A 72089-nucleotide genomic window follows, 5' to 3' on the forward strand; every position below is an offset into this window, starting at 1 on the left:
TACTAATTTATTTAATCAGTTCCCAGTGGATGGGAGTTTGAATTGTTCCCTGTCTTTCACTATTGCAGAGTGTTACATCGAGTAATCTTGTATGTTTATCCTTTCATACATATGTGAGAGTGTGCCTATGTGTTGGTCAGTTAAACTGCTGAAAGTACAATTGTTGAGAGAAAATTGTCAACGTGCTGGTAGGTGTGTGTGTGTGTGTATGTGTGTGTGATGTGATGTGATGTGATGTGATGTGATGTGATGTGATGTGATGTGATGTGATGTGATGTGATGTGATGTGATGTGATAGCCACTGGAAATTCTGATGGAACCAAAGAAGACACAAATTATCCCTTCTACCATGGTTTCATAGTTGGCATGTCAAGCTTGTACTCAGCTCCCCAGAATTCCAGCTGAGTACTTTCTAAGGATAAATCACTGGGTGGGCCCAGGGGATAGTGGATAGATGACTCCTGTCTCTAACAAATTCTTAGCTCTCTTTCCTTCCTTCCTTCCTTCCTTCCTTCCTTCCTTCCTTCCTTCCTTCCTTCCTTCCTTCCTTCCTTCCTTCCTTCCTTCCTTCCTTCCTTCCTTCCTCCCTCCCTCCCTTCCTCCCTCCCTTCCTTCCTGCCTCCCTCTTTCCCTCCCTCCCTCTTTCCCTCCCTCCCTTCCTTCCTTCCTTCCTTCCTTCCTTCCTTCCTTCCTTCCTTCCTTCCTTCCTTCCTTCCTTCCTTCCTTCCTTCCTTCCTTCCTTCCTTCCTCCCTCCCTCCCTTCCTCCCTCCCTTCCTTCCTGCCTCCCTCTTTCCCTCCCTCCCTCTTTCCCTCCCTTCCTTCCTTCCTTCCTTCCTTCCTTCCTTCCTTCCTTCCTTCCTTCCTTCCTTCCTTCCTTCCTTCCTTCCTTCCTTCCTTCCTCCCTTCCTCCCTTCCTTTCTCCCTCCCTCCCTCCCTCTTCCCTCCCCTCCCTCCCTTCTTCCTTCCTTTCTTCCTTCCTTTCTCCCTCCCTCCATTCTTCCTTCCTTTCTCCCTCCCTCCCTTCTTCCTTCCTTCCTTCCTTCCTTCCTTCCTTCCTTCCTTCCTTCCTTCCTTCCTTCCTTCCTTCCTTCCTTCCTCCCTCCCTTCCTTCCTTCCTTCCTTCCTTCCTTCCTTCCTTCCTTCCTTCCTTCCTTCCTTCCTTCCTTTCTTCCTCCCTCCCTCCGTCCTCCCTCCCTCCCTTCTTCCTTCCTTCCTTCCTTCCTTCCTTCCTTCCTTCCTTCCTTCCTTCCTTCCTTCCTTCCTTCCTTCCTCCCTTCCTTTCTCCCTCCCTCCCTTCTTCCTTCCTTCCTTCCTTCCTTCCTTCCTTCCTTCCTTCCTTCCTTCCTTCCTTCCTTCCTTCCTTCCTTTCTTTCTTTCTTCTTCTTTCTTTCTTTCTTTCTTTCTTTCTTTCTTTCTTTCTTTCTTTCTTTCTTTCTTTCTTTCTTTCTTTCTTTCTTTCTTTCTTTCTTTCTTTCTTTCTTTCTTTCTTTCTTTCTTTCCTTTCTTCTTTCCTTTTCCCCTTTTCATGCTTATTTTTTAAATTTTGTTTAGTTACTGTGAGATTATAAAGTCTGCCATTCTCTAAGGCACTTCTTAAAAGTAAGCTTTTTGCACTGTAGTTTACAGCACAGTTGTTGGTAGGATTTCATGCTAACACTAGTTTTACTTTCTTTTGGCACAAACTATAACTCATACATGCTGTCCATAGCCTTGATGTTCTCTCTCTTTTTTTGGACAGTTCATGGCAGGAAACATGGATGACACAGCAGAGCTCTGAGATCTGACTTGTCTTTGAGAAACAGAAAAGACACAGGTTCTGAAATCAGAATGACCCAAATTTGAGTCTTGGCCATCACTGCTTATCTGAATCACATCAGGTGAGATTTTTCTCCTTTCCAGCCTTTGTTTCTTCATCTAGGTAAGATGGGGGGAAATCACCAAGCCTCTGCAGTATGATTGTGGGGAGGATAGTGATAACGTATGGAAGGCTCACTGGACACCTGATAGATGGTTGATATCTCTTTGTAGAATCAACCTAAAATCCATGCTTCTGAACAAACTCCATTTCTGTGTCATTGAGGGCCTGGATGAATCTCTACCTGGCATCTACATCAATGACTCATCACCTCGGCTGCAAAACCATTCCATGATTGATGGTTTGACTCTTTGTAAGCAGTTTATGAGTGGTTTGCCACATCCCACTGACAATACAATAATCCTCATGATACAGCCACATTAAGCTCCAACCATACCCTTGGTACATCAAAGGGCACCGTCTCATTAATTAACCAAGAAGTCAGTTTTTTTGCTGTTCAGCCCTTTAAAAGCAGAGGTTTATCTAGGGTCAGATAAACTGGAAATCTTACAAATAGGGCCACCCACTGCCACAGAGCCCAATGACAGGTGTCTGGACTCAGAAGAAACGACTCCTGGAAGACACAATACACATTTTCTGCATGGAGCTGAGTGACTCCTTCCAATTCTCTTCTTTCATCTTTTTTTAAATTTATTTTATTTCTTGACACCCAAATCAGCACACAGAGATCTGGTCCCTCTGGTGAAGGAAACGAATGCACTCTGCAATACAGACTACTCAGAAGCTGGCAGTAATGTGATGATGGATTACCCTTATTTTTCCTCATGCTTTGAATCCATTAAAAGGGGGGATTGAATTCTATCTAGTCAGGATCCTCATTCATCTCCCTAATTGCTTTTTAAACTACTGAAATGAAAAGTCGCAAACTGGGCCCAGATTAGGTGTTCCTCCCATCTCCCACCCAGGCTTACTCCAGTCCCATTTTCTGCTCTAAAAAGTAGTCAGCAGCAGAGTGTCCAAAACCGTGAGTCACTCAGAGATAGTGCAAGTGACCAAAGGGAAGTCGGCTCAGGGCATTTGCTGTTCTGCCAAAAGGAAGGACCAAGCCAGGCAAAAGTCAACGTGTAAAGAATTCTTTGGCATCATTCAAGATAATGAGATTTTGTGGCAGTATTTCTCGAATGGAAATAAGTGACGTTACAATTTGTGCAGCTGCTTTTGGATACCTTGATCTGAAAGCCAGTCTGTGGAAGAAGCCTGACATCTGAAAATGGTAGGTATTTGCAGAAAAGATTTTCTCCTAAGCCTACTTCTCTCATCAACATAAATATTTTTTTCCCTGTTCTGTTCATTTGCCATGTCTGGAAGTGCTCAGGGGCTACTCTGAACTTTGTGCTCCCGGATCACTTTCAGCAGTACTCAGGGTTCCTTGTTACTCTAGACACAGATCCTGGACCTCTCACATGCATTCATCCCATCGAGCTATCTCTCCAGCCCTCCAGCGGCATTTTAATGTCCTTGAAGAATAAATGGAAAGCTAATGGAGATACTGGGAGATTTAATGATTGCTTTATTAAAAAATGGAAACAGGATTTGGAGACCTCAAGGGCCATCCATGGTTCAGCCGTCTCAGCCTGATTCTTCAATGCTTGGTAGGTAACATGGCGCTGTGGAGGCCCAGCAATGTAGGGGGCCACTGACACTCTACTGATTTGCAGTGCCAGGGATCAAACTCAGGGCCTCATGTACAGTTCTATCCCTTTGTGCCCTCACTTCAGTCCATGTACTCATTGCTTGAAAGAGGAAATCTGATAAAAATTTGTGCTGGAAATATTGACCTATGATATTTATCATTTTTTGTATTTTATTATTCTTTATTATCACAATAGATTTATTGTATTTTATATTATCAAGGGGGCTGGAGCGATAACACAGCGAGTAGGGCGTTTGCGTTGCACGCGGCCAACCTGGGTTCGATTCCTCCACCCCTCTCGAAAAGCCAGGCAAGCTACCAAAAGTATCTCTCACCCGAACGGCAGAACCTGGCAAGCTACCTGTGTGTATTTGATATGCCAAAAACAGTAACAACAAGTCTCACAATGGAGATGTTACTGGTGCCCGCTCGAGCAAATAGATGAACAATGGGATGACAGTGATACAGTGTTATTATCAAGGATTAGTTGCAGATTTTATAGGATTGCAGAGATTGAAAAGGAAGTGTCCTTTTTGTAGGGGAGATGGGGTTTGGGCCACACTTGGCAGTGCTTGGGCTTATTCCTGGCTGTGTGCTCAAGGATCATCCCTTGGTGGTGCTCAGGGGACCATAAGTGATGCTTGCTGGAGATCGAATCTGAATTAGCCACATGCAAAGCAAGTACCTTTTCCACTGTGCTTGTTATCTTTCCAGCCAGAAATGGTCTTATACAACAATCACTAAGTACATATATTCTATTTAGTTTAATTAAAATTAAATCAAAGAAAATGTTTGGGTTTTTAGTAGCACTTCCTACACCTCTGTGGTCTATATCATCTACGCCTTTTGAAAAGGACAGCTCTAGGGGTAGAAAGTGACAAGCATGAGTGGACATTAATCTCCCAAACTGTGAGCAAATGTTCTCTATAATGGCTTATCAACTAATTAGCAACCTCTTATACAAACCATCCTTTTCATTAGTGCGAGGCTTAATACTAGCCTCCTTAGCATTCTTAGTGTGATTAGCCATGGAGACAAGTCCTGCATTAAAGTTCATAAATTCATGGTTTAAGACCTAGTTCAGTATTACTAGGTTATTGTAGTCAACACTCTGAATTTACAAGATGATCCAAATTCTCAGAGTTGAGTCAGATCCATTAATAGGCCTGCTTTTAAAAATAATATTCCCCTCCTTAGGGGAAAAAAACCCCAGCATATCAGTTTTGTAAACAATGTGATTCCACCATTCCATGAAAATTTCACACATTTGGAAGAAGAATGTAAGAATTGGGTCCAATATAATATAGGAAAAAACAACCAACCAGCACCCTTGCACCTGCAGTTAGAGTTTGAATCTTCAGATCACAAGTTTACTCTCAAGCCTACCTCACCTCGATGCTAAAAGAATATGTGGCAAAATTTATGACGGGTGCTTTATGAGTGTAATCTAACCATTTTTCAGATAATAATATTTTTGAAAGGATGTTATCTTTCCTTTGCTCTCTGACTTCCTTCCATATGCCAACTATACCAACAAGCATTGCTATTCTAGTATCACCCGTTGTCCAGTTGCTCATCGATTTGCTCTAACAGGCACCAGTAACATCTCCATTGGTCCCTGTTGCATGCTAGTGTATCCCAATGGTGTCTACTCACTCTAGGAACACGAAGCGCCTCAAACCATTTGTTCAGGATCTTGACGAAGAAGTCCAACCATCTCATAGGTGGGCGGCCAGACATTCTTTTGATATCCCATGGAATCCAGTTGGTAAGGGCTCTAGTCCAGCAGTCGTCTCCAAATGGCATTGCATGTCTGGCCCATCTGATTTTCGACACCTTGGCAAACGAGGCAGCGTCCCTGATCCTTGATCATCGACGGAGGTCGGAACTTCGGATTCCTTCTCTCACTTGAGTGAAATGTGATACTCCAAACATAGCTCTTTCAATTTCTCTGGGAGACCCAAATAGTATTCTCATCCTGTTTTTGTAGGCCCAGCTCTCTGAGGCATATGTTAGTGCAGGAAGAACAGTGGAGTTGAAAATATGTGCCCAGCGCCGGAAGTTCTTCATCCTCTTAACAACTTCTTCCACTCTCTTGAAGGGGTTCCATGATGCTCTCTTCCTCCTGCACAGTTCTGTTGCCAAGTCATTCATCATGTTGAGTTCTCAACCCAGGTACACATAATTGCTGCATTCAGTGTTGTTCGCTCCATTGAGAGCAAATGGAACATCAGGGACTAGTCCATTTCTCATGAACATTGTCTTGGTGAGATTCAGCTGCAGTCTAACTTTTCCACACTCACAGTCGAAGTCAGCCAGCATTCATGCAACTTGGCTAATGTTTGATGTTATTAGAACGATGTCATCAGCGTAACGGAGGTGGTATAGCTGCTGACCGTCTATCTTCATTCCCATTCCTTCCCATTCTAGTCATTGTATGAGGTTCTCGAGGAAGGGTGGCACTGAAGATTTCTGTGAAATGGTATCACCCTGCTGAACCCCTCTCTTTATTGCAATGATCACTTCCTTGTAGAAGGTGAGATCCTAGTAGGAATCCGTACTAAAAAAACTGGTTTTGGTGGAGTCCAAACTGGAACCACAGCTCCCTGGGATAAAGCAAGAGTGAACAGGCTCCCAGATCTAAACCACTTCTGCCTTCAACTCCCATATCTCATCATTTGAACCCAAAGAAGGGTTAGTTTTGTAAAAGGTGGGGTGAAAGGCTTTCTTTTGTAGATGTTAAAACTTCACCTGCTGCCAGTAGCTTCCTGAGTGTATAAATGGATGCCCTATCTCTGCAGTGAGCAGATTCCCGACTGTGTCTATATAGCTGTGATTCCTGGTGAATATCATGTGGATGGCATGACACAGGTGCCCTTAGCAGGCCTGTGTTCAGTTTGACTGGACTGGGGGTTTACTCCTCTGTCCCATCCCTTATCTGCATCCAGCCTGACTGACAGAAGGTCAGGTTACAGAGGCGAACTCAAGGAGTGAGGGCACTCCCTTTCTGCCTGGGTGGTCTCTTTGTTCATATCTCACCAGAAAAGATGATTAGATACAGCTCTGGGCTAGGAGAGAATGTTAGGGATCAGATAGACTTGCTAGTGTGGTTGCTTTGCAGATAAGAAAACTGAGCCTTGCTTGGCGCCACGTAGAGAAGGAGAGTTTCCAAGGTCAATTAAATGCCTGTGATCAGCATCATGGATGTCATTCAAAGAAAATTCTAATTCTGTCCCGTCATTAAGTGGAACCAATTTGTAATACAGCATTGTCTAAGGCCTATAATGCATTTTGGGGGAGTAAGAGCCTCAGTAGATAGGGTTCATGCATTGAAGTCCTCTGGATGGAGGGAACTAATTAAGTCAGGGGAAAGTGTTCTTTAATTATTATTTATAATAATTAATAATTTATAATGGGTAATCTTCTAATTGTTTAAAGGGGTTTGTGGTAACTTATAATGAAAGAGAGGCATATAATAAAGTTAATAAAATATAAGATACATAGAAGGACAAGGAATAACCATTTCAAATTCCTCAGTTACAATCAAGTAGAAGAGTACAATTCAATTCTCATTATTTGTTGCAACATCGATTCCTGGATGGAATTCTTGACAGAATGGACTACAGCATTCTTGGGGAAAAGTAAGTTGTTTAGCTTACTCTTATTCTCCACCCCCACCCCAATTTTTTTTTCTGACTTGTTTTGTTTGACTTTGCTCAGTCTTTTGGGTTGGAGGAAAGGCTCTAGAGTCAGTTGTGATGATCAGATTTTAACAATGTGGAAGGATAGTGACAAGGACACAGTGTCATGGGCCTTAACTCTGTGGCTTTGCCATGTCTCCAAGCATTGTTTTCTATTGCAAATACTGCTTTGATCCAAAATTGATGAGCACAACTTTAACCTGGTTCAGACATCATAAGCTACTTGTTATCTTCACTTTTCTTTTTTTTTAAGGAAACTATCAGCAGCCTTATTTCTAAATACAAAGGTGTATGTGGCTACATGCAAGGCAGATGCTTCGAGTCAGGAAAAGAGGGAAAGTGTACCAGAATGCACATATCTGAGTTAAACAGCATGCAGTAAGAACCTGCTGTGTGCCCCATCCTGGAGAGGAGAAAACAATGAGAGAGTTGAGCTTTATTTATGGACTTATGTCCAGTGATTCATAACATCATATTATAATATACCTTATAATACAATAGAATATAATCACTTAATATTAATTTAGCATTCTGCCTGAGGAACTCATTAGGAGAGCAGATTCTGCCCAGATATAGAAGGGGCTTTCCAGGGAAGGAAATGTTTTATTCATTCTTTCAACAAATAGTTAATGAATGTCTATCTTCTTTCAGAGGATGTGTTGGGTGCTGAGATGATCAAAGCTGTCTTGGTTCCTGTTCTCTGAAAGCTTGAAGTAATAGGCTAACTGTAGAGGGAAAATGGGGATTCCTATAGAGTATTCAAGGGGAAAAAATCTATGAGCAAAGATGAAAGGGGCACAGAAGCTAGAAGGTGACCAGATAATGTGAGAGGCATGATGGAACTTGAACTTAATCCTATAGGCAAAAGGGAGGCAGAGAATAGTTTCAGGATGGGAGTGGCATGGATCAAATTTGTGCTTTCAGAGTTAATTAGCCACAAAGATTTAATTATATAAAAATAAAATCGTAAAAGTACTAGAAAGAAGCATATGTAGATATTTACCTAATTTTGTCTTGGTGAAAAGCTTTCAATGTGTGGCATAAAAATGTTAAGATTATAGAGAAAACTACTGATAGATTTAAATATGCAAAAATTGAAAGTTGTGTCAACACTGAATTATGATTAGAAGTTAGAATGAGAAAAGTTAAAAACTTAAAAAGTAAAAAAAGATTGAACAAATAATATGAAATAAATTTATTTTATGCCTGCCAAGGGAAGCAGTTTGAGGAAGTGGGAGGGAGTCTAGGGACATTGATGGTGGTGGCATTGGTGTTAGAATATTATATGCCTGAAAAACCTCTATTATGAACAACTTTGTTAACCACAGTATCTTAATTTTTTAATGTCATATATAAATAAATAGAATTAAAAGGTACAGTAAAGCAAACAGAGGAGAATTCCATGATATTGATTTCAATAATGTCTTAAAGATTAAAATCCAATAGCAAAGGAAACAAAAGCAATAAGTATATCAAGAAAAAGGCATCTGCACAATCAAAGAAGATATCATTAAAATTAAGGCATCCTACTGAGTCGAAAAAGATATTTGCACACAATATATATGACACAGGGCTAAGATTCAAGATGCATAAATAACTCACAAATTCAACAATAAAACAGCTCATCAAAAAAATGGGGAGAGGGGCTGGAGCAATAGTTCAGCGCATAGGGCATTTGCCTTGCATGTGGCCAACACAGGTTGGATTCCCGGCATCTCATATGGTCCCCTGAGCACTGCCAGGAATAATTCCTGAGTGCAGAAGTGTAGAACCTCAAATAACCCCTGAGCATTGCCAAAAAGACAAAAAAAAGCATGTTCTTTAGAACTCACAAATATAAAAAATGGGGAGAAAAGTGGAACAGACACTTCACCAAATAAGATTATAGATGGCCCAATGGCATAGAGAAAATGCTCATTATCACTTATTATAAGAGAAATAAATCAAAGCAATTTTTTATTACCTCAACAACTTATCACCTCACACTTGTAAGAAGGCCTATATAAGAAAGATAACAAAATGTATGTGTGGAAAAGGAATTCCTGTACACCGTATTTGGGAAAGTGAATTGGTTCAGCTTCTACAAAAAAAAGTATGGAGATTTATTTTTAAAAGTTAAAAATAGAGCTTCTGTATTATTTAGTGATTCTACTCCTAGGTATCTATCCAATGAATAAGAATTATATACACATATACTGGGAAGAACGAGTAAAGAGAGGATGCTAAAATCTCAGGGCTAGGACAAATGGAGACATTACTGGCACCCGCTAGAGCAAATCGATGATCAGTGGGATGGCAGTGATGACAGTGACATATATCCACACTTACCTTTATTATTGCACTATTTACTCTAATCAAGGTTTGGCAATAATCCAAGTGTCCAAGACAGATGAATATATTAAAAAATGGTATATATATATATATATATATATATATACACACACAACAGAGTAAGAGTAATCCTAGGTCATAAGGAAAAAGCAAACCTTGTCTTTTGATACAATATGGTTGGAACTTGAGAGGGTCATGCCAAGTGGAATAAGTCAGAAGAAAGGCAATATTGGGTATTGCACTCAGATGTGGGTTGATGAAAACAAATCTTTATTTTCTGACTTTATCACTAAGATTGCCAGAGAAAAAAGAAGGGATGGCCTCCAAAAGGAGTATATTGTACTTTGGTGGTAATTGTGGTTTGGTAACATACATTTAGAAGATATCTGAAATTGTACCTTTAATCCATATACTCTTGTAAATCAATATTCCCTAAATAAAAAAATTAGAAGATGAATTAGGAAGAAATTATTAGTTTGAGATACATACACACATATATGGCTAGTAAGCATAAATATAAATAAGAAGACCTCATATAAAATAGGCCAAAGAAGAAACTCAAATGTTTCATAAAACATCAGATATGTTCAAATACACAAATAATCAAAACAAAGCAGGTAGTTTCCCTTTGCACTTACTAGATAAAACAAAGTCTTCTTAAATCATAATGCCTAGGGGCTGGAGTAATAGTACAGCAGGTAGGGCGTTCGCCTTACACGCAGCCAACCCGGGTTCAATTCCCAGCATCCCATATGGTCCACGAGCACCGCCAGGAGTGATTCCTGAGTGCAGAGCCAGGAGTCAGCCCTGAGCATCGCCTGGTGTGACCCAAAAATCCCCAAAAAGAGTCATAATGCCTAATGTTAGAGAAGGATTAGAGAAATACTATGAAGCAATAGTGACATTAAGTGTGGTTAAGAAGGATAATTTGTAATATAAAAATGAATAGATACACTGACTCAGCAATTTTACTTTTAGAAATACAGACTAGGGAAATAAGTCAATTCCCCCAAAATTTTTGTTCCAATTGGATCATTAGAAGCTATTTTCTATTGGTAAAACACAACTAAATGAAGACAAAAAATAAAATTTAAAAACCAACATAACAACAACCTGCTCCCTAACCTAGTCTATAATATCTACTCTAAATTACAGCATTGGTTAAAAACACAAAGGTCCAGTCACATTCTCAGATGCAACATGGTGGAGTGAAAAAACATTGCTTTTAATTTCCTGACCTGGGCTTTTAGCTACAATATCTTGTAAAAGGACAGTTGCATATTATGGAAAACTATAGCAACAGAATCTCATTTATGTTATATTTTATGTGTGCATGCAGGAGAAAATACTTGAGAAAAGACAGCGGACTATTAGATGTTATTTTTAATTAAAATCAGTTTTTTTTTCCTATTTTGTCGATCTTTTTTCATTGTGCTTCATCAGATATGGGTCATAGAAGAAACAAATCAGCCCTTCATTTATTAAAAATTAGCCTCTGATAGCAAAAACTAATGGAGTTTAGGAGGTCTCTGTTAGAATCCAAGTAAGGAAGAGAGATATCTTGGGCTATAATTCCCAATCCTGGTTGTCCTTTAGAATCCTCCAGTGACATATTAGAATGCAGGTTCCAAGGCACAAGAAGAATCACTAGTTTCGAGTATCTGGTATTTTATTCCCTCTGCTGGCCACACCTCTCCCATTCCTTATGGGCAACTAAGATGCATAGTCAGAGGCAAAACGGCTCTTGAACACAGTGGCAGTTGGAAAGAAGAGACCTTGATATTTTGTGGTGGGATCTCTGAAAGGGATATTCATCTTATGATGCCCCTGATTCTACTATCTTTAGTGGTTTCCCTTCTGTCCTCTCTGTTTTTCAAGGCCAATGCATTGCTGGGGAAGACAAGGACACAGGACAAGGACCCCTGTTGATCACCCAGGGCTATGCCATGCCTGTTATGTTAGCCTTGGAAGCTGCCTTTCTTGTTCCAGGAATGAATCACCCAACTTCCTAATGTCCTGCATGTGACCAGTCACTGCTCCTCATATCGGTAAAGCAGAAGAAGCAGAAGGCTGGAAGCATGCCACAAGCATGGGGGGAGAGGGCAGTTAAGATAGAGAAGGGACACTTATGACAATGAGAGTTGGAAAGATCTCTGGACAAGAATTGAGTGCTGAAAGTAGGTAAAGGGATATATCTGATTACCGGATAACCTTTCAGTACCTGTATTGCAACCCATAATGCCCAAAAGGAGAGAGAACAAGAGAGAGAGAGAGAGAGAGAGAGAGAGAGAGAGAGAGAGAGAGAGAGAGAGAAGAGAAGAAAAGTGCCTGCCTAGAGAGGCAGACTGGGGGTGGGGTGGAAAGAGGAAAACAGGGGACATTGTGATGGGACATTGCACTGGTGTGATGGGTGTTGGAACATTGACTGAATGGCAGTCATGATCAACTTTGCAACCGTGTATCTCACAGTGATTTAATTTTTTTTTTTTAAACAGAGGGCTGTATCAGTGCAGGGGAAAGGGATATGGATGAACTATTTACTTTCTAGGATGAGTTTTTAACCACAGGTTTTGCTTTTAAGCTTGCTGGAGTTTGCCATTTCATTATTAATTGCAGTGTATGTAGGCATTAGCTAACATTCCAGTAACCAAATGTTTGCAGCAACACTGCAAGAGCTTCCCTTAAGGTTTAAAAATTATGATTTGCTTTTAATTACAACTCTTCTTAATGGGTGTTTCTCAAACAGGAAGGAAAACGCTGCATATCTTCTCACCAGGCTTTGATGCTAGAGGTTACAGAGGCAATTTAGAGACGTATCTTAAAAGGTGTCATGTAAATACAGGTGAATTTTAATACATGCTGTGTATTGATATATTTAGTCTAGATAGCAACAGAGAGACTTCTGCAGAGCTGGTGTGTGTGTGGGGGGAAGCGTTATTTATCAGATTGCCTACAGAGATAGGATTTCCTCTTTCTGATGAGCAGAAAACAATAAATAAATAAAGTCATTATAAACAACCTGGAAATATTAGTCACACCTTCCACAATTAAACAGCGTTTTCGATCTACAAGTTACATAGTCTGTCTTTCACTTCATCACTGACTTTCCTCCTTCTGCTAGTCTACTTGGAGGAAATTAACTGATAAGAACCAAACATAAAAAGGACTGATTTTGCAGAAAGCAACAGTGTTGAGAGGAAAAGACTGCATCTTTTCTCCCACTTGGGGAGAGAAATTTCTGAAAATGTGGGAGAGGTAGGGAAGCATGACAGGAGGTGGCCAAGCTGTTGAAGGTCAGAAGATCTTTAGATAATGGGCTGCATCACAGGCCCGGGATTGACAGGCCTATTAAGAAGGGTTCAGTTCAATGGTGGAAATACAAACTCAGAACTGCTCCCCAGAGACATGAGATCAGGAGTGTTCCGGAGACAGATCGTGCAGGGTGGGAATCAGGGAGAAGCAAGGCTAATCCACCCTTCTAGTATCTGACATCAAAGCACTTTTTTCCGCTTAATTGGTAGGTAAAAGTGTTGTGCAGGTGGCAACAGGCCTTTGGGAAGATAAGATCAGAGAGTATTGTGCTTCCAAAAGGGGATCTTCACGCGTTACTGAAATGGGGCCTCTCTTCTTGGTGTGTGAGTCCCACCAGTGATGGTTCTGTGTCACAGGGGCTGTGGGTACTCTGTTAGTGCCTAGATCTTCAATGCCCATGTAGCAACGTATTGTCATCACCTCCGTTTTAGTTTTTAAGGCTGTACCTGCACTTGGTAAGTAAAATTCAAATAATGCCAAAAGGCACCCAGTGAAAAATAAAAGTTCCTTTTTTTCTTCCTTGCCCCCAGAACCCCCATCTTCAACCACTGAGGGTCCTTGTTTAGACATCCAACTAGAGATAAATCTCCTCTTTTCCTTTCCCTGGAGCATGCATCACATATGTGTATATGTGATACATATGTGCAAATATATGCACATATATACATAAGGATGTACATATCACACCTCTCCCACTTTTTCTTATATAGATAGAATCAAACTTTATTCACTGTTCTCTTTCTTGTTCTGCACGCTTAGATTCATTTGTCAAGAGATTCTGGAGATCCTTCCACACAATTCCATAGAGAACCAGGTCATTCTGTGAATAACACCCACTCCACTGTCGGTTTGGACCATCATGTGTTCAATCAAATCCCCTAACTACAGACTTAAGATTTTTTCCAATCTTTTTCAAGGCTGCAGTAAATGTCTCCCTGCAATGATCTTTATCTCTATGTGAGTGTATATGGGATTCTAAGAGATTAATTCTTAGACATAATATTATGAAATCAGAGTATATGCACTTTGATGGATATTTACACATTTCCCTCCAAATAGTGAGTCAATTTAGACCCTATCAAGAATGTATGAGACCTTGAAAATATTATGTCAAGGGAAAGAAATAGGTAACCCAAAGATCACATACTATATCATTGTGTTTATAATGAAATGCACCAAATAGGCAAACCCACAGAGACAGAAAGTGAATTGCTAAGCCCTGGAGAAGGGTCTCGGGGAGAGGGGGTGCAGAGGGCACCAGGGTTCATTTCTGGGTTTCATTTCTGTCTTGATGGTGATAGTTGTGCAACTGTCAATATAGCAAAATCCACTAGCTTGCCCATTTTTAAAGGATGAATTTTATGACGTGAATTACATTTTTATTAAGTTGCTATTAATTGACTGTACTCATTAATGTCTGAGGTACCTGTTTTCAGTTCACCTTTGGCAATGTGTGAAATACTTTTATATTATTCATTCTCATATTAACAGTCACTCTCTTACTAAACGAGGAGGAACAAGCAGGAAATAACTAGAAAAAATTCTAAAAGCATCACTCATGGGATCTAAGGTTTTGCACTGTCAATTTATAGTTTCACTGTCACTGTATCACTGTCATCCTGTTGCTCATCAATTTGCTCGAGCGGGCACCAGTAACATCTCCATGGTGAGAATTGTTGTTACTGTTTTTGGCACTTCAAATATGCCACAGGTATTTGATACCTGGTATTTGATACCACAGAGCTTGCCAGGCTCTGCTGTGCGGACGGAATACTTTCGGTAGCTTGCCGGGATCTCCAAGAGGGATGGAAGAATCGAACCCAGGTCAGCCGTGTGCAAGGCAAATACCCTACCTGCTATGCTATCACTCCAGCCCTTGGAAATCACTAAAGATGGCAGTAAGCATCTTGTCAATAATTGCTAGTCAGTTCAGCAGCCACCTGAGGAAAGAGACTCACAAACGCCAACAAAGAATGAAGGGCTCTTTTCTAGCAACCTAAAGCATTCTGAAATCTCCTTTTGTTTACTTAACTAAGAACATCAATGCTACACTTCCTGAATGCAGAACTTAATCCAAAGTGCTCTCTCTAATAGAAAATACACTGAAGCCCTATGCAGCCAAACAAAAACTATTCTTTTTCACAGGACTCCAGAGCTATTGATGTTGTCAATTAACCATTGCTTCTCTTCCTCAGTGGTGTTCTCATTTAGATGGGTTTATACTGGATTCCATTTCACCCCTTTTCACCTCTCACCTCTAGATTAACCCTGCTAAATTCTTCTTTTTCTATGACTCTTATATTTCAACCTGCTTGTGCCTATGGGATTAAGAGCTAAATACTCTTTAACAAGAGTAATCCCCTAAGTGGACATGATTCTGAGATTGTGAGGCATTTGATCACAAAGGAAAAAGGGAAAGGAGAGAAAGGTATGAATGTGAAGAAAATACAGAGACTGGAGATTTTCACCTTAGTATGACTTGATTGCAAAGGAGCTTCTCCACACCAATATTTGCATGAAAATAGATGCTTTTTTTAGTACCCAATAGGAAGCTCATTTTTTCTCTCTTCCTTCCAGGAGGCAGTATGCCCAGAGGAACTGCATCAGCAAGGATACTCTGCATGCATTTGACATTTCCTAGTTTTTGCTTAGTTTCTGTAACTTTCATGATAATGATCATAAGGAGAATTGCTTCTGCTTGCATGCAGAGGCTTTGGTCTAGGCCCACTACATGCACTAACTCATTGAATCTTCCAATTCTATGAGAAAAGCCTTATTTGCAGGACTATTGTGCCCTCTGGACATTCATCTTTTAAAGCCCTAACTCCCATTGAGAGCCTCTGAGAAGGATTTGGTTTAGATGAGGTCCTAAATGGAGGGATCCTAATGGGATTAGTGCACGCATAGAGAGATAGCACAGAGAGCTCTCTCCCTTGTCCTTTCTCCCTCTCACCTTTCCCCGCTTCTCTTCCCCCCCTCCTCTCTTTCTCTTCTCTCCCTTTCTTTTCATCCTCTTCCTCATCCTCTATCTCCCTTCCCCTATGTCTCTTCTCTCCTCCTTTCTTCTCTTTCTTTCCCTCATCCTCTCTTCCCTCCCTTTCTCCCTCTCCCTCTCCCTCTCCTCTGTCTCTCCTTATGAAGACACAGGGGCTTATCTGAAATCAAGAAAGAAATCTCTACCAGGAAAACAAATGAACTAGCATCTTCATCTTGGATGTGCCCATTTCAAGACTGTAAGAAAATTAATTCTGTTGTTGAGTTACCCAATCTTTCATATTTTTGTTATATTTGTTATAGTAGCCTGAACTGACAAATTCAGTTTCTATTTTAGAGAAGAGGAAACTGAGACCAAGAGTGATTACATAACAGAGCAAGTAAGTACTAGAAAGAGATGAGCTCACATAGCCTGACCCCTCCATAACCCCACCCCAGGCCCCTGGGTTCCAAATGCATTGGGGGTTGGTTGCTGTGATGAGGGCTGCAGTTTCCATGTGTTCTAGTCACTTCTTTTTCTGCCATCTTGAAGTGCTAATCACTCCCCCATCTTAACTATGAAACATTGCTTTCTTCTTCCTTTTCTTTCTTTCTTTCTTTCTTTTCTTTCTTCTTCTTTCTTTCTTTCTTTCTTTCTTTCTTTCTTTCTTTCTTTCTTTCTTTCTTTCTTTCTTTCTTTCTTTCTCTTTCTTTCTCTGTCTCTCCCTCCCTCCTCCTTCCTTCCTTCCTTCCTTCCTTCCTTCCTTCCTTCCTTCCTTCCTTCCTTCCTTCCTTCCTTCCTTCCTTCCTTCCTTCCTTCCTTCCTTCCTTCCTTCCTTCCTTCGTTCCTTCCTTCCTTTCTTTCTCTTTCTTTCTTCTCTTTCTTTCTTTTCTTTCTTTCTTTCTTTCTTTCTTTTCTTTCTTTCTTTCTTTCTCTTCTGTCTCTCCCTCCCTCTCCCTTCCTTCCTTCTCCCCTCCCTTCCTTCCTTCTTCCTTCCTTCCTTCCTTCCTTCCTTCCTTCCTTCCTCCTTCTTCCTTCCTTCGTTTCCTCTTCCTTTCTTTCTTTCTTTCTTTCTTTCTTTCTTTCTTTTCTTTCTTTCTTTCTTTCTTTCTTTCTTTCTTTCTTTCTTTCTGTCTCTCCCTCCCTCTTCCTTCCTTCCTTCCTTCCTTCCTTCCTTCCTTCCTTCCTTCCTTCCTTCCTTCCTTCCTTCCTTCCTTCCTTCCTTCCTTCCTTTCTTTCTTTCTTTCTTTCTTTCTTTCTTTCTTTCTTTCTTTCTTTCTTTCTTTCATTTTTGGTGGGGGGCAAACTGGCAGTGCTCAGGGACTACTCTTAGCACCATTCTCAGGGGTTGCTCCAGAGGTGCCAGGTGGACCATGCAATGCTGAGATCAAACCCAGGGCACCAGCAGGCAAAACTTGTGCTGTCACTTCACCTCCAAGTTTGTGCTCTTGCCTCCACCATGACCTATGCATCTCACTCCATTGATCTTACTCTATCTCACCTGTGAGCCCTTGCGAGAGCTGGAACTTTTTTTCGTATTTTGCATTCCCTGCTCCTAGCACAGCACCTGGGCAGGTGTTTAATGAGTCCTTATTTGAAAGATTCTGTGTATAGTCAAGAAAAAACTGCCTGACCTCATGAAATTTTATGAGTAGAATAAATTATCATGACTCCTTTGAAGAGTACTGCAGTCTGAGAGGCTGTTTGTGAAATAATTCCATGAATCAATAAGCCTGCCGCAGTAGGTACCTCAGCCCCTGATTGAAAGTTTTGTGCTGCTTAGTCTTACTCTGAAGTGGACTGGGAGGGAATGGCAATGGGGATTCCAGTTTTTCTGTTTGGTTCTTGGTTCCTTGCTCAGAGAAGTCCCGTTGCAAGGCTTGGTTCCCACAGAAGCAAGCAGGTTCTGGGATCCTTCTTCATGCACAGGTTACTGATGAAGCCATGTCCTTGGCACCCATACCTGGCCTCAGCAGGGTAGAGGATGGCATCAAGGTGTGACAGAGTTCACAGGTAGCTGGTGAGCTAGAATAGAATGGCCTTTTGATGTCCGAGAAAAGGCAGCTGCTGAGGTCTTTGTACTCCACAGTGACTCAGCTACTAGGTGTTGGCTTCTGGGAGGGCATGATACCCAGAGAGGGTTGGTTGCAGCCGAGGCCTGTCCTGAGGCTGGGCACAGCCTTCCTGGAGCTGGGCCAGCAGGTCTCTTATCACAGGAGGATCTGGGTGCTGCTGCTTCAGGTCCTCCACAAGAACATGAACTTGAAAGGATATTTTGGCAGCTCATGATTACAGAAGACCCCTTCATCTACTGTGTCAGATTATTTTTTTATGACTCCTGGCAGATGCCCCGCAATCCTGTGTCTGGAGGATCATTTGGAATGCTTTCCATGTTTATTATCTTTTGCATGAGATTCCTTTTTAAGAACGCATCACCACTCAGAGTCTAGTCTTGACTTTATTTTCTCATCTCTCCATTTATATCTCAGAGGACGGAAGTGATCTTTTTCATTCTCCAGTTCACTGCACCTTTGACCTTTGACTTCATTGTCTACATCTCCCAGTGGATATTTATTTTTTCAATGATTCTCTCTCAAAGCTATTAAATCCTCTTTGGTCTCCTAAGCAGGGTAAGGCTCTAGACCTACGTTCTTCAACCATTTTATACCTGACTTCCACACAAGTCCTGGATCGGCAGTTATAACCAAAGGGGTAGATTAGTGGTTTTCAACCTGCCTACATTTGTGGATCAGCACTGGCCAGAACAACAAAATTTGAAGACCATTGCTCTGGATCAATGTTTCCTCAACCATTTTCCCATCCCCACTCCCTTCTCACCTTGTTTCTTTTTGAGCTCCATTTCTTTCCTACCAGCTGACTTCCTAGTCTCATGCTCAGTCCCCCTAACCCCATTTATGCAGTTTTCACCTATGGCTCCATCAGGATATCCTAGGGCCCACAGAAAGTCATATGGCCCCAACTGAAAAGTGCTGCCATTGAGTATTATCAAAGTTGACAGTAGCATCGGTGGCAATGGTGTCGTGGGAGGAAACTCAATGCTGTGCAAGGCAGGTTTGTGGCTCTGGGCCTGGAAGAAAGGAGAGAAATGAGAGACCAAAAATGAGAGATCACTCAGCTTGTGAAACACAATTCAGCACTTCATAATTAGCATGCTTCTAGGAAACCCTAATGATCTTCGTTACTTGTTATTCTCTGCTAAATGTGTGGTTAGCAAATCTCAACGTGAAGGGAAAGAATGTGGGTTTAGAGTTCCATAAGATAAGTTTTAACTTTGTGACCCACAACAGCGTGGTTTTTTGTTTGAATTTGTTTGATTTCTTTCATTTTATTATTAGTTTTGGTTTGAGGAGGAAGCACACCCAGAGGAGGTCAGGGTTCCATTCTTGTCTCTGTGCTCAGGAATCACTCCTGGTGGGCACTGCACTGGGGGACCATATGTGGTTCTGGAGATCACACTCAGGTCCCTTGCATGCACCCTACATGCTGTAATATCTCTCCAGCCATCTTTTTGGTTTTGCTTTTATTTCTTTTGTTTTGGGTGGTGGTTCAGCCACACAGCCAGCTCTGTGCTCAAGGGCCACTCACACCTAGTGATGCTCGAGGTATCAGGTTGGTTTGTTCATTTTAACCTTCTCTTAACCTCAGTTTTTCTCTTGAAAAATGGCTGGGCAAGGGCTCCCTCAAAGGGCTGCTGTGAGGGGGTGACTCCATATGGTAAGTGGGGCTGGGGGGGGGGTGCGCAGAGCATGAGACCAAGAAGTCAACTGGTAAAAAAAGGAATGGGGGCTCAAAAGAAACAAGGTAAAAAGGGGGTGGGGATGGGAAAATGGTTGAGAAAACAGACCCTTGCACAGTCTCCAGCATGTGGGGCATCCCGGATACATCGGTTCCTGGTGATCTAAGGCTATTCCATGGACGCAGGTGGTTCAGAGACAGCCCTCCTGGCCACAAGCTCTTTGTCCTCACGCTCTTCCAGATGAAGAGGCAGACCGGTTTCACACTTATACCCAGCGCTGAGTCTCTATCCTGATTCCACAGGGAGACATTTCTTTCCCAATTGCAATGGAGTCAACAGGCTCTGAGCTGGGAGAACGCCAAGACCGAAGAAATGAAAAGACCAGAAATCTTCAGTAAAAGGTGAGTAAACTTCAGAAATGCTCTCAGGGGAGATAAAGTGAGTGGAAAGGGCACATGCTTGAGACCCTAATTCTATCCCCAGCACTATGAACCCCCACCGCCAGCTCACTGGGCATGCCCCAATTTAAGCAATAAAACCCAGGAGAGAGAGCTCAGGGTGCAGGGAAATGTGCTTTGAATGTTGAAGGCTTGGCTTGGATCCATGACACTGCAAGCTTCTCCTGAGCACTAGCAGGAGTGAGCATTAAGCCAGGAATAGCCTTTGAGCACTGCTGGGCATGACCCCCTAAAACAACCACCACCAACAATAAAAAAATAAATACTCCTAAACAGAAAATGGTTTAGAGTACCCTGGAGCCATAGCACAGCAGATAGGGCATTTGCCTTGCACACAGTTGATTCTTCTGACCCTCTCAGAGAGCCTGGCAAGCTACCAAGAGTATCCCATCCACACAGCAGAGCCTGGCAAGCTACGCATGGTGTATTCAATATGCCAAAAACAGTAGCAACTAGTCTCAAAATGGAGATGTTACTGGTGCCTGCTTGAGCAAATTGATGAACAACGGGATGGGACAACAGTGCTACAGCTGAAGTGCAGAGCTCAAGGGACTGGGCTTAATCCAGTCAAAGAGGACAGAGTGTTGCTGCTCTGACCAGCCCCAATAGGTGAAAGTTTTTTTTATAAAGATGGCTTAATATCACATAGTCTTCTCCTCCTCGCAAGGGTACTGATGTTAACCCATATACTTTGAAAATATTTTACTTTAGGGTTTGGCCCTTAAGACTTAAAATGTTATTCAATCTCCTGAAGATTCATTTTAATTCAAGCCAATATTTAGCAATGAGGCAAGGCCAAACAATAATAACAAATATCCTACAGGAGGAACTTAGGTAAAGAAATTGTCAGAGGAGTTGGAGAGATGATAATATAAGAGAAAAGGTGCCTGCCTTGCATACTGCTGACCCGGATACCACCCCCAGAGCCACATATAGTCCCAATGAGTGCTGCCTGGAGTGATCCCTGAGTGCATAGCCAGGAGTAACTCCTGACTATTGCCACCAGGTGTGACTCAAACAAAAAAAGAAGAAGAAAGAAGAAGAGGAGGAGGAGGAGGAGGAGGAGGAGGAGGAGGAGAAGAGGAAGAGGAAGAGGAGGAGGAGGAGGAGGAGAGGAAGAGGAGGAGGAGGAGGAGGAGAAGAAGAAGAAGAAAAGAAGAAAGTTGAGGAGGGGGAGGGGTAAAGAGAGGGGGAGGGGAGATGGAGGGGAGAGGAAGGGAAGCAATAGAGCTTTTCCTGGTTTTAGTAGAAACTTTAATAACTACAATAGAGTTTGGGCCCAATTAGAGCAATGCTTTAGTAGGCAAAATGAAATAGAGAGTTAAATGAGATCAATCAAGCACAAAACTATAAGTGAATTTGTTTTCATTTTTCAGGAAGAATCAGATAAAAGTGATTAGGGTTACGAGCCCTAATCACATAGACACATTAACCAAAACATTTGACTTCAATCATCATGTTCTATCTGCCTTCTGAATAAAGAAACAGGTAAGGATAATCCTACTTGATGATGTGCAAGTGAATTTTAAAAAACAGTTTGCTTTAGGAAGCTGACTCCTACTTTGTTTTATTTCATGATTGATTGAATTATTCATTTTTTTGCATGTTAACTTAGTTGTTTTAACATGACTTGGCAGGGGATATAGGTCAGAGGCCACAGGCCTGAACTTCAAACCTGTGCAGGAGTTCCCATTAACACCTCCTACTTGTGACACTTTGGACAAATTAGTCTTCTGAACTCCACTTTCTTTGACAACTTATGTGTTTTTAAAACTCACTTCTTTAATGCCCATTTGTCTTAATACTGGCATTCTTGAAATACTAGCACCTATTAAATAGGTCAGATAGACAAAGTGCCTAAAATGAAGCAGGTGTGTAAAATGCTTTAGTTCTCTCATTGTTTCCTTACTCTCAAAACTCCCAGTGGCTTTCGGCCATATGATAAATATCACTTGCCACCATTTTCTATTTGAGGCTGCTTGTTGCTACAGAAGATTCTATATCTAAGGATGCTAGATGCAAGTGTAGAAACAACGAGATTAAATTGCTGAGCAGTTTATTTCAGTGGGTTGGAAGCCAGGTTCTCCACCTTATCAAATGTGTGATCGGTGTCTCACTTACTCATCTGTATAATACAGATTAGATTTCAATTCCTACCTCCAGGTACTGCACAAAGAATTTAATGAGTTAGTGAATTCGAAACAGCATCATTCCTGGCAAAAGCGAGAAGCACAGAAGTGCTCTAGCTGACGCTCCACAATGTTTGCGGCGGCCCCTCAAACTCACAGCCCCCGTCTATGGGACCTACCTCCACCACTGCCCCTCCTTTCGCCCATGCTGGTTGTGTTGCATAAACAGATCACCCATCCAGCTTCCACTTGTGTGGTCAGGAGTGCACATTTTATCTGAACAGTAAATCAGAGCTGTCTCCTTGGTTTGGGAACATGAACCATTGCGCCAGAGAACTCTGGGTTGCTGAACTAAAAGATTGTAAAGTCGTATTTCTGAAGCACTTATCCAGGACCTGCAGTGTGAAGACAGATGCTTTTCCAATTCCTGAGCCTGCCTGTCCTGAGCAACTTTCAGTTCCCACTTCTTTGACTAGCTTGAGCAACCCACACCGTTCCCTGTATGCAAAGAAGTTATGGATAAAAGACTATTCTACTACCCACACAGAGTTCTATTCAAATATAATATTATATAAAAATATATTAAGCTTTTTATTGATCACTCTGGCACACTTTTCTGCAAGAAAAAAAGTATATGAACTGAAAATTGGTTTTGTTCCCTGTATGTATGCAACTTTAAGTCTGCACTTTCCATTATAGTAGCTTCTAGCCACCCGTGGGTATTTAAAGCAATTTAAAATATTAGTTTATTAATAATATAACCAAATATGAATAAAATAGCTTAATTTATCTAGACGTTTCTTCTAATACATCTTAAAAATAAAGTGATTCTGGAAAATACTTATGTTTGAAAATATAGCATTAGAACTCTGGGGACACCCCCAACTTCTCCCTCGAGAACCTTCCCTCTCTACATTTTTTTTTTGCTTTTTGGGTCAGACCTGAAGATGCATGGGGGTAATTCCTGACTCTGCACTCAGGAATTACCCCTGGAAGTGCTCAGGGGACTATATGGGATGCTGGGAATTGAACCCGGGTCGGCCTCGTGTAAGGCCAACGCCCTACCCACTGTGCTATCACTCCAGCCCCTGGTGCTAAAAAAAAAAAAAAAAATTTTTTTTTGCAATGCACCAGAATCAGTCTTGAGATGTGAATAGGGTCTGACTTTATTTTTTATTACCACCAGAAAGGACTTTGGGGGAACATGGACTTGTGCTTGCTTTCAGGACCAGATTCATTTTAGAAAAACATGAAGGTAAAAGTTGAAGAGAAAAAAAAAATCTTAGGACTCTAGACAATCATATAGCCCTTAGAAAGTGTGGTTTCTGTCTGTAGTCATTGGACTATAATTTTATTTGTGAAAATAGGTTTTTTTTTCTACTTAAAAATTATTAAAAATTGAGAGTCAGGGAGATAATACAAAACTGCTTGTGACAACTCAGATTCAATCTCAGGCACCACTTATAGTTCTCTGAGTTCTGCCAGGAGTGATTCCTGAGCACAGTTGAGTGTGGCACAAAAACAACAAAAAATATTCAAACTATTCAGGGGACAAGGATGTGGCTGGCTCAAGTGGGATAGCAATGTGTCTTGTATGGGAGAGGCATACTGGGTTTGAACCTTAATGCTGCATGCTCTTCAGCAACAACAAGACTATAAGGATCTTTCAAAGGTATTTTATTTCATATGAACAACTCTCCAAACCTCTCTCCAGGCCTGTTGTCCATGGTGGTCTTAGTAAACCCAGAGGGCCTATATTCTGCTTTTATGTCCCTGCTATTGTTTTGAGATCATATCAAGTGAGTTTCTAGGAAGTATCCAGAGCGTGTACAATCTGCTGCTTACCCATGGCCTATATTAACATGAATTTTCCATTCATTTTGTGTTTCTGCCATGACATATTATCACAAAATAAATGGCCCCAAATAACACACATTCATAACTGTGGAGGCCTGAAGAACCGTAGAACTGTAGAACCGTAGAGGCTACCAGACTTCACACCGGGCTGTTTTTACTCAGGGTGCCCCAGAGGGGGGTGGGTGAGAACTCTCCCAGGCTCAAGGGACCCAGCCCTGACAGCCGACCTCCACTCCCCAACTGCCACCACGCTCTGAGCCACTTTCCGAACACATTATAAAGATACTTTCTACCCATTTCCCATAGTTATCACACCATATTTGATGGAGTTCAGACAGTAGGCAACAAATCATAGAGAATAATATATATAATATATAATATATAAATATATATACATATATATATGTATATGTGTGTGTATACACACATACCTCTCAGAGAGCCCAGCAAGCTACCAAGAGTATCCTGCCCACACGGGCAGAGTCTGGCAAGCTGCCTGTAGCTTATTTGATATGCCCAAAACAGTAACAATAGGTCTCATTCCCCTGACCCTGAAATAGCCTTCAATCGTTGGGAAAGATGAGTAAGGAGAGGCTGCTAAAATCTCAGGGCTGGGAGGAATAGACATGTTACTGGTGCCCACTCGAGTAAATCTAGTAAATCGACAAACTACAGGATGACAGTGATACAGTGATACAGAGGCCTGAAGGTCAGAAGTCCTAAAACCTCAAGTGCTCCTTTTTGAAACTCAGGAAAGAAGGAGCTTTCTGGCCTTCATCCATTTTGAGGGTCCTCCTGCATTCCTTAGCAACTGACTCCCTCCCTCCCCTTTAAAGCCAGCAGTGAAGCATCCTCCATTTCTTGGCGCTCCCCCCCACCCCCCAGCTCTCCATTACAAAGGACCCTAGTGATTACATTGGATTCACCTGGCTATTCCAGGAAACACTTTCCATTTTGAGACCAATGGAGTTGTAACCTTAATTTGCTACCTTAATTCCCTTTTGCAGCATAAGTGAATTTATATATAGTCTGGGGATTAGGACATGGATATTTCGAGAGATCACTATTCTGCTTTCTATGGGAACCCTAATCAGTTTGAATGTTATTAAATTCCCCCTTTCTTTCTGGAAAAAACAAGAGAACCATTTGGTGTTATTATCATTGCACGGTGTTTGCCTGCCAACAACGCATTGAGCTCTCCCCTGAAACATATTTAGAAACAGCCTTGCTCAACGTGCTTACAAATATGATTATTGTTAACATTTTCAATTATTTAACATTTATTGAGCACCAACCATGCGCTAAATGTGCTTCCAAACATATGATTAGTCACGGTTAATGCCTAAAAGGGCTTTACTATTTAAAATTAGACAGACAAGTCTAAAATTAGACAGATGCAAACTTTTATAAATAGCAATGCTTTGGAAAAGAATTGAATATCCCAGACAAGTCAGCTGTACTGCTTCATGTATGTTTCCTCCAAGCCCATCTTTATTCCCGTGAGACCTAGAAAATAGACATTGCAACTTTACTTATGGGAAAGAACTATTGTACAAATGCCCACTTATTAGCAAGTTTTTAGAAGTTTGGACAACTGCCTTGGATTCTTGTTTTAGATTTGATGACAAATAAGATCCTTTTGTGTTCCATTGTGAATAAGAGGACTCAACACTGAAAAGAAGTAGTATCTCGTGAAAGATGCACAGTGTCAAATGGAGTTGCCTGTGTGTGGGAGGTCCAGATTCAACTCCAGGCTTTGTATGATCATTGGGACACTGCTGGGAATGACCCCTGAGCACTGAGCTGGGAGAAGCCCCTGAGTACAGGTGGCTATGACCTTTCCCCACTCCACCCACCCCCTCCCCCCAAAAAAAGTGTTGCTAACTTGATAAAATACCAAAAGCTATGAATAACAAGTTATGTTCTGAGACCCAGACTCACATAGGAGCCAGCTGCACACTCCAGCTCAGGACAGCCAGGAAAACCCTTCCCCGATTGCACCTGCCATTATAGCAACACAGGAAGGTGAACCACACAAACTCCTCACTCGAAACCTCCCGTGATTTCCAGCACTTGCACTCTGTGTCAGGAATATGGATGGGACTCCAGTCTGGAAGGATGCAGAGTATGCACATGCTTTTTATTTTTATTGTATTATTATTATTAGTTTGGAGGTGCCACAGTCAGTGGTGCTCGGGGCTTAATGGTAGCCCTGCTCTGTGCTCAGAAATCACTCCTGACAAAGCTTAGGGGACTTTAGGGCTCCAACCTGGGTCCTCCATGTGCAAGGCAAGCACCCTGCCCCTTGTACTATCAATTTGGTCCCATGCATCCCCCATCAAAAAAAAGAAATGATGTTTTCTGGATCCTCTGAAGATAGCACAATTGTGTTTGATAAACCCCAGGAGCAAAATCACTTTATTCACTTCATGGAGAAACCAGGTCCCGAAGCTGAGAGAACGGCTTGAGCTCAGGAAATGAGCTCCAGTCTGGGTCAGCTGGACTGGGAGGCACCTTCGGCATCAGGGGTTTCCACTCCACCTTGAAGCTCCATCTGCTTTTCAGTCCCACCGCAGGTCCCTACTTCCACCTACTGCCTGGCACACATGGGTATTGACTTCTCCGCATTGCCCTCAGGACTGTGCAAGTAGCAGTGAAAACTGGGAAAGGCCAAGTTGGTCTTGTCCTCACTGGAAAATCATGAAACCCTGCTACTGGGACACACTCACCCCTTCTGTCCTTCCACATCAAGCTCACCCAAATCCATTTTAATTACTGGGCAATGCTCTCCCATCAGTGCTCATGAGGCCTGGGGGCCGCTCCCTGTAACACTCTGTCCCATGATTCAATGCTTGGGTTGCGATGCCCACTTCTCAGGCCACAAGGACCACACCCAACAATGCCAGTCTGGAAGTTGGGGCCTGAGCATGCAGGGTAAGTGCTCTAGCCCTTTAAGTGATCTCCCCAGACCCTTAGGACTATATTTATTTGGGTTTTGTTTATTTGTTTGTTTGGGCTGGGGTTTGAGGCATACACGCCAGCCATGCTTTACACTTGGGGCTCCCTCGCTGTGGAGCTCAGGAGACCACACATGCGGGTGCTCAGTACCAAACCTGGGCCTCCTGCATGCAGAGCATAGTCCTAGCCTGTCAAGCTCTGTCTCTCTCTCTGACCCCAAGTCTATTTTTATTTATTTATCCATTTAGTTTTTTAGCCACACCCAGATGTGCTCAAGGTCTGCACGGGGGTTGACCTGGGTTCGATCCCTAGCACCCCGTGTGGTCCCTCAGAATCTGTTTTTAAACAGCATGAGACTACCTTCCTCCAGGGTGCCATGACATCAAATATAAACCTAGCTCATCACTCACCACCTATGTGAGAACTGATACATGTTGTAGCCAGTCTGGGTTCTGGTTTCCTTGACCCTAAGACATAAGTGACTGACCTCAGAGGGTTTGCTTTCCGTGAGGTCTATGAGAGAAGAGAGGAGAAGCACTTAGAAGAAAAAAATCAGGCCATGCTTTGTGTTCCAAAAATGATGCTTTTATTCTATTATTGGCCATTGATTCCTATCGTTAGAACAACTGTGCGTGCTTAGTGCTGACAGGGCAATGGGTGAGACAGGGGCCTTGCCCTCAAGGAGCTCTCAGTCAAGTTGTGGAGACATTTCTCTAACAGACTGAGGTAATTTGGAAAGGTCTAGGAAGAAGATGTCTAAGCAGATAATGAGAAACTGTCTGAGTGGGATTTCACAGACAGTAAAGGTCCACACAGGTCAGAGTCAAATCGCCTACAGGCCAGAAATGGTGTCTGTTATATATATTTCTGATGCCTAATACAGGTTCTTCCTTGTCTCTGGTAAGGGTCTAGGGACATAAGGATTCCTAGTTGCTCTTTTTAAAAAACAAATTGATGAATAAAATAGATTAGCTATAGCTAGATTGATGAACAGCTTCTATCAAGGAAGAATATGGGAAAATCACATTTTCCATCATGTCCCCCTGCTGAAAGTCGGATATGTTTGAGGAGAAGTCATAGACTCAGGTACTCACTGCTATGTTTCTGAACTGAATGCATTTTTCTCACTGAACATATTTTTCTTAAGGCAGTGCCATTTGATAGGGATGTCATTTAAACCACATGTGCTATTTTAAACATTTTACTGGCTTCATTCAATTTTTTTTAAGGAAGGTAAATAAAATGTCATTTTATTTATTATTTTTTTACAACGTATATATAGGATTTTATTAAAAAAAAAAACAGGGCCTAGATTAAACAATTGTCAGGAAAGTGGAATTTTTGTATAGCAAAATTTTTCATGTGTTACTTAATGTAAGAATTAGCAAATTTGTAAGCTATAAGAATTATGTTATTTTATATAGAGATATATTAAATCAATACATTATAACCATCGTTTCTACATATAATCAATATGAATATCAATGAGATATTTTACAATGTTTGCACTATCTTTGAAATCCATTGTGTAAATTTTACATTCACTGCACATCTCAACCTATAGTACCCACATGTGACCAGTGGTATCATCTCTATGGGACATTGCAACTCTAAAAGTGTAAGTGAGATTAGAGATGAAAAGCAAAAAACCTAAGCTTGAAAATGTTTTATCTCAGAAAAGAAATACAAACGAGAATGCAGGATATTTCACATAGTTCCCTGATGGCCGAAACACACCAAGACTGTTTCAGTAATCCCCTCTCCAGCAATTTTTAAAGAATAAAGGCAAACACAAATCCAGTCTGAGAATTTCCTGACGTGGAGATTAATTAAGACATATGGGTGAGCATAAAGCAAGATTTCCTCCTACAATCAGTCTTTCACTGACCTTCATTAAGGACAAAGAGCTTTTTAATGGATGAAGCCTTCACCTTTAATAAGGCTTTACTCTGTTATTTCCTATAGAACCATTCATTAGATTAACAAAACAATGGGAGCTGGCTAATGACAGAGCTGTGGTCAGAACCTCAGGGTTGGCCTCTGTCACCATTAGCGCTTCAAGGCAAAATGTCACTTGGGCCATGTAGTCCAATCCAGTCAAGAAGATGTTGACCTATAATTGTATTCAGAGAGTTCAAGAGCTCAAGAGGTTACAGATGGGGTGAATGGATCCAGGCTCTGCATCATTATGTCAGCTTGAGAAAAGGAGGTATGAAAGCAAAAACGAAGATTGATATGGGCAAGGGTGAGGCATATTAATCTTCTGCTTCCAAATGATATTCCTGTCCATCACTAGCTAAGGGAGGGACATTTGTTTATAATTTTAATACAGCATTATCTTAGAATATGTCTAGAGTTACAGAAAAGTTGCAAAGATAGTTGAAGAATTCCTGTATATCTTCATTCCTTCTCTCTACAGAACCTTGGTGCATTATATTGAAACAAAGAAATCAAAACATTGTTATATTACTATTTAAATAGGGGTTTACACTGACTTTAAAAAAAAAATTCAGGGACTGGAGAGATAGTAGTGGATAAGGTGCTTGCCTTGCACATGGCTGACTTGGGTTCAATCCCAGGGCATCCTATGTGGTCCCCTGAGCACTGTCAGGAGTGATTCCTGAGTATAGAGCTAAGATTAACCCATGCTGTGGCCCAAAAACAAACAAAAAAGAGGAAGGAAGGAAGGAAGGAAGGAAGGAAGGAAGGAAGGAAGGAAGGAAGGAAGGAAGGAAGGAAGGAAGGAAGGAAGGAAGGAAGGAAAGCAGGCAGGCAGGCACTTGAGGGAGGCAGGACACACAGAGAAATGTTTGTCATTCACATCCCATCACAGCACACCTCTTTATGAGGTGCTTTGAGTTCACACTAGATGACACGTCTCGTCTCAATGACTTCCAAGGAAGTTTCACTAACAGACATTCGGAAGGCTAGTTAAAAGGAGGACAGGGACTTGGGGACTCAAGTGGTCTCCAGGAACAACTGTTATTGTTTCCCCTCTTTGACTGGCACTCCCACCCCCCCCAACATTTTTTTGCAAGCAAATGTGCTTTCAGGAAGTAGCTTTGAAAATTTTATACCTGCAAAATTTCAATTGGGCCTTTTTCTTTTTCTTTTTTTTTTTGCTTTTTGGGTCACACCCAGCGATGCTCAGGGGTCACTCCTGGCTCTGCACTCAGGAATTACCCCTGGCCGTGCTCAGGGGACCATATGGGATGCTTGGAATCGAACCCTGGTCAGCTGAGAGCAAGGCAAATGCCCTATCCGCTGTGCTATCACTCCAGCCCCATGGGCCTTTTTCTTTTTGAATGATTGGATGATTGGAAAGGAACTAGACATCTGATGTACCCTTTAGGAAACATCATGAATAAAACAGCTTATTTTTAATAAGACAATTCTTACTCTAAAATGAATTCAGTGAGTATTGGGGTTGCTCAGTGTATTACTGACTTTAATTCAACAAATAGCAGTTGAGTAACTTGACACATGCACTTATTGAAATACCTCTGAGGGTTCTGTGTGAGAACACAGATGTGCAGGACTTCTCTCTAAGTCCTAGAGATCAGAACCATAAGAACATTGTTTCATATACTCTCCCTCATCCTTAGGTCCTTGGTCCCCTAAAAATCCCCCAATATCTGGTGGAGGCTCAAAAAGTGTTATTGGGAGCTGGAGCCTTAATACAGAGGGTAGGGCATTTGTCTTGTATCCGGTGGACCTGGGCTCAATTCCCAGCATTCCATACGGTCCCCTGAGCACTGTCAGGAGTAATTCCTGAGTACAAAGCCAGGAGTAACTCCTGTATACTTCTGTGTATGACCCAAAAAAAGCAAAAAAAAAAAAGTGTTATTGAACCGGTAATGGATAAATGACTCCTGAATGGTTAGGTAAACAAATGAATAGTTCAGTGTTGTTAACAAATACGTATTTTCTTCTTTTTGATTTATTTTTCAATCATGTCCATAGGTGCTCAGGGATCTTCCCTGGCTCTGGGCTTAGGGGTCACTCCTGGTGGTACTCAAGGGACCATAGGCCACGCTGAGTCTGTACCATGGTTGACTAAAATGCATTAATCTCTGTATTCTTGTTCTAGTCTGATAGCGTATAATTTCTAATCATTTCCCTAAAGAGACCACACCCTGGAATCAGGGCACAGAGAATCCCACAAATGAACAGAAAGCCTGAGGAGTGAAGGAAGAAGCATTAGAGGTGAGCCAGCTAAAGAAAGTTCTGTTGAGGTTTAGGTGAGAGCTGAAACTCTAGCCAAGGTAAACAGAACTTAAGATTGTCCAGGAAAGATGGAAAAGAGGTCATGATTGTGAGGGATGTGAAATCATTAAGGAATGACTTTGCGGAACCTCTCTCGGCAAGGGCAACTCCTCGCAGAATGTCTCCAGCCTGAGAACTAAGCCTCTGCCCCGTGCCCACCCAGGAGGGGAAAGGTATTTCTCTCTCTCTCTCTCTCTCTCTCTCTCTCTCTCTCTCTCTCTCTCTCTCTCTCTCTCTCTCTCTCTCTCTCTGGGGATGAAGGGCTCAGTGTCCGCCATATTAAGACGACCACAGATGGGATTTATGACAAAAACTGCAGCAAAAGGACACGAGGGTGCTCTTGGGAAGGTGGGAGGCACCGGGCCCTCCCACCCCCGAGATGTGATCCCGGGGGCCGCACACGCGTGCGGCCCCTCCGCAGCTGCACGAGCGTGAATCCAGACCCAGCAAAACCTCTTTCGGCATGGGCAACTCCTCGCAGAATGTCTCCAGCCTGAGAACTAAGCTTCGGCCCTGTGCCCGCCCAGGAGGGGAAAAGTATTTCTCTCTCTCTCTCTCTCTCTCTCTCTCTCTCTCTCTCTCTCTCTCTCTCTCTCTCTCTCTCTCTCTCTCTCTCTCTCTCTCTCTCTCTCTCTCGCCTCTTTCTCTCCAGGGATGAAGGGCGCGGTGTACGCCATATTATGACGACCACAGATTGGGTTTTTAAGCCTGCAATGATCCGATATCTGGAAGAAATCTCCCTGGACTTAGTTTTTAAAGTACAGAAATCCAAAACCGTGCGGCTGCAGTAGCGGCCACGTGACCTCATTTGTCCTCACAGTAGGTCTGAATCTAGTGTGGTACTCCTAACAACAATAATGAGTTTTGTGTTGAAATATTGAATGTAACCGAAGTAAACAGAAAGTAAAATGAAACTTATCAGTACAAGGCAGGGGGTGGGGGGGGCGGGATGGGAGGTGAACTGTGTGGGTTTTTTTTTTTTGGTCGTGGTATATGGGCACTGGTGAAGGGATGGTTGTTTCAGCATTGTATATCTGAGACCTAAGCCTGAAAGCATTGTAATCTTCCACATGGTGATTTAATAAAATAAAATTTTTATTTAAAAAAAAGAGAAAGAAATGACTTTGCGGGCTGTGGGAACAGAGTAAGCTAACACTGAGAGGTGGGAAATCAGAAACACTTGAAGAGTGTACATGGCATACATATAGGTGAGGAGGGGAAAGCAAGATTTCAATATCTGGTCCACCTTCTATGAATCCTTTGATGCCTGAGGTTTCTCATTTGGAAGTGACAACCAAATGAATCAAGAGAATGTTGGGGTTGGAGTCAGAGTGATAGTATAGCAGGTAGGGGGCTTGCCTCACAGAAAGCAAAAGCCCCAACCAGATTCCATCCCTTGAGACCCGATATGATCTCTCAGCATCACCAGGAGTGATCCCTGAGCACAGAGCTAGGAGTAAGTTCTGAGCACTACTGTGTGGAGCTCTGAAAAGGAAGGGGAGGGGAGAGGGAGAGAGAATGTGGCTTGGGGTGGGACTCAAAGTACACAGAGAGTAGGGCGTTTGCCCTGGGTACAGCCTACCAGGATTTTATCTCTAGCACCCTGAGTCCTACAAGGAGCTTACTCCTAAGCATAGAGCCAGGAGTAATCTCTGAGCACTGCTGGTGTGGCCACAACACACACACACACACACACACACACACACACACACACACACGCAAGACAAACACTATTGTTTAAGATGGCAAAATAGGTTTGTTTAAACTCATCTCCCAAAAGCACGATAGATCTGCAGCAGACATTGAGACTGCAGGAGTGAAAAAAAAAAAGAATTAATGAGCCAGGATAATATAATTTCTCACTAAATTCTGTGATGACAAATGAGAACCTCCCTATGTTTGTTATATAGAATCTATGCCAATAAAATGCAAACAAAGGCCCCAAAGCAGTTTTGTTAAATAAGCAGTGAAAATAGCAGTAGCTTTTGCACTCAATGCTTTTTCTTTCTATGTTATATTAAATGCCGCATGATCAAGCTAACCCAAGGACTCTAAACAAAAACCGAACAGTATGTTTCACACTGTTAAGTGGAATGGACGTTGCTGAACTACACTATGCAGGACTCAAGGAGGCCAAAGAATAAAGTAGGAGTATCTAATGGGGTTAGGTGGAGTACTGTTCTTAGTTATAGGACAGAGGAAGGAAGGAAGGAAGGAAGGAAGGAAGGAAGGAAGGAAGGAAGGAAGGAAGGAAGGAAGGAAGGAAGGAAGGAAGGAAGGAAGGAAGGAAGGAAGGAAGGAGAAAAGCCTTATACACATCACATTAATGTCCTTTATTTCAAAATGTGTCATTATACTGGAGCAAGTAACTCTTCTACAAAAACCATTTGGAAAACGCAGGCTGAGCTGCTTTGCTGGGTGGAACCACTTTGCCATCTATTCCATTTACAGGCCCCTTCTGCTGCTCTAGTCCAGTGCCCATGCTCTGCTGGCCGCTCTGGGAATGGAAAAGCCCTTCTGTCCCCAGCTCCAGGCTCACTGGGCACCAAGACAGAGTCTCTCCTGGCCCTAATTGCTTGGTGTGCTGTGTTTGCACATCTGCGGAGCCTTCTGAATTGACTTTCAGGCCAGAGCCAGGCAGCTCCCCCCTTTATTTTCACTGTCACACCATTAAAGAAAATGAGATTATGGCACAAATCATCATCCCCTGACTCCAGCATGGAAGGTTTGTGAGATAGGACAGAGATAATTCCATAGCTGCTGTGGCCCCAACAATAATTACAATGTGACCACAGGGGATCACCTCCTAATAGGCTTTTGTTCAGTCAATTCGAAGTCTGTTGTGTGCTCTGAGTTTGGGTAATTAAAGTTGTGTCCCAGAAGCCACATGTGGTAGCTCATGATTATGTAGTAGAGGCTGAAAGGAAACGAGGTGGAGGTGATGGAGGTGGTGGAGTGAGGAACGGGGACCCTGGTGAGGAGGAAGAAAGAAACCAGTTCCCTCACTTGGGAGCAAGGGGGTCAGGTTCCCGCCACAGCACCCTCAGCTTGGTTTATTTTAAAATGAAAATGAGTAATTATAGCCCTTCCTGGTCCAGCCCCTCACCTGCCTTCCACCCTTGCCTATTTGCCTCCCACCTGGCCACTGAGGAAAATAAAAATGGCTTATTTAAACACCATCATGGTTTAATTATTTAATCATTTGCATGTTGAGTGATTTGCATAAAAGCAGGAAAAGGTCTGGTGTTGGAATTGGCCTATGTCTCCCCACAGTCCCTTACCGCCCCCTCTCCCCCCCCCCCCACCCCACGTACACTGGAGAAAGGATCTCAAAACTTGGCCTCATTTAAGCTTTTGAATTTTAGCGAAATGTGAACTCTGCAGAGCTTAGATTTGTTATTTCAAGGACACACTATTTAAAAGGAAAATAAACCCAAAGATCATATCCCATTGGGCTGTATTTCCCAAGTCACGCCCCAGCTGCCAAACAAGCAAAGAAATTGATTTTCCCCCTGCAGTTTGCCCTGGACAAGTCATTCTCCCTAGCAGTTTGGGGAGCAACGGTGCTTCAGTTAAGTGGGTGCTTTTTTCGTCCACATCCTGAGACTGGGTCCAGATTTTCTGGATTCAACACGTAAGAAAGAGCTCTTTCGTCATTTTGTTAAAAAATCAGATGATTAGTCCAGAAGATCTTTTATGTTCAATCTGATGTGCATTTACAAGATTCTCACGTTGGACTTCTAAAAGATTTGCCATTTCAGAGCCTTTGAAAGTCGAAGTCTACTTTGTCCAAACATAAGCTATCTTTTCTTCCAAGTTTTGCCAGGTAGAAAGCAACCTTCCTTCAATCCTGAAAACACTGCAGTAGCTTCTTTTGAAGCACAGTAAATTTATGCTTCACTCCAAGTGAGGACCACAATGGATATTCAAAATACCGCCCTTTCCTAAGGCTTTGCCTTCATGAAAATGAAACATATTTTGTACCGAGCACCATATGGTGTTTGTGAAGAGTGGACACGCAGATGCTTCCTAATTAAAGCATTAAAGTTTGTCATGAGAAATGGCAGCCACAGATGATTTTGGCTGTGCGGGTGTCTGGCGGGGAGGGGGGGTGGTGGGAAAGGATCCCGGGGAGTGGGTGAAGTGGTAGGCTGACACTCAGCTTTTCCAAACACCCTCTCTGATTGGTCCTCGGGGAACAGATAATGGCAAGAGGCAGTTAATTTGAAGATAATTGAGAGATCTCTTTCCTGTCTTCACACAATAAAGCAAGGTGTCGGGCCTCAGCTGGCGCTTGCACTCTGCCAAGAAGAAAAGGACTTTCGATCAGCCTGCTAAAGCTGCCACCTCATTTCCAGTCCTCACACAAAGCTGGGACACCCCTTTCCCGGCCCCCACCTCTCCCACACCCACAGGCCCAGATGAGCACCCAGGTTTATTGTTTCAATACATCAGAGCATAAATAAGAGTTTCCAAAGAGAGGGAAGGAGAGGGCTAGGGATGAGAGACTCGTCTGGAAAACAAGGGCTGTGGCTCTAAAACCCCAGACTTGCCAACCCGCCAGAAAAGGGTTGTTGAGTAAGACGTTTTTAGACGTTTTTCCTAAAGAGGAAGCTGATTTCTCTGAAGCTCCCCTCCCCCCCCACCCCCCCCGCCGATTCCTTGGACTCTTTGTAAAGTTGTCAAACTCCCAAAGTCTAGAAATCCTCAAGGCCTTTCTCAGGTGAACACGCATACGCATCCTCACACCTCAGTGCAGATAGACGCTGGAGGCACCAGGTCCCAGGAAGGACTAATACCTGCCTCCACATGGCTCCAGGAGCCCAGCTGAGAGGAAGAGGGTGCAGAACAAGTAAGGGTAAGGGCCCGTTTACTTTTGAGGACCTCTGCCTGCTCTGAACAGTCTCTCTGAACACTGCCCTGCTGCTTTAGACTCTTTTCTTTTCTTTCTTTCTTTTTTTTTAAAGGGCAGTTTGCTCATAAATTCTAAGAAAATCTTTGGCTAAGTGGGTGGAAAAATAATCTGATTTCCTCCTTTCACCTCTGCCTGTGAAGAATGGCTGGAAATGGAGGTTGCATGTGTGAGAAGAGGAATGCTGTTCTTTCTCTCAGGCGGAGGAACTTACTGGTGACCCGATTAAGAGTCTAACAATGATAAGGAACTTGGGAAAAAGTGAAAAGAGCTGAATTTACTAGATTTAGTTCTTATTCGTAAAGCTCAAAGAGGGGGGAGGATAAAGTTTGAGGGCATAGTTACATGGTCACAAAGGCATAGGAGGGAAGGGGGAATGTGAGTGAAAAGCCTGTCAAGAGAGGCTGAACTGGGTTGAACTGGGTGATTTACACAGGATAGCTGGGTGGGGGGGGGGCGGGGGGGAGGGGGGCTGGGGGATATTAAAGGCAGCTAGATTGTGCAGTTTGCTAACCTGATTAAAAATTACTTTTGTGTAAAATATACATTGTTTTAATTTTTCTGGTAGGTTGGAAAGCCAAGTAAGTTTTTCTTCCCCCACACAGAAGGCTATCTTCACTTTTTTTCCAGGGACTGCGTGGAGGTAGAAAGATTGATCTATATTGTTAGGTCTGTGTGGTAACGACTCAGAAAAAAAGGCAAAATAAGAATTAACTGTGGGTTCATAGAAATAAAGACTAATAAAACTAAAGTTAACAGTTACTGTTTACCAAGTGAGGTCATAAAGAAAGCAAAGAGATAAGATCCAGACCTGCCAAAGAGGTTTCCAGCATGGAATATAAACACACCTCACTGACTAGCGACAAGAATAGATAAAGAATTAATCAAGTAGGAAATCAACACAACAAAAATAAATAAACCAACAGAAAAATGAGGTCAGTGTCAGAAATAGGCTTTTGTTGTTGTCATTCTAGGGTCACACCTGGTGCTTGTGTAAAAAGAGTCCAAGCTTAGTACTGGGGTGTCCCTTTACACTGGGCTCTAGGAACCAGGGGGCCCCACAGGCTTCTTGCCTGAAAAAATGTGCTCAGCCCATTAAACTATCTCTCTTGACCCAGAAATGACTATCTTAAAGGAAAGAAAACACAAATGATGAATGTACACTGGGGGAAAAAATTCCTCAGTTTCACTAGTAGCCAAGACATGCAAAATATAACCCAAGATGAATCTATTTGTCACCCAGCAGATTATCAAAGAGTTGAGAAGACTGATAATACCAAGTGATGAAGATTGCTGGTACTTTGGGGGTATCTGTGCTTTGATAACACAAACCTTAGAAAATTTCTCAGCTTTACTGATTCTCTTCTCTTCTATCTTCTAGGTAACTTCAGGCACATTGATAAGAATGGTCATAGCACACGGCATTAGCAAAAAAATATCCAAACCATCACAAATATCATCAGAAGATAAATGTAAGAATAGGTTGATTGTAGGGCTGGAGTGATAGTACAACAGGTAAGATATTGATATTGCCTTGCATGCCGCTGACCCAGGTGTGATCCCCCCCCATATGGTCTCTTAAGTACCGTAAGGAGTTATCTTTGAGAGCAGAGCCAGGAGTAGGCCCTGAACCTCCAAACAAAACAAAATAAAACAAACAAAAAGATTGATTGTAATAGCAGCATTCTCTACAGCATTGAAAGTGAATATATTAGAACTACACCTACTGTACAGAATCTTCCAATATTGAAGCTGAGTATGGGCCCTGAATGGTGTGAAAGCCAAAAATATTACATTAACTTTTGCAAGAAAGAAAAGGCTTAATTTTAGCTCAGAGTACAAAAAAGGCAAGAGAAATGCTCAGTTTTATCTCCTGTTCCCTTTGTTTCATAAAACAGCTGTGTATGTAAAAGAAAGTAGAAACTTCTGTTATATTTGTTTCTTGAAAAAAAAAATGGGAAGTAGATTTTGGGCTAAACAGATGGTGTGCTTGAGTTTATCATGTCATCTGGCGTCCTGAATGATCATGTACTTTAGTGAATTTTCTTCTGAAATATAATTTATTAGCAGGTATTAGGCTGTTGGGCTGCTTTTGAAGTTTAAAGGCAAGCAGGAACTTGGGGAGTTGTCTTTTTGAGGGAGTGTTTATTGTTCTTTCCTGAATAACTGTTGTAACATATTTATTGCTCTGCAAAACAGCTTCTGCAAAACAGTGTGAAAGAGTTCATTTCTTTTGTCTAAACCTATTTATGAATGCCAGGTAGCCTGTCTCTTTAGTGCCTGGTTTCCATATTGAATGAAATGAGGAAAACCACAATTTCTGAGAGTGTAGACAATGTGATGCCATTTTTCCAAACACAAATCAAGTCAATTAAGCAACATTTATTTAAAGATTGTTAATTTTCATTAGTCTTACAGTTATGGTCTCTGAAAAATTTCTGTGAACACCAAACTAGCCAGTGCTAAAGCAGGACTCTTAAATACACATGCGCACTGGCTTACCACATCGACTCTAATCTGAGTATCTAAAAAACAACTCACTGGGGGAAGATTTTATTTTATTTTCAGCAGAGAAAACAAGACTCACACATGTTAAGGGACTTGCCTATGGCCACCCTTGAACAAGAAATAAAGTTGAGATTCAGGCTCTGTTCAACTTCAACAAGCCTGAAATGAGGGCTCTTCTCACTGGAGCACTGTCTCCCGAGTCTCCTTTCATTGGTCCTCTTTGTAGAAGAGCTGAATCAGGAACTCTCAATGTACTCTTGATGCATCTTGGATGGGACATGAACAATGGCAATTCAGAAGTTTCCAGACTAACTACGTCCACCAATGAATTGGAACCACTCAGTTATTTTGTTTGGATGCTGTCCACCAAGCTCCTGGGCGTGTCTAGACCCATCTGCAACTTAGTTGAAGACACTTTCTAGACACAAACCACTCTTCTCATATGAGCTGTGTGTGTATAAAGATTCATACAAGATGTAAATACTGTATATCACTGAATAGTATGACCCCCTCCATGGAATTATGTTCTTTAGGTTTCTTCTATTATTTCTACCAAATACTACATTTACTATGAGAAAAAGATATTAAGTATATAGTCAGGAGAAACTTCAAGGTTCCAAATAAATACAAATATAAGTTCCCCTTTCTTTAACAAAAAAAAGTCTGTAAAAACCTTTGTTTTTGAAAGGATATTTTGAAACCAATTTCTCCATTATTGACTAAACCCTAAAACCTGGTCTGTGTTTCTTTGAAACTTTAGGATTAGAATCCAGAAAGCGTAGACCTAAGATCCTCTGAATCATATTGAGTTGGTTGGGGATGAGGAAGACTTAAATGCACACTGAAAACAAGATAGTTCATATTCAGGTCTCTGCTATTAAAATGAATCCAGAAGTTAAGCAATTCTCATTAGTGTAATAGCCTGAGAATCTGGATGAAGAGTTCATCGAGTATTAGTTGTTTGAGTTTCAGAGCTGCCTGGTCTGTGGCCTGCTTTTAATTTTTTTAGCTTTTGTATTTCCCAACCCCGTCCCTTCTCTCTGTTGATGTTATTATTGTTGCTATGACTTGGTGATGATGCTTTCTGCAATTCTACATTAGGTTTCTGTGCTCACGAACTTCCCCACAGTCCACAGGGCTCTCACACATCTTGTTTGGCTTTTGCTTGTTTTGGTTTGGGGAGGGGAGGCACACCTGGCTGTGCTCTTTACCCATTGTACTCTCTCACCCTCTCCTTCACATATCTTTTTAGTTGTGGTGCTCATCTGGGGTCTCACCTTTTAGTTGTATATTCAAACGCTGCTGGATGAAGCCAGAAATTAAGTGTGGTTCCAGGGATCAGAGAAAGCAGAGCTACCAGTGTGTATGTCCAGTGCACTGGGGGTTAGACTCAACCTCATGTTTGCAAAGCAGGACCTCAGTGCTCACTGAATTGTCGCCTACCCTCTGTGGGCTACCTGTTTTATTTCTTCCAGGATGTAAATGTGTTTGGGCAAGCCTGAACATGCCAGTACATAATCAGAATCCAATCCTCAATAGATTTCCTACCTATTTTTGTATTATTCAATTCAGATGGTTCCATTTTTCCCCTCTCTTTTTTTTTAAAAAAAAATCTTCTCCAAATTGGTAAGACAGGATGGCAATAGCATCACTGAATAGCAAAGACCTTGACAAATCCCCATCAGTCTTTCTGTATGTCAAGAATGAAGCATTGTAAAGCAAAACAGAAACATATCATGAGTAGCAAAATATATAAATAGAAAACCTTAAGAAATGTGTAAAGGCTCTTTGTGTAACTGAATATCGATTTACATACTGGATGGCCAAGGAATAGATTGCTTATTATGAAAAGTCTAATTCTTCACAGATAAACTTGTAGTGGGGAAAGTTATGACTCAAACTCCAGTGAGATTCCTGCAATGACAAAATTGTTCTGAAAGTTAATCTGCTGGAATAAAGAGTAGAGGATGCCTTTGACCTAAGTCTGAAATTACCTCATCCTCCCGAACCAATGTCTTCTCTCAGTATCTCACAAAGGGGAGGCTATCGTATAGTCAATTAAATGTATAACTGGAACTCTACTGAAATGTGGAATAGATGAAAAATTAGAACTATAAATTCATGATCCACAAGACAGCCCTGAAACAGACACCAGCATAAATAAAAATGTAGTGTTTTATAAAGGTGGTGTCTCCTCTCCAACAAGCCCGGGAATACCTCAGTGACTATTGGCAGACGAGAGTGATCAAATGCAGGGACTCAGCTCATACGATATACAACGTCATATATGAATACCTTCTCATTTTCTGGACTGCTAAATTTTTAAAAAATCAATTTAAAGATGGAGATGAAAATAACGAAGTAGCTATGGCACAGATGTAGCATGCTCCTGGTATTATGCAGACAAATGACAAGGCAGAGTTTAGACCCACTAAGTCTCACTATAGCAAACACCCCTTAACCATTAGTCTATCACCAAAAATAAATGAAGAGAGAGAGGTGGAGGGCGGAGGATGACAAATCAATTATTAGTTGCTGATTTCTGCTAGAGTGGCTTAGTTAAATAACACATGCCATTGACAGGGGGTCTGTAGAACACAGGAAAAGGGAACCAATCTTCACTTTATTATTACTTTTTGGGGGGGGCGGGTCACACCCAGCAATGCTCAGGGGTTACTCCTGGCTCTGCACTCAGGAATTATTCCTGGCAGTGCTTGGGGGACCACATGGGATGCTGGGAATTGAACCCAGGTTGGTCGTGTGCAAGGCAAATGCCCTACCTGCTGTGCTATTGCTGCAGCCCTTATTACTTTTTTAAAAATGGGGGACAGGTTTGGAACCACACCCAGTAGTGCTCAGCAGTTATTCCTGGCTTTGTGCTCACAAGTGACCCCTGGTGGTGCTCAGGGAACATTATGGGGTGCCAGGGATTGAACTGGATTGGCAACATGCAATCCTAGCAAGACGCAAGACAATTGCTTTATCTCCTGTACTATTTCTCTGGCTCCCAATCTCAACTTTATATAAAGGATTTTCAAGTCAGCACAAATGCAGGCAATTTTAAAAGGCGCTTGACAATACTATCTACTCTTCTCCAACCCTTTACTTCTTGTCTTATGACCGTTTTTTCTGGTTCATACAAAAATACAAGCTGTGGAGATGAGCAGATTCAAATCTAAATCCATATCTGTGCTTATGCATATCTGTGCTTATGTCTAATCATCTTCATATGGTCAGAATTTGCATTGACTCATGAACATATTATAAAGTGAGGACAAGAAAGGAGATCTGTAGTGCATCTTTTTGGGAATGTCGATAATAAACACCAGAAGTGGTTTACAACTACTGGGGTCTAAATTCTTATATCATTTTCATTCTTTCACTCCTACTCTTTTCCATACCAATAGTCTCCCACACATGGAATATGGAACCTTGGGCTTTGAGGGTGCCCAGGAAACAAGAAATGGTCACACACCTGTGTAGGTTTATGTTTTCTGACCGCTGTAGAGGTATGATACAAAGATCCTTATTTTGAGTCAGGTAGGTGAAGGAGGCTTCTAACCAGCCAGGGTCCATTAAAATTTCATGACAGCTGCCTAGAAATGACTACCATGCTTCCCATTAAGGGCAAATAAAGTTGTTCAGATCTGAACTATTTCCAGAATGCAGAAGTTTTTGATGCTGTTTTTTTTTCTTAATACTATTGTTTCTGAGTTCTAATTAAGCAAAGCCACATGTAGTATTTTCCATAGGTCCCAGAGAAGGAGTAATTTGAATGATCTGGGATTCTCTAATTTTCTGTCAAAAGCACTCACAAATTTTTAAGACTTTCTTATTCACAAGCTATAGTTCCTGATGCACAGACTATATTCCAGATGTATTCCTTCTTGATGGTCACATCAGGGGGCCACATGCTTGATTCTAATGGATAAAGAATTTATTGGGTACAAACTTTGTCTATATAATTCTCTTTTGGTTTGAGAAATAAGTACTCTTCCAGCCATATTTTCCCATTCTTTTAAATAAGGCACAAATTGATATGTATATGTGATATGTGATACAATCTACCAATGTAAGGTGCAATTCAACTTCCTAGGATGTTCACAGTGTTGCACAAACATCATCATGATCATGTTTAGAGCACCCATCTTTGTTCTCTGAAAAGAAATCTGACGTGCGGATTATGATTTCTGAGATGATTTGCCAATTGAAGGAAGCAGAGTTTCTTGTTCAGAGTGGGCAGTACCTATCTAAAATGAACTTGAGGCATTTTATATTGCCAGAAAGTTGTAGCACTGCACTGTAGCACTGTCGTATCGTTGTTCGATTTGCTCGAGTGGGCACCAGTAATGTCTCCATTGTGAGACTTGTTGTTACTGTTTTGGGCATATCAAATACGCCACGTGGAGCTTGTCAGGCTCTGCTGTGCGGGCAGGATACTCTCGGTAGCATGCCTGGCTCTCCGAGAGGGGCCAGAAAGTCAAAATAATAAATCTAAAAAAGCTAACAAAACAAACCCCACTAAACCCACTGAAACAAGCAAACGAAATAAACCCCATTAAACTCTACTAGACACTAATGTATCTAGTAATCTATGTCTAAGGGAGTCAGAATCTAATGGTATGTGCTCTCAGTGGACATTGCAACAAAATAAGGAAACAGAAGATTATGAACAAAAGTATAAAATAACCATTCATGTCTTGACACTAATTTTTTAAACGTTTTATTGAATCACTGTGAGACAGACCCTTACAAAGCTGGTCATGATTGGATTTCAGTCATATAGTATTCTAACACTCATTTGCTCCTTCACAATAATTTTTTTAAAAAACAGAAAAGACGAGGCTCTCTTGAAAATGAATTCCTAATAAATGCTAGCATTATCTATTGATAAGAAATTGCCATTCTATTTTCCTCTTTTTTGAAGCACATTTTTTTGCTTTATTTTCTTGTTTCCTTCTACATGTCAAAACTTTTTGGTTGAAGAGATAGTATAGGAGTTAAATATTTCCCTTGCATGGAACCTGATCTGATCCCCACACCACATGCCAGGAGGGATCCCTGATCAATAAGCCAGGAGTAATGCCTGAGCACTGCCAAGTATGGCCCCACAAATTAATAAAAATGAACAACACAAAAAAAAAACATAAAACTTTTTGGAAGAAAAGTGGATGTTTGAGGAAATAAAGCATCTCTCAATAGATCATTTCCTTCCTCTCTGGATTATTTTGGTTATGCTTATAATTCTCAGAGGGTGGATCCTTAGTCATATGGTTCCCCTGAGATGAATAAGGTTGGAGAGATGTTTCTCTTTAACTGGCCCCATGACCACCACTCTGACCTGTACCTGACAAAGTGTCTGTCTCTCCTTGACATCCCACTCAAGAATAGATGAATTCTGTTAATTGCTGATAGATTCCACTAATTAATTGCTGACTCTGTTCTTGCTTTTGACAATCCCAAGATCATACTTTGCTCCCAGGTCTGACCCTATTAAATTCTGAAATTCTTGCAGGTGTAGGTGAAGATGTGTTCTGAAGCCAAATTGACTTTTCTTGGTTGACTCCTTTCTTTATTCTATCAAGTAAATAAACTGGCCCATATTTTAACTTTTGTTCTCCTAGAACTATCAAGCGCCTACTTTTGTTTGCTACCAAATCTCCATTGTTCTTGAAAGCACTCTTAAAATTAAGGTTCTCCTGACTCTGAAAGAGTCAGTTCCTTTGGGAACTTGAGAAGTTGGGAACTTCTCAACTCAGTGTTTATGGTCTGCCTTACTCCTTGCAAAATCTTGGAGTGACGTGATGGCTGCAGAGCAGGGAAGAAGGGTGACTCCCAGGTTTTTATAAACAGCAGCATGGTGGGCAGGAGCAGTAGTCTATAGTCTTCTATTAGTGGCTTTTTCCCAGTATGGAATTTCTACCCTAAGACAAAACTAGGATAAGGTTCGAGAGTACCCCACTATTCTTGGACTGCCATGCTTCTCCTTTTGGAGCAGACTGTTGGGGAAAGGAAAGCGACAACTTTGTCACCACAAGCACTCATTCTCTGCAGGTCTAAACTGAGTGGAAGGATAAATGCTTGTAGCCATTTCCTCCAGCTTTGCTGCGATCCTTAACTGGAAGAACAAGAGAGAGACTCCATGGTTGCCCAGGGTTAAGCCTGAAAATCTCTGCCCTTTAGGCAGGCTGGTGGAAGGGGAGAATGGTTAGTGGTTCAAGTGTCCCAAACTCTTGTTTTTAACAAGATTGAGTAGCCTTTCTTGATTAAGTGTTTCTCAATTTGCTGCATGGCCTTAGGACAATTTCCAAGGTGATGATGACTTTGTGGACTAGTGGTTGCTGCTAGATCTTGTTGTTTGGCTGGGGAGTGGTGCCAATGAGCTCCTGGCTCCATCATTTGGAGAGTAGACCTTCTATCTCTAGCTTTCTTCCTGAATCTAAGCTATATTTTGGTGAACTCTCTGGTGGATGAGAGTATGTTTATTTATCTTTTACAAGGCACCTATTTTGCATAAGATTCCCAGGAGGAGGATGGGGTCAAGCTCTCTTGAGAGATAAGTGGAGGAAGTGCTGACTCCAGCATCTGCAGTCAGATCCGACTGATCTGCACAAGAGCCCAATGATCTGTGTTTGGTGACTGGATGTGGAGGAAATATGACTTCTAAAGCTGCAATCCACTGTTGGCAACCCTTTTGACTAAAGTCACACATCAAAGAGCAGTTCCCTTTCCTGCTCCCTCCAAATTAACAAACTAAATTCAGAAACCATTGTTTATAGACTGTTGAATACAGGATGCATTTATAGAACACAGACACCATTTTCAGCTGGCTATTTTTAGGTTAAGAAAAAAGTTACAAAAATGATAAAGAAATATGTAAATATAGCCAGATATATCAAGAATAAGATTTCTTAGTACATTGATGGAAGATACAGGACCAGTGGCAAATGTGGTTATATTTCCTTTTCAAAAACACAGAAACAAACCAGCTCACATTTCCCCTTCATTTCAGGAGTATAAGGTCTCTGGCACCTTTTCTTTCCATTTTATCATGCCTATGCTCTCATCAGAGTGACACATCCATATGCTGTTACTCTCCAAGGCGCTAGTAAAATTAGATGAGATGAGACCATGCATTTAAGAAGTAATGTATTACAAACACATACAGAGCACATAAAGATGACAATTTCACAATATCATTGCTTAAACAAGGTCAAGTAGTGCTTTACTTGTGTCAAAGTAAGTCTATTTAAAAGTGACCCAGAGACATAGCAAAATTGTAAAGGAGGTACAAAAAATGAGTGCATTTTAGGGATAAAAGGTGTAAACACTAGATGAATGTGTTTGCATGATACCCTTTTTTTACATAATACTACTTAGACCAAAAAATAATGAAATTGGTTGCTGGACAATGAGCAAGGCATGCGGATGAATATGCGTTCTCTCTTCTAATGAATTGCATGGTCAGTTTCAAAATAGGGCCTCCAACAGCCACCCAGTAATCTGCAGCATCTCTCCCAGCACCCGCATGGCCTTCTCTTTTGCAGCCTAAAGATAGGGCTAATCTTTTCCTTTTCATGCTTTGCAAAGTTCTATGAAGATTGGCTTGAATGAAAACACAGCTTGAGTTAACCTAAAAGAGAAGCATCTGTAGCCCCGTCTGAATTATACACTCTCAGGACAGAGGTTAATTAGGAAGGAACCCGCAGAGTCCCACTTCAGATAGCCCCAAAGCTTCCGGTCAACTGTGGATAATAACATCATTTTCAAGTTCAAGTGCAGCCCATCAAAGTGAGCGTGTAATAATTTTCACTGGCTAGTTGTCCCCTAAAACATATATATATATATATATATATATATATATCCCCAAAAACATTGCTTTAATTATTATTTCTCTTGTTTTAAAATATTGGTACTAAAGTTGTTTTCAGATTTATTAGGATATTAGATTAGGCTGCAAAGAAAATAGTTGTTGCTATTCCAGTTCTGCCTGTCTCATGAGGCCTTCCGCTTGGCTTCCCAATGACAATGATAGGAAACGTTTGTGCTTCTCAGGGCTTATGTGGCTCTTCTTCCTGGTCAAGCTTACCTTTTTCTTCCAGCTCCCTCCCTCTTAAGAGGATCTAAGTTTCAAGAAAATGAACCCACTCGGTTCCTTTTATCTTTCCCCTAATTTTTTTTTTTTGAAGAATAGATTTTTTTTTGAGACCAAGCTTAATTGAACATAATCAAGATACTACCTTTCCCCTTCCCCCAATCTAATGCCATCTGTCCTATTCCTCCCCATCTTGTTTAACCAGTTTTGTCAGTTAACGTGTAACTGACAACATTAAGGACAAAGGTTCTGCTCATGCTGCCCTCATGGAAGATCTAATTAGTTGGACACAATGAGGATAAGAATGGAGAAATCAAAGAAGCAAATTGGTCTGGAAATGCTTTGACCTCAGGAAGGAGTGATCGCAGTTTTGATGAGATCCTATGTATGGAAATACATCTAGAACGCATGTTAAAGCCTTCATCAGACTCCCTTGGCCTATCCCCTTGACTCCCAAGTCCTGGACTAACGGCTGAGGGAAAAGACCCCATATAGGCTCTCATAACTCCTCTGGTGTTGTCTCTAAAGTTGTAATCCTATAAAACACCAAGCCATAGGTTATAAGATCTACTTTAGGATTCCAGAGAGATAGTACAATGGGTAGAGCACTTGCCTTGCATGCAGCTGACACAGGTTCAATTCCTGGCACCACATGTAATTCCCCAACTACCACCAGAAACTTATCACTATGGGGGAGGTCATATGTGGTGCTGGAGATAAAACTGTGGTCTGTCATGTGTAAGTCAAGCAGCTTACCTGCTTGCTGTACTATATTTACCTCTATATTCAGCTTGCTGGGATATCTCTCAAGTCCAGTATTATGCTTCTTTTTTTCTATAAATGTCCTACACAGGACAGGGGACCTCTGAACCTCTCTACTATCAGATTGTTTCTGACAATACAATCTGCACAAACTTTAATAGGCTACAATCCCCTCACTTTTAGATATCAAGTGTCTGTATAAAAGAAATGGTACTGATAATACATAAGCTGGAGGGATAGCTCAATGTTCTGGGGTGCATGCTTTGTGTACAGGTGGCCCAGGTTTGATCCCTGGCACTGCATGGTCCCCTGACCACTGAAATTGTGGCCCAAATGCCTCCCCCTTACCCACCTGCAAGGAAGGAAGGCAGGAAGGCAGGAAGTAAGGAAGGGAGGAAGGGAGGAAGGAAGGAAGGAAGGAAGGAAGGAAGGAAGGAAGGAAGGAAGGAAGGAAGGAAGGAAGGAAGGAAGGAAGGAAGGAAGGAAGGAAGGAAGGAAGGAAGGAAATTAATACACAAGTCCAGGTAGTAATAGTACCTAGGAAGTATTAGGCACACTATCTCTTATGTGGGCTGGAGTGATAGCACAGCGGTTGGGCATTGGCCTTTCACTCAGCCTACCCAAGTTCGATTCCTCCGCCCCTCTCCAAGAGACCGGCAAGCTACCGAGAGTATCGAGCCAGCGCAGCAAAGCCTGGCAAACTACCCGTGCGTATTGGATATGCCAAAAACAGTAACAATAAGTCTCTCAATGAGAGACGTTACTGGTGCCTGCTTGAACAAATCGATGAGCAACGGGATGACAGTGACAGTTACAGTGATCTCTTATGTAAATGCTTTTGGTGTTCAGGCTCTAGTTAACCCTCCCTCTTGTATCCTCACTCTCCTGAACAAACCTTCCATTCTGATCAGACCTGCTTTCCTCTCCTGCCTCAGCTGTCCCCCAAGTTAAGTAACATGGGACACTCCATACACCTATCCAAACCCTGTCCTTCTTTCAACCTTCTTCACCAATGGCTATTGAGTTGCTGCAGTCATAAGAATTCCATCTTGTCTCAGTTTTCAAAGGAATTTTTCAGACTTGGATATGATTGACTGAGTGTTAACCCATTTATTTACTTAGTAGGATCCCCAGCTTTCTGAGAGTAGGAGTCAGGGCCATAGTTCTTCAGACGTTCTCTTAGTGCCAGGGTAGGTGAAGACACGAAAACATTTGCTGACTGATTCATTGTTTCAGAAATTAGCTCGACCAAACCAGGCCCAAGAAGTTAACAATGAAGTCCAGCTGGTTAGAGGTAGTATTTGATTATAAATTAATAAGAGGAATTTTTAAATTTCTAATAAAAATGATTCTTACTTATATTAGCGTGTAACAAGACAAATTGCGCATGCCTAGTTTTCTACATGCCTGGGAAGAGGAAAAGTGTGTGATGCTGTAACAGTTCATTAAAACATCCTTCCGCACTTTTCCTAACATGTGCTGTGACTCTCCAGAGAAGTAGGGGTAAGTTTTTGCACAATTAATTTTTCTCTTTTGCTTCTCCGGCAGTCCGTTTCCCTAATCACCATTTTTCTAAGTCAAACACTTTAATTAAAGTTGGAATGAAAAATCTGATTAAAAACTAAATTGGCCCAAGGAGCTGTGATCTTGGGTCGGCATTTGCACTTACATAATTTATGCTCCCAAAGGCTACACTGGGACTTTCAGTCCATTTTTTCTTAACTGAAAGGATTTTAAAAGATCTCGAGGTTTTTAAATAATCTTAATTGGGGAGCTATTGCCTACCAGTGTCAAGAATTTTAAGATGAGCCATGGATTATGGGTGAATTTCCAAAACCTGTTTATTTCTTGAGCAATTTTAAGAGATAGACACCCAATCTCTTTCCTGTGGTTGTCTTTTCTTTCCTAACCTGCGCTTTAAATAAATTTAACACTCATCTTAAAAGTCATTCTTTGCGATAGATGCTTGCTGCGAGTCAAAAGAAGCCAATTAATTTTGAATAAATGAGCCTTTAGAAAAAAAAAAGGTGCTGTGGCTTTTCTAGGATTACCTTTTTTTCCCCCTAAGAGTCTTTCAGATGATACATTTTAAAAAGATCTGAAAACCTTATCCCAAAGTGTTGTCACATGTGAAACACAACAAACCAAGCAAAGACCCCTGACAAGATGAAGAAAACAAAAGAACAGAAACTGAACCACAAAGTAACTTGATAAATCTGAATCCCATTTAGTGTCTCAGGTGGGTGAATGAGTAATTTCATAAAAAATGTATAAGACCATCAGGGAAATTTGAATTGAACAAAGCCTGAGAGAACAAAGCTAAACAAAAAAATGGGTGTGTTTATGGAAAGAAATAGAAGTTACTCTGGCATCTTATTTTTCAAGCTCAGATTGTGGGGCTCAAACAGGGTAGCTGGTTCAATTGCCTTCTCTACAGATTGAAATTGGCTGCCGCGGGCAAAGGTCACCCCATGGTATCAATTACTTGCTGCTACCTGGAAAATTTAATTTCATGCCTTGCAATAGATGGGCTTTCTTCTTTAGCATGAATGGCAACTGTCTCCAATTGATAACAAGAATAAGTCACTTCCTCAGAAACTTCCAATTCTAGAAGCTTCTCCATTCAGAAAACTGCAGATTTCTAGTGTGGTCAAAAGAACTGTGATACTTAGACTGAGTGAATGGGATAAAAACTATGTGGCTGCCCTATCTTAACCTTTTAAGATACTGTTTGGTTTCTGATTTGTAGTGGGATTAGCCTAAACTCTAGTATACAATTGATATTTAGATGAACATGGATTTCTCCATGGAATTATTCAATGAGGAGAAGGTCCAAGGTTCTAAGCAGACAGAAAAAAAAACTGTTTTTTCAAACAAAGAGAAATCTGGTTAAAGGAAAATTTGTACCGGGCTTGGGCTTTTTTTTTTTTTTTGCCTGAAAATACTGTTCAAGGTCTATAAATAATCTCTCGCTCTCCCCTTGTCCAAGTCATGGTCTTTGGAAAGAAGAGCTGTTTTGATAGTGAGATTGATATATTGCACTAGGAAAAGGATAAGAATTTTTTTTTTAAAGAAACAATGAATCAAGAACAAACCCTTTTTGTTTGGTCTATTCCTTTAATGACTTGGATACAAGCTAGAAAAATGAGAAACTAAGATGGCCAGATATCCTTGTTAGTAAGTGACCAAAGGACACATGTTTTAAAAGATCATGCATAAATGCTGATTTTTACTCCTTTTGTTCCTTTGACCTTATCCTAATTCACAAATGCTCCTAGTCGCTATTACAAAGAAAGAATAGAATTACAATGCAGCGAGATATAAAAGTGCATTACATAGCATTTAAGAAAAACTTGCTTTTTTAAAAAAGAAATGATATATTATTTATACTCACTATTACTGTGTCTCACAGAGCATGTTTGCACACATGTAATATATATGACTCCCTAACCAGGCAGTTGTGAATAGAAGCTGAAGGTCTGCTTGCCTGTAACAGAAAAACTGGAGAACATAAAATAGACCTCACATGAGAATTCTTCCTCTCCAAATCCATTAATATACCAAACCCACCCGAGTCATAAAATCATGTCAGGGAAACAAAAGTCCTTAGGGTTTTAAGTGTTAGTTCTCTCAGTGGGTGAGGAAATGGGGGTAGATGAAGAGGTGGATCGGAATTGTTAATTCTCTGGCCATTAGTTCCAAGGACAATGCCCCATCTGAGAAGAGCTACCATTGTCAGTACAAGTAGCAAATATTTCCTGCTGAGGGTCAGAGGTCTTCAATTTATTTCATCCTTTTTCTTACAAAAGGCTATATTCAGGCCTCCTTCTCACCCCATACTAAGAAATAAATGAACTAACTAATCATGTGTTACTTTCAACTGATTAACTACCATTATGGCTCTTTCAATGATTTTTGAAAAGTGCTAATAGAAATTATCTCAAAACAAAAACAACAAGGAAACACGAAAAGAGTTCTTTTAAAAAGAGAAGGGAGAGGATGTGTATCTTGATTCTTAAGATCTTGCACAGAGAAACAAATCAAAGATTTTCCAGTATAGTTCTCTTGTTATACAAAAAAAAGAAACCAGGTTCCAAGACCAAAGTGACTTATCTCAGGTCACATAGTTTCTTAGAGCCATAATTGTTATTAAAATTCATTTTTCTTAAGTTTATGATAACTGGAGTATCAAAACAAGTAATCAGAGTGCATTATAATAATCCATTGAATAACATAAAAGTTCTGATTCTACCACAATACAAACAAACAAATGAGTCAAGAGAGAAAGCTTGTCTCTAACTAGACCAACAATCAATATAGAATAAATGATTAGTTTATGTAATTATCAACAGATGCTAAAATTAGAAAATGAAAGATAGGAAACAAAATTTCTATGTCATCCAAACATTTTCATCACAATTTACTTATTAATAACTAATGGAGAAAGTTATTATGAAGAAAGATGGTTAAATGAAAGCAAATATTACCAATATTGGGACAAAATGACATGTACCTCCTGATGTGTTGCACTAGGAAGAAAGCCATATTACTTCCATGGTATTTAGGCTAAAAGTGCAAAACCAGCATGGAATTATAAAAAAACCTAAGGAGACAAGTCACATTAATGGATACTTTAGACCTAGCTTCTTACACCCTGGGTCTCCACAGTATAGGGGCCATGTAACTTTTGAAAAAATTATCTCAAAATAAGTTGATTTATTATTATTAGTGAATGTTGGTTTTATACTTATTTAGTATACCTATGTACCTGGGGTCCCACACAGATTTCTTAAGCAAAAAGGGGTTATGAGCAGAGAAAGTTTAAGAGACACTGCCTTAGAAAGCAATTACCTGTCTTCTCAAAAAAATGTCACAGTAGAGAAGGACATTGCTGAAACAACTGACAAATTGTTAAATGGGCTGTGGTTTAGATCATGGTGTCTGACCCATATTATTATATGTAATTGAACAATTGCACTGTGTGTATGTATGAGATATCTTTCATCTTGGGAAATATATAATGAAGGATTTAGGGACACAATGTTTTTCAATTAGCTTGCAAATGATTTAGAGAACAAAATGACTATAGGTATAAATATAGATCATTATGTAAATATATATTTGTATATATGCAGTATATTTCTATGAGCCATTCTATGTGCAGCTATAGAAATGTGGGATCAGTCTTCCTTTAAGAAATCAAATAAGCTTTTTCCAGGATATCTAAACTAGGCCTTTTTCCAATATGTGTCACTTGGATATGTGGAACTTGGATGCATCCAGGCCCTGTAGAGAAGCTTGACTGTTTTCCCTACCTCTCGCTGAAGACGTGATTATTACACTTAAAACCATCCCTTCCCTCCACACCCCCCACCCCCACACAAGTCTTCTAGCCATTGTTCCCTAGGCTAGGAAGAATTGTGTTGTGTGTATGTGGCGGGGAGGGGGAGGGTGTGTCAGGGGGAGGCTATTAAGTAATATTTGGTTGTAGGTTTATTTGGGAAGTTTTTTCATGGAAGTGTACAGCGATACTCCTAAAGTTTCATAGTCCTGTAAACCAGTGGTAAATCAATAAAATTTGATTACAAAAAGAAATTTCAGAGAGATCCCTCATCCTTCTACCATATGAGGTTATAAGAAAACTAAAAGTTGTTTATTAATCAAAAATTGGATTTTCACCAGACACCAGTGCCTGGTGAAAATCCAAGTGCCTTGATCTTGATTTCCCAAGAGGGATTTTCAGCCACTCAACCATCCTTATGTTTGATCTTACCTTGGCTCTCTGGCTCTGTGATCACCTCACCAGCTTGCTATGTAGGCCAAATGAGATGCTTCTAATACTGGTTTTAACACAACTACAAAGCTTCATGCAGATGTGCATGGTCCCTATTCTGCAGGGCATGGTGAAAACACACTCTTTAACCTCAAAGAAGACTCAGTTTGAATAAATGCATGTATAAACTGTGAATTCCATAAGTGTCACCTGGGTGATCTTAAGAAACAAAATTGGCCTGCATGATAGCATTTAGATATGGAAGAGAGAAGGATGGGAATAGGAAGCCATCATAGAAATGCGGGGGTTTGGTTTAGCAGCACGGGTGTGCTTCCAGTCTCCCATGTTATAGGCATATTAACCACTTTATCCCACTGGAGGACCAAGTTGCTGCCAATGTGCAGTTTGCTGAACACCTCTTTCTTCCTCTGCTGGTCTTGCCCTAGACCACATACACAGCATGTACCCCATGTTTGCTCATACTTCCCATTTGTATTGCACTTAGATGGAGGGTACTCTGACTGCCCTATATTTTCCTATCCTGCTTCATTCTTATTTCCTGTCCAAACTGTTGTCCGCTGAGTCCCCTATTGAGTTCAATAGTACAACTCAAGGAAGCAATTGTTTTGTCAACAACAACACTAACCTCATCTTGGGTGTAGAGAGATAAGAGTTAAGGTAGTTGCTTTATATCTGCAGATCCCAGTTTGAGTCACACACACAACACACACGTACACACACACACAAACAAACACACACAAAGCCAAAGCAGAGGTGTGCAGGCATCCTCATGGCTGAGCCTGAGTTTAGGTCTCACTGACCATGCAGACTCCTTTTCTGTCTTCCAGGTGACTCCTCATGTTTCCCTCCCAGATACCTGCCTGCTCAGCCTCCTGTGGTTGGTGGTATAAACTGAATACTGGTAGCCCTGCACTTAAGGTCAAATGTTGAAACCTTAGCCCCCATGTGACAGTCTTTTGTGTGGGCTCCTGGAAAGTGATCAGGTCATGAGGGTAGAGCTCTCACAGAGGGAATGGAAGCATGTATAAGAAGACATCCCAGAGATTTTGCTCACCTCTTCTGCCATGGAAGGGGAATGTGAAAAATCAGCTTCTCTGAACCAGGTTGGGCTGTTGTCAGACAAAGAATCTGCTATTCTCCATACAGGAGATTTCCTCTTCCCTCTCCCCCCCCCGCTTCAGAAATATCTCCAGACCATTCAGACATCACCTTCCTTTTCCTCTGTTCCACCACACCTGCCTCTGAAAACTCCCCTTGCTTTTCTAACATAAATTCATTCCATAGATGTATTTGAAGAGTATTCGTTAAATGAAATATTTCTCCAGCAGTAAAATGAAATTGCGTTCCAACTCTAAGCAGCGATGAAAGTGTCCTGTAACTTAAAACCCTGGACCTAGAAGCATGAGACTTATGGAAAACCAAGGACCTTGGTGGGGTGACTATAATTCATGATCTAGATTCAGTTTTCAGAGGTGATTTAAGCCCAAATGCTGAAATCAATTTAAAGGTATTTACTCAAAAGTTAAACCTTTATGAAAATGCAGCATAAATCATTCTACATCTTCAATGGTAAAGTGAACCATTTGCGGATACTTTCTTGGCTCTCCTGGGGATGAGCTCTGGATGGAGCTAAAGGTCTGTTCTACCCTCATTTCACATGGGAGCACCCCAAGGCTTGTAAGGTGGGTCATGTGATCCACGCTGGCCAGAATCAAGCAAGATCCCTCTGCCTCTGTTGTTGGCTCTAGACTGGTGCACAGAACTTTCAAACCGCAGTAGGAGTTTGAACCATCTTATAAAGGAGAATTTCTCCCTTTATTTGCCTTCTTCTCTTGGTATGAAAAATCTCTTTCTCTTCTTGCCTTCTCTCTTTTTTCTATTTCTCTCTTCCTCTCTTCCTCGTTCTTTCTTTCCTTCTTCCTCTCTCTCTCTTTCTTTCTTTCTTTCTTTCTTTCTTTCTTTCTTTCTTTCTTTCTTTCTTTCTTTCTTTCTTTCTTTCTTTCTTTCTTTCTTTCTTTCTATCTCTCTTTCTCTCTGTATTTCTTTCTCTTTCTCCCTTTCTTTCTTTCTTTCTTTCTTTCTTTCTTTCTTTCTTTCTTTCTTTCTTTCTTTCTTTCTTTCTTTCTTTCTTTCTTTCTTTCTTTCTTTCTTTCTTTCTTTCTTTCTTTCTTTCTTTCTTTCTTTCTTTCTCTCTTCCTTCCTTTTTACGGAGGAAGCAGAATTTGTTGGGGGAAAAATTGGTAGGGAGGAGGGACACTCAGAAGAGACAGCTGTAAGGCTCTCAGGAAATCAGTGCCTACCATTTGCCCAGATGTACACAATTAGAGATGTATTTGAATCCACAGCCATCTGGGGTGAGCTATTTTCCAGCCACCATGTCTTCAAACTCATATGCATTAAACTAGGTAAAGCCCCACTTCTCAGCACTGTGGAGGTGCTGGCAGCCTGGAAAGTTGAGCTTCCCTTGTTCTGCAGCTTGGTGAGAATGAATCTGATGACTTGACCAATGTGGATTCTGGTAACTGTGCTTTGGGGCTTTCCAAAGTCACCTTCATTCTTATTTGGAGCCCAAGACTAAGGACAGCATAAAGGACGATATCAATATCCACTGCAAAGGACTGTCTCCAAGTTCTCTGAGGGTAGCATAGATAAGCCACAGGCTGGAGGCACTCTGTTCCCAAGAAGACCACTGTTTTCAGCCACTGTCAGAAGGAGGTCATAACTGAAAACGAGGTATCTGGTGTTGGACTCCTGCTTAGGGTAAATTTCTCTGTATATTTTTCTTGAATGATGACAAGAAGTATTATCTCCTGATGTCAATGAGGAGTGTAAAGTGAGAGAAGTTGGAGCAGTTTATAATCAGACCAAAGCATGACAATAAATCTATTTCCTTCACTTTCTCTAATATTATGCAATATTCTGTTAATTTTTTTCTCATGTGGGCATCTCTTAAAACCTCGGATGATTTTTTTGGACTTGGACTTGCATTGGGTCCAATCAAAGTTTCCGGAGGCCTTCTTATTTGGAAAACTCAATCTCTAGGGTCTTTGAAACTCTGAAGGTGATGCAAATTCAAACATTAAACCCACAGAATTATAAACATAAACCCACAAGCTTCCCATAAAATCTATTTTGTCAACCCCTTAAAAACCAGTGTGTGTTTCACATGTAGCCCAAGATGTGACAGATCTTTGTCATTTCCCTTTACCAATGCACCATCTTCACCTCTGTTCTTTATCCTACACTTTGGCTCCCAAGTCCTAGATTTGAATCTGATTCTCAGTTCCACCTCCCAGTCTGATGCAATTGGGGCCCTACAGAGTGAGAAGACCCATGAGCACCCAAAGGACTCCACAACCCCAATCTGGCTGCTTTGACACTTGCTACCTACTCTGATTTCCAGACCCTTTATTTTTTTGTCCTTGGGGGTCTCTGGACTTTATTGTTTGTTACATTCTCCCCAGCACTTCTAGATATTGTGTAGTCGAACTTTTCCCCCTCTCAGAATAGGCAGTCTGTTACTTGGCACACAGAACCATCAACAATATTTTCACACACAAAAAATCTGGTTGGTAATTAATAGGAGAAAAGAAACAAAACAAAACAAAAAGAACTTGCCACCTGAATGGTTAGGGATCTCACTTTTAAAGTTAGAAGCCAGGAAGGTAAGTCTCTTCTACATTCAAGAACTGGTCAAAGACATGTATGGAGAGAGAAGAGATGGGACTCATTGCCAGAAGTGCTCATCATGATGTCTGGTTAGGAATGTGTTTCTAGTAACGTGTGAGCTCTTCCCATCACCTGTCACCCAGTCACCAAAGAGGACATTCAGGGGCAAACAAGAATCCAGATTTCTACACCTACCCTGAGGTCTGTCTATATCTCCAGCCTGACAGATACCAAGCCTTAGAGCTTAAAGGAACTAATTATCACATATTATTTTCTACAAGGGATCGAATCACTCATGCTACCGATAGAGTGGACCATAATTTTATTTCTATTTATTCATTTATTTATTTACAGATGGAGGTTACATCTGGCAGTGCTCGGGTGTTGTCTCTGCACCAAGGAATTACTCCCAGTGGTGCTCAAGGGGGCCATATGATATGCCAGGATCTAACCGAGTTGGACGAACAAGGCAAGCACCCTATCTGTTGCACTATTGCTCTGACCCACGGACCATCATTTTGGACAATCAATTTCTCTACCATTTGCTTTCTTATCTGATGCAAAGGCAGTCACAGCAATTGGACTCATGTCTGCAGTTGCCAAATATCTTCATGTTAGCTTTCCTGAACAAATGTTCTCAGAACCAATTTTCCTTTGAACCCCTGATTAGAAAAACCCAAAGCTTTTGGAAGGTGTAAGATAGCACAGACCATCTTATCAGTCTCTGATCCCATTTTGATGCTGGGGATTCTTCCTTTTTTATCCCTCTTTGGAGACAGGAATTCTCAAGTTGAAGAAAGCCGTGTTATACAAACCTGATAATTTTGTCCTCCAGCATCTAATCCTGTGCAATGTGTTAGACAGAGGGGTTGTCTCTCCCTTCAAAGCTGTGGCAGGTCAGATAGCTCTTCCATCAAACTCTGGCAAACAAAGTTGGCTGCAACTGCCCTATGGGGTCTTTGAACGTAAAACAAGAGAAGTGCAGGGTACTAAAGATGAATTCTGGAAGTAAGAGGTGCTTAATGGTGGGGCTTTGGGAAGCTGCAGGCTAATCATCCCCTTCCCTGGCATGACCCTGGCCATGTTGCAGCTCCTGGTCCTTCATGGTACCTGTATATCACCCAAGCCTCATTCTCCATGTGACTTTTCTATCAATTTTGCAAGTTCTTCATTCTTCTTCCAATAAATTCCTTCTCTGCTTGATTTAGCTGACAGAATTTTTATTTATTTATTTATTTGCATCTACAGATATTAACTAGCCCAGTCTTCTTAGCACAGCAGGTCTGGCATTTGCCTTGTACGGAGCTGACCCAGGTTCGATTCCTCCATCCCTTTCAGAGAGCCTGGCAAGCTACCGAGAGTATCTCACCCAGGTGGCAGAGCCTGGCAAGCTCCCCGTGGTGTATTCGATATGCTAAAAACAGTAACAAGTCTCACAACGGAGACGCTACTGATCCCACTCGACCAAATCGACAAGCAACAGGATGACAGTGATACATGATACAGTGATAATGGGTAGGTGACAATTTGAGCATTGATCCACACTCATGGCATCTTTCTAAATGGGAGAGGAGTATGAGAGATTCATGATGGATGCTTGAAGGACCCCTTTCTTTTATAGCATTTTTACAGGGGCCACAGGAAAGGGGCTCATTTGAAGTCAGTGGGAGGTGGTGTTCTATGTTAAATCATCCAGTTGGCTTTGCTATGGCTCTCAGTCACAAAAAGCAAGTATTGACAGGGATCCTGTGGATTTATTTTTTTAGCTTCGCCCTCCCTCTCTCTCTCTGGTTCTCCTTTCCAGTCAGGCCCCACAGCTGGATGAAATAAAATGGTTATATTGGAAGACCTTAAAATTAGCATGGTTCAGTATGATTTAAAATTGGGGTCACTCCCTGAGTGGAGAAAGGAGAATTTTCTCACTTTCTTTGCCACAGCTGCTGAGGATAAAGTCAGAAGCTGTCTGCATCAAGCGTTCCCCACCCTCTGCACCCGACCTAACACAACCCTACCTGACTTTATTTCAAACTCAGTCACCACTATACCCACCAAGCACTGCCATGAAAGATGAGTCCTCTTCCCGCTCCATCAATTGCACATTCTCATGTAGCTTTTCATTTTTTTCTTCTCACCTTCTTGGCTCTACCAACATCGAGGAGAAATTATTTAACAAGTCTCCAGGGGTTAACTTTATGAGAACTTAAAGCCAGTACCCATCTGCTACAGGTTAGGGTGAGCCAAACACTGAAAGTTAATCCTTCTTGTTCCACTCTGGAAAACACCCAGCCACGCACACACACGTGTGCACACGTGAGCAATCACAAGCCCACACCCCCTACAATAGCACCTTCCAAAACACATGGCTCAAGCCATAAAACTTCAAGGCTTGACTCACCCTACTTAGGCTAATAAAAACTTAACTTTGCACCTTCATATAGTTGAACTGATGCTTGCAAAGCATTCCCCATGCACCTCGCTGTGATCAAAACACTGTCAGACAGAAGAATCAGTTTCATTGAAATATTTAAACATTCATGGACACTTATATCCTCTGACACCTGCCTTGAAGTGTTGGAAATCAGAGAGAAGGAAATATACAACTTATATGTATTTACCTATATACCTATAGGTCTATATACACGTGTCAGATTCTTTAATTTAATAATTTATTAATTCCACAGCATGGTTTTAATTTTACTGGAAGGGAAGGAGATTAACAATATAATAGGTTTTTAAAAAACTTAATTTATTGTGGAGGCAGGGAGGTTTTCAGTGACTTCAGGGGACCCAGCCAGTCAGGCTGGACAATTCAGTTCTCCAGCCCAAAATGTGTCATTGCTCAGGTCCTGTACTGGAGAAATCATTAGGACCATGGGAATGCAGTGCTGAGGTTTTAACTCAGGTCCCTGCACTCCAACTGCTGAGATAACTCCATGGAGGCTGTCCAATAGTTTTAAAATTGCTTACAAAATATTTGGGCTTAAAAGCCGACTCTACCTGCTCTTGACTAGATAACTTTCATAAGCCAAAGTTCAATTTTTCATGTTTAAAGTGAGAATCAAAAATAGAAGATATCTTACAATATTATTGTGCAAACTAAATGAAACATTCAAGAAAGTTTGAGAACTAAGATTGGCAAATAAAATGCTATAATTATCTATTAATATTATTTCTAAGGCTATATTGTATATAATTATGTAACATATAATATATTCAAAATATATAACATATCATGCATAATATAATGATTTTTGACTATACATTGAATATACATATTTATTACATTGTTAATATTATTTTGATTATAATAGAAAATGCATATCATTACTGTTACAATTATTATTATTCATTCACAAATGTCTCATTTAAAAGAACTTGAGAAAACCGTGTTTATGAATAGTAATGAATTTGTTCTTCCTGTCTTTTAAAATTCATAAAACATTAAGAAGTTCTCATCCAATAAACCAGTTGCTGTTAACTCTGCCAAAGATAATGACCATTATAATTAAGTTTAACCCAAGCAACCTTATTGTTAGTGGCTGATAAAGCTTAGCATTAAAAAATAATCAACTAGGGGCTGGAGCAATGGCACAGTGGGTAGGGCGTTTGCCTTGCACTCGGTCAACCCAGGGTTCGATTTCCAGCATTCCATATGGTCCCCTGAGTGCCGCCAGGAGTGATTCCTGAGTACATGAGCCAGGAGTAACCCCTGTGCATCACCGTGTGTGACCCCCAAAGGCAAAAAAATAAAAATAAAATAATCAACTGTTTTTGATGTAACTCCTTATGTAAAAATTAAATTAATTATTTGAGAGAAAAGAATATATCTTAAATGAAATGTATTTTTCAGAAAAAAAAACCTAGTGTTTAGAGAAGAAAACAAGCCTTACGTAGGTCATAAACAAATAGGAATGCAGGTCTTCAACCATTGTATCAATTTTCATCTACTTACTTCATCCCTGCAGCCAGCTTAGAACATATATTCGATTTCAAACTACTCGTTGGTACATTTACAGAGCATGTCCTACCTCAGGCACTGTGCCGGAACACAAATTGTGTTCTGTGTACAGCAACTCACTCCTATTCTATTTTCAGCCTTTCTGGAAAACTCTGTTTTCCCACTTTCCACCTAACTTTCTCCATGGCTCTTTAATTGCCTTGTTCGGAGGATCTCCTTAGCCTCCGATCTGTGGACCAGCAGCAGACAGCACAACCATGCTGAGGCATTCCCTTGTTAGGAATGTGCATTTTGCCACCCAGTAGGTTGCTCTTGACAATACTTAAAGCAGCTATGATACTAGACTTGTCCTTTTTTGGTTAGTGATCTGCTCCACTAGAACATAGAGACCAAAAGAGCAATCACTGGACAGCAAATGCCGTACATTTCAGAATACTTTGAACTTTGGAGTGTAAAGGGGAATGTATGCCCACCACTGAGGCATGTGGGGTCTGCTGACAGTGGAGCAGGCTCGGGAGCTCTAAACTAAAGAAAAAGAAGACATCAATCATGCAATGGAGTACAAAGTGTGGATATGCAAATGCATATACATTATAAAGAAAATATTTCAGAGGCAATTAAAAAAAATCAGCCCTATGTAGCATGTGAGAGGAGTGGCAGGGTGGAAAAGAGATACAACTTCAATACTTGTTTACAGCATCCAGTCCAGACAAGGTCAGACCTGAACATCTGAAGAATCTGCTGCCAGTACTTGTCAATACTCTGGCTCGGCTCTTCACATGCTACCTGTCTGAATGCAAGGTTCCGTCCCAGTGGAAAACCAGCAGGACTGTCCTGTTGTACAAGAAAGGAGACATCCACGACATTGACAACTATCGCCCTATATTTCTGTTGTCCATCATCTACAAGTTATTCACTCAAGTCATCCTGAACAGGATTGGCAGAACACTAGATGAAGGACAACCATGTGAGCAAGCCGGGTTCCGGAAAGGATTCAGCATATATCTGAATCTTTATCAATATCCACACATTGACCAAGCTCACTGAGGTTTCACGAGAGTTCAAGATGCCACTCTGTCTAATGTTCACTGATTTAAAGAAGGCCTTTGATTCTGTTGAGAGTGAAGCGGTCACTGAAGCCCTAACCAAACAGGGCTTTCAAACTCAGTACATCAGGATCCATGGAGAGCTGTATTACACATTCACCACCAGGATCTCACTATTCTACAAGGAAGTAATCATCGACATAAAGAGAGAGATTAGGCAGGGCAAAACCACTTCACTGAAACTCTTCAGGGCCACCCTCAAGAACATCATGCGACGACTGGAATGGGAAGGAATGGTAGTGAAGATAGATGGTAGGCAACTACACCACCTCTGCTTTGCTGATGACATCGTTCTCATAACACCAAATATCAGCCAAGTGGCACGAATGCTGGCCGACTTCAACCGTGAGTGTGGAAAGATCAGACTGCAGCTGAATCTCACCAAGACAATGTTCATAATAAACGGACTAGCTCCTGATGTTTCATTTGCCCTCAATGGTATGAACATCTCCGAATGCAGCAGTTATGTGTACCTAAGTCAAGAACTCAACATGATGAACAACCTGGCACCTGAGCTGCCCAGGAGGAAGAGAGTGGCGTGGAACACCTTCAAGAGCTTCAAAGAAGTTGTTAAGAGGACAAAGATCCTCTGACTCTGGGCACATCTTTTCGACTCCACCATTCTTCCTGCACTAATATATGCCTCAGAGACCTGGGCCATACGAAAACAGGATAAGAATGCTGTTCGAATATCCTGAAGAGGAATCGAAAGAGCTATGCTTGGAGTATCATGTTTCACTTAAGTGAGAAAGGAAATCCGGACCTCCATCAACGATCAAGAATCAGGGACACTGTCTTATTTGCCAAGGCATCGACAGTCAGATGGGCCGGAAATGTAATGCAACTTAGAGATGACTGCTGGACTGCTGTTACCAACTGGAATCCACGGGACATCAAAAGATCAAATGGCCATCCACCTACAAGATGGTTAGACTTCTTTGTCAAGACCCTGAATTAACGGTTTGAGGCTCTTCATGTTCCTGGAGCAAGCAGACGCCATTGGGCTACACTAGCACACGACAGGGGCAAATGGAGATGTTACTGGCACCCACTCAAACAAATTGATGAACAGTGGGATGGCAAGTGATACAAATAATACTTGTTTACTTAAGTTTACCAAAGAGTTTGGTAAAAATCATGGAGAATATATGGACATGGCAAATATTTTATGGTTGCCTTCTCTGTGCCATTTAATGATGCCCCTTATGAATAAAATTCCTTTCATTATGGGGCATCATCTAGGGACCTGTAAGCCCCACTGGAAACACTAGCAAAGGGAAATAGTGATAAAATTGTCTTTTGGTACTTTATTTTTCCCCATGAAGAATTGTGTTAGGTATTGGTTTTTCCTATTCTCCACCAAACAATAAGCCTTCTAAGAGAAAGGACTGCTTCCTTTTATTCATTGGTCTATCTCCAGTGACTGAGTCATAGTTGGTCACAATAAATATTTATTGACTAAGTGATGATATCTTCCATAAATCCTGTGAGTTTGTCATTATTGTTGTTGTTGAGTTTGGGGGCTGCATCTGTAAGTACTTAGGGACTATTCCTAGCTCTGAAGTGACTTCTGTTAGTGCTCAGGAGTCATGAGGTTCTGGGGATTTGAACAAGGCTAGCAGCATGCAAGGCAAGCACCTTACTTCCTGTACTGTCTCTCTAGCCCAAGTTTACTATTATTATGCCCATTTAGTAAATGATTAATTGAGAATCAGGTTGGTCAAGTAATATGGCCCAAATCATAGCTCAAGAGGAGTCAGGATTGAAATCCACATAGTTTTTCATTCGACTCCAAGAGCTGGACTAACATTTCCATGGAGTTCAGTTAACTTTTTATTAAAAACTTGAGCTATAGAGATAATCCATAGCACTTCTTGTGTCGGTGATACTACTTGGCACTAACTAACAAGGGCATTTCATTCCTGATGAAAGTTTGCATTGTGTTAGTTACACAGGCCAGGCTTTACCAATGCAGCTAATGCAGCCAATGTAGCCAATGTACTAAGGTTAGCATTAACAACCTAACCCTCTGTGTTTCCTCTGGTTGCAGGCTCTTCAGCATGAGTCTTTAAATAAAGTTAGCTCCACTCCATGTATCTCACTTTTTCTATGCACACACAAGTACTAGAAACTCTCAAAGGCCAGTTTACATAGATTTCAGATCCATGTTTCAGTTGGTGAATCTTTATCTTCTGCTACAGCTTTTCTCTGTAGACCTCTGCAGTATAGAGAGCTACCAGGGACCACCACACTGCTGCTATGCATGTTTACTTTTAGAAAAAGAAGGATGATGACACTTTGGAATAACTTCATTACTCCAAAAATTTCAGCCCTGAGGTCTCCAGATGTAGTTGATTTCTGTGAAAAGATGAGAATGGTCCAGGAGCCAACACCATCATGTAACTTATCCTCAAGCAACTGCCATAATTTCTCACTACATATCTCCATCATATCCAGCCAAAATACTGTCTTCCTTGGAATCTATAGCCATGGAGAGGAAGCTGGAGAGCAAATATCCCTACATATGTTCAGATGGCAGAGTACCAGGAAGACACAACATTCTTAGTAGAAACCCATAAGTTGTACATCTATTAGACTTAGAATAACTAAGTACTACCAAATGATTCATCATCTTGGATATTTATCCCAATAAGTGTTAGCAGAATTTCAGTATGTGCATGTGTGTGTTTGAGAGAGAGAGAGAGAGAGACAGACAGACAGACAGACAGACAGACAGACAGACAGAGACAGAGGGAGAGAGAGAGACAGACAGACAGAGAGACAGACAGACAGACAGACAGAGACAGAGGGAGAGAGAGAGACAGACAGACAGAGACAGAGGGAGAGAGAGAGACAGACAGACAGAGAGACAGACAGCGGGAGAGAGAGAGAGAGAGAGAGAGAGAGAGAGAAAATATTACCCCACTATAGATATGTCCACGTATGAGTGGCAGGCAACCAGGGAGCACCATGTTTCAAAGCTGAGACTGAAAATAATAGAAAATGTCTGGGCTTTGAGTCATTCTAGTGGTGTGGGGAACGTTATTAGTTGCTCAAACTCCATGCCATTGCTCTGAACCCAATTCTTCCTCTGGAACACAGAGTGGTTGTACTTTGAGCTCTATTGGTCTTCATCCAGTCTTTTGCCTTCTGAGGGCTCCATTGAAGTTGGTAGGCAAGGGCAGAGAAAGGTTGGTGAAAAAGAAAATGCCTCAGGGAGGAACATGCCAAGAGGGGAGGTTTATTAGGTGGGAATAAGTTTATGATACAGCTTAGGACCTCACAGTGGTCTGTGTCTACAAGGGTGGCACTGTAATTACAAGGAATTTTAAAGAGAACATTTCTAGCCAGGAAAAATAGTTTTGGTCTTTCATCCAAGCTTCTCAGTGCCTATGTACATGAGCTTATTAGGCCCCAAAGGCTCCCAGAAAGGGGTATAAGTATCATTGTATCTCCAGGCAAAAAGGAGCTTTGGTTACAGAGAGTAGGGCCTCTGTGCTCCCAGAGTTACCCGCTGGCTCAGTGTCTTGCAGGGGTGGTCCAGGCCTGGTGGTCCACAGTGGACTTCCAGAGGTCTATGGGTTGGCCTCCTGTACAAGTCATGCTTCATCAACAACGTTCTCTCTGTTTATGCTCCAGTAAGAAATTATAATTTATTTATGCTCATCTTCTGATAGCTTGCCAGATTTTAATGTCATTCGTCATGGCTTTCTTTCTGACATTGTCCATGCCTGCTTTGTGCCTCATTTTTCTGATGCTATGTTAGTGAAAGTGTTAGGGGGCCTGAGTGTTCCTGAGAGTTCTGACAGTGTCACCCTAGCATTAGCTTCTCTGGTTTACCCCAGCATTCACTTAGCCTAATATCCAGGGATGCTGAATTTCAGCTCTGTTACTATCACTGCACTGTTCAAAATTTATCTCCTGTTCGCGTAGAAGCTAGTTTTCTCCCCCAAATGCAGGTGTTGGTTGTCAAGATATCATCCAGACTGTATTTACTTTCTTTCCTAGTAAAAATGCCAAGAAAGGAAACCATGAAAAATAGGGAAATTATCTGGGGGTCAAGGTTTGTTATTCGATATTAAGGTTTTATTTCAGTGGAAAGATAGGAAAAGAGAATATAAATGCCCACCCAGACAGTTTATTAATAAGCAGATTTGTTTTCTTTTCTGATTGGTCATTATTTCAAAGACTCTTGTAATTCTCATAGAATTGTGTGTATGTGTATTTAAAGAAGCAAAACTCTACATTTGAAATGTAAATTTCTAACAGTTGGCTTTATTTCTCAATAAAAAAGCCCTTAAGCTACAACAACCTGGGATCCTTGGAACCTTTTTCACTTTTTCGGTCTGTTTGTTTGACAATAAAATTTCACATCTGGGCTGACAAGCCTGGTGCCAAGTTTTAAACAAATGCAATTTCAAATGGATGAGCTGTTATGTTCAAGCAATCGAGCAGACTTGGGCTTCTAATGGAATTGTTTGATAGTCATTTACTCACAACTTGCTGCAGTAATGACAGTATAGTTCTGCTTAGTGACCAGAACTAGTTTTGGCTACAGACCCTCTATATAAAGAAGAAAGATTGCTTTTTAATTCACTTTTCATCAGTTAGTTCTCGGGCAGAATCTAAATACCCAATTTGGTTGATTTTTTTTTTCTATCCAACAAGTGATCCAGTAAGCCTATATATACAGAAACTCAAGTCAACAGTGATAGAGTTTATTCAAACTAGTACTTCCCTGGAGGACTACTGCTCCTGTATAAATGATTTCCTGCTTCTCTTTCCTCTGAACCCCAACACTGCTTCATTCAGAACATACTGTAATAATTTTGAAACAGCCCTCATTGAACCAAATAAATGTTCAAATGTAATCAAGATTAATTATTCTTTGCTTACACAAAGTTAAAAATGCATTCCCTATTAATAACCTGTTTTTCTCAGTAAGTGATTTGGGGACCAGAATGATGCTGCTACATGTCTCATGTGGTACACACGAGCATCAATAAGGCACAAGGAGAGAGGGCATAGCAAATCGCACCAGGTGGTGAGGGCAGCCTGTTGTTCATGTCTCTCATCTACTCACTTTCCTTTAGTCACATGAAAGACTGAGAGGAATATTTGTGTGTGTGTGTGTATGTGTGTGTGTGTGTGGCAGAGGGACACACCTGAAGGTGTTTAGGGATTACTCCTAGCTCTGTGCTCAGGGATAACTCCTAGCAGTGTTCAGGGGACTCTTTGTGATGCCAGGGATCAAAACACGGTCAGCTGTGTGCAAGACAAATGCCCTACCTACTGTACTAGTTCTCTGGCCCATAAAAAGAAGCTGAATTGGTGAATCCTGAACTGGTCTCAGTCCCACCTCAGCTCTATCCCTAACATATCTGTACTCCTCCTTTTTCCCCTCAAGAGATGATAAGGACTCTGCACAGAGAGGAAACAGTCTTCCCTATCTACTAATCCTGCTCTCTGGGCAAATTAACAGATGAGTTTGACCAAAAGAGGCAAAGTGTGAACATATTTTTTAGCCTTCAACCTCCTTACTGGGAGGCCAGACTGTGAGTCTGAGCAGATGTAGCTGTTAAGGTCATCTTTTGTGCAATCAAAAGAGAAATATCTTTTATGCTTATAAAAACAATGTAAGTTCACTACAAAACTACAGAGAAATACTGAAGATATTTTAAGATAGGAGATAAAACCTACTCTGAATCCTTTATCCCAAAATATGTAACGCATTTTTCTCTTTCATATATTCAGGTAGATTTCTTATAATTTAGATTAATTTGTTCCTGCAGAATTAAGGGCACATAGTATCATTATGTGTGGCATGTATTGTTTTGAAATCTGTTTCTTACTGTTGTGGATATTAATATGCTTAAATAAATAAAGATCTGCATCATACATTTTGACTCCATGCTATTTAATTTTATAGACTTATAGAAAAATACATCTGATATATTTAGCTAATGTTAATAAGTACAGTCTGGGTGGTCAATGACACCTGGGAGTAGGTATATTTTACTTCCAAATTTATCCCCAGATAAAGATAGAATGTCTTATATTATGTCCATAATATTCAAGTTAAGCTCTTCAAATTTGTTATACCTACAAGTAACGGAGAGCCTGGCAAGCTACCGAGAGTATCCTGCCCACACGAAAGAGCCTGGCAAGCTTCCCATGGCATATTTGATATGCTAAATACAGTGACAATAGCAGGTCGCATTTCCCTGACCCTGAAAAGAGCCTCCAATCATTGGGGAAAATGAGTAAGAAGAGGCTGCTAAAATCTCAGGTCTGGGATGAATGGAGACATTACTGGCGCCCATTCGAGTAAATTGATGAACAAAGGGATGACAGTGATACTGTGACAGTGATACAAGTAACATGGGGATCTTGTTCAAGTACTGACTATGGTCCAGTGAAATAGTACCATGTGTAAAGCATTTGCCTAGCATTTGGTCTGTTTGCTCTCTGGTATTGCATATGGTCCCTAAACCCCACCCTTAGCATAGCCAGGTGTGGCCCAAAATCTAAAAGATAATCAAACAAACAATCACACTATTAAGCAAAACAGAATACTATCAAGTATGTCTAGGTGGATCCTTAGAGTTCACAATTTTAACAGACATACAGGTGAAATAGCAATGTTTTAGATTAAGTAGCAAGAATATAGTCAATGGTTCTTAACTGGGGTTAATTTCCTCTAAGAGGACATTTGGTATTGGCTAGAGACATTTTTTTTATTAGTGTGACTAGAGGATGTATATGAATGTTGGGGTGCTACTGGCATCTATTTTACAGAGACCAGGGATGTTGGAATACATCCTACAAGGCACAGAATAACTTATCAAGCCTAAGTTTCCAATAGAGGTGCTGTGAGATACTGCCATCTAGCCTTTTCCAATTAATATTTCTTACATGAATTATATAATACATAAAATTTTTTGTCACTATTTTTTTCAATTCTTCCAGGATGGTACATAGAACTAAACTAGATGCATGAGAGAGAATAAAATTGGTGCTTTAGAGAATTTCAACTCTTTCCAGAACAGATTGGAAGCTGGTTGTTCTACCATCTTGTTTTAGAAATTAAGAGAAGTAAAAACTCCCCTCTCATTTCTCTTTACTTCATCTTCTTTTACCTTTCATGAAAATAAAAGTCTAAAATGATTTCTTATATTTTACCCCTATTTGAGGGATAAATAATTTGTTTAAAAAGCATAGAAATCTATAAAATGCATGAATTACTGGCTGGAAGATATTCAGTGGAGCTCTTTATAAAGTCATGAGATTAATGAGCTAGTCTTAATATGTAGTTGAAGCCAATAAAGCCTTGTCTAGCCAAGAAAAGATACCCGTGTTCTGTATAGGAATTTCTTCAATACTGTGTAAGTGATAATAAGCCAAAATATTTAATTTTGGTGGTGGCTGGGAGTTAAGCCACACTCAGCAATGTTCAGCAGCTACTCCCAGATTTGTGCTCAGGGATCACTCCTGACTGTGTTTGAGGGAACATGAAGTGCTAAGGTGTGATCCAGGGCTGGCCGCATGCAAAGCAAATAGCTTAATCCCTGTACTTTCTTTGCACCAAATCAAGAAATAATGAAATCCTTAATATTTTTCTCTTATATGCAATTATCTATTTTGTTTGATAGAAACATCACTCAGTTCCTCTTCCAATCTTAACAGACAGCCCTCCCATGCCCTCCAACCCATTATTCTCAATTATGTGTCAAAGGATCAAAAAAATCAGCCTTAATGATAATAAGGCATAGGAAATAATCTCTCTGAACAAAATATGAATCCTCTTAGATGACAAGGGAGTGAAGAGATATAAAGAGAGATGAAATATGGATATATAGAGATTATGTATATAGAGAGATTATGCTTATATTCTCTAATATACAATCTCCATCCCTCTCAGAGAGCCTGGCAAGCTATTGAGAGTATCCTGCTCGCATGGCAGAGCCTGGCAAGCTCCCCGTGGCATATTCAATATGCTAAATACAGTAATAATAACATACTGAAAGAGCCTCCAATATGGCACCATTTAGAAGGATGTGTAAGGAAAGGCTGCTAAAATCTCAGGGCTGGGATGAATGGAGACGTTATTGGCGCCTGCTCGAGCAAATCGATGAACAGTGGGATGACAGTGATACAGTGATACAGTGATGTTAGTAGGAATTTTCCAAAGGAACATAAGTAATAGAATAGATAGATATATATATGTATATATAACTTATACATAACTTATATATACATATATGTGTGTATATAACATGTATATATAACTTATATATACATATATACATATGTACATATATAATAAGTAATTAGCTCACAGGATTATGGAAACTTTGAAATCCCATGAATTATAGCTTGAAATCTGGAAACCCGGAGGAACTAGTGATATTAACTCTATTCTGAGTTCACAAGCCTGAGAACCAGCATAACAGATGGTGTGAATTCTAATGCTAAACTCAGTAGGTTCAATTCCCAAGAAGAGTTTATATTATATTCCATTTTGAGTTTAAAGTAAAAAATATCAACAATCCAGCTCTTACATCAAGCGGACTTCCCTTCTCAGTTTTTTTGCTTTATGTCTTCAATTTATTGGTTGAGGCACAGCCACATTAGGGAGGGTGCTCTGCATTACTCAGTCTACCTATTTGCATATTAACTGCATTCACCCTCATACATGCCTCAGAGTCATTTTTATCCAAATGGTTTAGGCATCATGTGGCCCAGTCAAGTTGATAATGTAAACTTAAGCATCACAGATGTAGAAATACAAATCTATTGAAATATTTACAGTTTCTGTTGTGTGCTATTGGTGTGTGTTTAGGAGTGTTCTGAGGCTCCCAGAGTGTGCCTACATGAAGTTACTTTTGCCAGTGTAAATTCTCTTGAAGACTTACTCTGCAGCTATGTCCTTTTGCAGCAAGGCACAATGGTGTCAGTGAGATGAAGAGGATATTGCGACATTAGAGGATGCGGACTTGCAAGCATCTGTGATTTGAGCGAAGTTGTTAACTGTGCAGAGTCGGGCGTCACAGACTCCTGGATCTGGAGGCCATCTTTGACGTACTTTTCCCAGCCTTAAAACTAACTAGCAATCCCTGGAAGGGACTTCTCTAAGAATGAAAGTGATGTTTTTGGAATGCCCAGCACTGAGTTTGAAACACAGCCATAAGTACATGGCAGGTGCCATACCATACGTGCAAATATGGAGAGAGTGCTGATGAGCATATCCCACAGGGAATGTGAGTCAGGGTGATACCCACCTTCTTAGTTTGATTCCCAACTCACTTAGTCACATGACCCTGAGCAGCTCCTAACTACTCTTTAGTATCCATTTCAGAGGTCAGAAAATGGAGTTGCTAGATAGCTATGCAGGTAAGAAGTAAGACAGCTATAGAGGGAACACGCCGACCTCATGCAGCAAGTTAAAGTTGATAATGAAAGTGGATGAGGGAAAAAGTATCATCCTCAGGAGGGCCTCCGTCAAGAGGAATTTTGTACATTTCCTCTTGTCTGTGTGGCTTTTCTCTGATAATTGGATTTCCATCCATATCCCAAAGGTATACGCAATAGGTTCATTTGTATTTCTAAATTGTCCCAGACTGATTGAGTGTGAGCTTGTGTGGGTTTCATGCTCAGATCTGGTCCTTGTCTTGGACCCTAAGCTGCCAGGATAGGCTATTACCACTTTTAGAAGTTTGGAGGTGTCATTTGTGACCAGAAATATGCCATAAGAACTTTACTTTTTTTTTTATTAATTGGCTTGTAATTAGGTTGGTTTTGTTACATGTTCAGATGTAATCAAGTTGGTTTTTATTTTCACTTAAGATTTCTACTTCTAAGGACCTGTCTACAATGTTAAGTGAGGATTTGCTGTACTTTAACACAAAGTGAGAGATTTGGCCTTGCTATCACAGAGCATGCCCTTTAGAAGCACTTGTAAGCTTAGGGCAGTGAATTATTTCAGAGCTATTAAAACAGGAACAGTGCTTTGTTTCAAAGGTCCATTTGGCC

General features: G+C 41.0%; 1 non-coding gene across 1 annotated transcript; it reads right to left on the reverse strand.

Moving 5' to 3' along the window:
- Window positions 1–21424: 21424 nt before the first annotated feature.
- On the reverse strand, window positions 21425–21554 carry LOC129401498 (U8 small nucleolar RNA). Its single transcript, XR_008628388.1, has one exon. It is a non-coding gene; the product is annotated as a U8 small nucleolar RNA (small nucleolar RNA).
- Window positions 21555–72089: the final 50535 nt, after the last annotated feature.

The sequence above is a fragment of the Sorex araneus genome, chromosome 1 (genome assembly GCF_027595985.1).
Source record: "Sorex araneus isolate mSorAra2 chromosome 1, mSorAra2.pri, whole genome shotgun sequence".
In the NCBI taxonomy this organism is placed as follows: domain Eukaryota; kingdom Metazoa; phylum Chordata; class Mammalia; order Eulipotyphla; family Soricidae; genus Sorex; species Sorex araneus.